Below are 72,089 nucleotides of genomic sequence, written 5' to 3' on the forward strand. Positions count from 1 at the left end.
ATGTAAACCACGAGTAGAGACAGATGTGCTTGTATAGCTTGATCCCATGCCAGAAGAACTAGCCTGCAAAGCTGGTAGGACTCCCCCCCCCCCCCGTTTGTTGATATGTGGTGTTGTCTGTCAAAATTCTGAGATGCCCTGGCTTCCATAGGTGGGAAAACAGCAGAAGAGCTTGTGTTTGGTGCAAGTCTTTCTGAATTGAGGTACCTCACTGACTGATCTGACTGTTAGAAGGATGAGGTCTTCTCTTTTTGTGTCAGATGCAGCAGGATAAGGGGGAGATAGTGAATGCCTTTCCATCACAAGGCATGGAATGTTCCTGTCCTCCTTCCTGTTCATTCTGATTGTATGCCTCATTACAAAGCTCAAGGAGAAAAGAATGAACCAAAATTTTGCATGCCTTGGTGGCCCAGAAGATTTTGGTGTCAAACACTCAGATCACTGACAGTACAGGAAGCTCTCTGAGTCATGGACTTGACAGGTTCCCCGCCCCACCCCCAATTTTAGGGCAGTAGCTAGCTCTTTCTTAGGGCCTATCTCGTCATCTACCTCTCTTTATCCTACCACACCACCTGACATATGTCCTAAAAAATGACTGGGGCTAACAGGAAGTCTTGTGTAAGCCCACGTACCAAAATAGAACTGGTTCTCCTTTTTGGCACAGCAATATCCTGTAATGCCTCATACTGTCAGTTTGCAGGGATCTTGACATATCTCTGGCATCTGCATAATTTATGTCTCCCGTCATTCCACAAGCACATGTAGCTCTTCTATTTCTGTTCATCATCATTTTTGGGGATGAAGATTGTGACCCTGCATGGCTGGTTGAGCACTTACTTGAATAAAAGAAGTGTTACATCTCTGATTTCCTTTGAAGGACCCATCCCCTGTAATGGGATTTAAACTTCATGGTCAACAGCCTTACCCACCCACAATTTAGAATCATAGCTCTATTTAGTTTAGCATGACTAAGTATTTTTTTTCTTTTGCTACAAAGAGGAGATGTTTTGCAGCTGTCAATAAGCACTTTCTAAGTGGTTTGCTAGCTGCATCATCTTTGGCCATCAGGTGGCTAACTACCCACTGGGAAATGTGGTGAAAGGCCACTCCACTCGGTGTGTGGCTGCTTCCACTGCTGCATTATTCAAGAAAGTCTACACTGCAGACATTTGGGCCCCCACAACCTGATATTTGGAGCATACCTTCATTAAGTATTACTGCTTTTAACTACAACTATTGAGTTTGTGCTTTTGATACACCTGTGCTTTAGGACTCAACCTTCTGAACCTCAGCCTTTGTGCTGTCTGCCACCTCCCTCCATCCTGGTGGATTATTCTTGTGGGATCCTACTTATCCATATGGTCCAGTCAAGGAGAGTCCATCAGGTACATTCTTATTGTGTCTGTTGATCAGTGTGGGGTACAGATACTCTCTAACTCTCTCGCTTTCCAACATTGACTGTCTGAGATTGTTGTAAGGCAAGCAAGTATATATCTGTATTTCATTTGCTAGCACTGTAGATGCCAAAACCTGATTGGTATTTTCTGATTTGCAGCAACTGCTCTTACTAGTGGCTGGGGTGAGCTAGTAGATTCAGAGGCTTTGACATGCTGAGCCCTGGAGGTTCAACAAAAATTTGTCAGATTGTGATTGGTGGAGAGGATGAACCCAACCTATCACAGAGGATCCCCCTGTTAATCAGCTGATATGGTAAGAATATATTAAGTTACAATGTAAGGTTTTAATAGCAGGATTAAGGGGTTTAGATGTATTTTCCATGGTGAAGGATTACTGTGGCAGGATATGAGTAGACAAGCAGATTTTGTAGCTAAGGCAGTGTGCTGTGATGTAGAAAAAAATGAAAAAAGAAACTAACAGCAGTTCACTGAATCACAGTAGATGTTTAACTGAGTATCATCCTATCTTTAGTGGTAGGAGCTTTTGTATTTTGGATATCAGTATTTATCAGGAGAAATAGGGGCATTTGCTAAGGTATCTAGTACAGAGCTTCAGTCTGGCATTGAGGAGAAGGTTATTGGAAATTAGGAGGCATATTATTATCTTGTTTCATGAAGTTGTATAAGAAAGCAAGACTTGATTTCCAGAAGCAGTTACCCAACTTCTATACTAATAAATTAGACTAAAATGTAATAACTGCCAAACAATACACTGGTAGTACGTTTCACTTCAGCAGTCCAGAAAGCCATAGATTCATGCTTAAGACTCCTTATGCAGTTGTCCACAAGGTCAGAATACCCATAAAAACAAATACCCCTTTTGTGCCCAAAGTAGTCATTTGAATTTTTAACCAGCTTTTACAATTGGCTGTCTTCTTCCTTACATAGGAAAACAAATTTGTCAGGAATTGTGCATTCTATACTTGCACGTAAGACAGCCAGTTTGTTATAGAGAGCACCAAATCAAATCCATTATTCAGTATGATCGATCCCTTTCATGAAGGGAAAACTGCCACATGGACCCTTTCCAAATGGCTAGCTGAAGGCATCACTTTGCATTGATAAATATAGCAAAATGACTGTGTAGGCTAAATCCCATTCCCTTTGGTCAGCAACTATCACTGCAGCCTTCTTCAAAAATGTGTCCGCCAAAACAACAGGTTGGGATATCATCTATCTTATTAGCCAGAACAAATCTGTTAATTTGGAAATTATTGTATAACCTGCGATTAAATATATTTATAAGGATGTAAGTGGAAATTTACTCTGTTATGGGGACAGCCCTCTGAGAGTGAAAGGTATTTAACTGTGGAAGGGACAGTAGAATTTTGTATTAAATTATGTGACCTTGTAGATGAGAAAATATTCATTCCATCATGGCTTTTAGGATTACTATAGTGATTATTATCAAAACACTTCACACAAGTGATTAGGGTTAACCATTCACTCCATGTACTGTAATTTATTAAGGTTCCTTATTGTTGTGTACAGCAGCATCGAACATATTCTGTTGGGATGGTAACATGAAATTCAATATTCTAAAACTGTATGTACCAAAGATGTTTAGAAATGGAGAGTTGCATCAGGATTCCTACAATTTATGTTTTTAAATGCTTAAGAAACATGTTGCTTAACTCTTTATTAATAGTGACCACATCCAAGTGATGTTAAAATAAGTGATAATAATACTTAGGTCCTTGCCCTGACTGACAACTGCGTTTACCAGAAATATAAGTAAATTTATTTTTATTTATTTTTACCAAAGCATGTGATGCTACTTTCTGAGCTCTTATAGATAAAGTTAGTATCTGTTGCTGATTTTGTAACCGTCGGCAAGGACTCTTTTGGCGATGTTGCACAAGTTGAAATAGACTACATATTTTACATGACTCCCCACATTTTGCTTCCCAAGTGTTTGGGTGTATATTAAGAATAACTATGACTTGTGGTTCATCAGTCAAAGCAACTTTAGACTGGCAAGCATGGTTGTATTTCTTGGGTTTATATCACAAGACCGAAACATGATAACATCGAACGCAAGAACATCGAACTGGTAACCATGAAAACCCAAAACTACGAAAGCTGAGAACATCAAATTATTTTCCAGGGAAAGAATTTGGTGGGCCATTTCTGCAGCTTTGCTATTTCTTCCACTGTGGTGTGATCTCGGAGTTGGTATATTTAAGTAGGGTGGTGTGGGAGGCTCAGCCCCCCACATTAGACATAGTTTGTAGTGTTTGTGTGTTTTGTGCTGGAACAGCGATTTTTTTCCCAGGGAAAAAATTTGCTGTTCTCAGCTTTTGGAGTTTTGGGTTTTTGCGGTTACCAGTTCGATGTTATCATATTTCGATCTTGTGATATAAACCCTATTTCTTGAATGCTAAGTAATCAATTTGATGATGGAGAGTCTTATTCAAAATGCAAAAGCTTAAGTAATGCATCCATGTTACAGAGTATTACATGCAGTTCAAATAACTATGTAGTTAACTTCTACTGAGACACCATTTTAAAAATGGTTGATCAAGAGCATCCCTTTATAGACCGATGCCGAGTTATTCTAGATAACTAATATTGTATTTTATTAAATGGAATGCTAACAATGATGAGTGCATACCATAACTGCATCTTACTTATTGGTGATTCTGTAGTCAGAGGTACAGATGGTTTTACCCATAACAGTCTCATGTAGAAACATTTCCTAAAGCTAATCTCTGACATGAAGCACTAGTGAAAAAAGTACAACAGAATCATAATTCACTCAGAGGCAAATGATCTTTCTAACACTAGTTGGTCTAAAGTGGCAACAGACATTAGGCCTGTAATAAATGTTAATAGCATTTGTGGTATCACACCTATTTACAGTGTAGGATTGAATAGAAATGGAAAATACATGTCCAAGCAGAAACATTGACAAGATCAATGCGTATGTGTCCTTAATGCCTAAGTAAATGTGTGGCAGTTCATCAAACATAGTACCATCAGCACTAGTGTACGTATTCTGGCCAGGGATGGTTTGCACCGCACTGGTATAGGGACTTGTATATTCCTCCTTGCTCATTTGTTGTAACATCATAGTCAAAGAATGTGAGCAGGTTTTTTAAGAAGGAATAGAAACAGAATTAAAGCCATGTTAAATGATAATATTGACATGCTAAGTTACTGCATAGAGATGCCAGGAACCTGCATAGTGAAGTCATCTTCACAGACAATGAAGTATTTCTTAGATCAAAATATTTACTTGGATAGTCATATATCACCTTTGTTTGTACTGAAACTGATATAAAATGACACCGGTCTAATAAGAGGGTCAACTCAAGGGGCTTAGTATTGACACTAATCAGAAAATAGTAAACATTTTGTGAATAAGAGGAAAAAATGATAAGCGATAGAAAACAAAAGCACATTACTGAAGATATATTCTTTGTCAAGAAGGAAATAGGTGAACTAGAATGAAATCTGGACATCAGATTCAAGGTTACTGTAGAAAATTCTTCAGGTCTTCGCAAAAAACTATTTAGATCACTGATTTATTTATGTTTGATTACTGGGTAATATCTGACTGGGGCAGTAGCCTGTTTTCAGCAGAGACCTGGGGAGAAATGCTTCAAATACTTACAAATACATAAATTGTAAAGTGATATACAAAGAAGGTACAAAGTAATACTTACAAAAGTACAGATAAAACACAAAGTAATACGAGTTAAAAATACAAGTAAGGAAGTCCACAGTAATTCAAAACATCAGGTAAGAGGAAGAGTCATGACAGTGACAACACATATGTTAGACTTTCTCTCTCTCTTTTTTATTTTTTAGAAAAAAAAAAAAAAACAGTCGAAGGAAGATAGGAGCCAGTTTAATTAAGCAATAAGAGGCAAGAGAGAGAAAGTGTTTATGGAAGTGAATGACAGGTGTGAATAATTGGCAGGTGTGAAGAATTAATAATTGATTGATAACATCCAAAATATAGTGTTCAAGAGCAGCTAGCTCTTTGGTCTTCATGGAGACGTTTACAAATACTTTTGGAATTAAGCATTTCTATCAAGTGTATTTGTCTTCAACCCAAATAAAACACCATCCATTTTGAAATGTTTAAAAAAAAATGAACATGGCTGCAGAATATAATGAAATTAGAAGCCCAGTTCTTAATTGTACTACCAGAGCCATTGGAGTATGTACTGTATTTGCTACAATTTTCAGGGATGGATGTATAATTGATGATTGGAGAAGAGCTGTTAAAACATTGAATGTGCACACCCACCAGTGGTATTTTGCCATGATGGCAAATTTGTGAAAAATGATTACTCAATATGTCCAACATTTGACATAAAACAGTACTGTCAATATTTTGCAACCTGCATATACAGCATATAGGCCCACCACCATTTCTAATATTGCCATGTTAACTAATGTAGTAATACCTGTTGATAAGAACTTTCAAGTTGATGATAACTATACTGATTTTTTTTCCACATTTTCAGATAAAAAAATAAGGCCCTGACTGAAAAGTTGAATAAATTAGGTGTAAGAGTGCAATTTATTTCTTTGATACATGATTTCCTGTCAGCTAGAAGATGAACAATCACATATGAACATCACTGCTCAGAGTGGCATGTTCTAACTCAGTACATAGGTTCATAGGTTGGTACTAGGCTATCAGTTCTAGGGCCTATACAAGCCTAGGCATAACAATTCCCTGGCTATTTCTTCCCACAGTATTTACTTCCCTGGACCCCTGTCTAGCAGGGCGACTAACGTGATCCCTGGAGTGAATTTCCTATCTCCATCCAATCATCAAGGTTCCTTTTGAAGAGGGCCAAAAAAGTGCTCTGCTTGACATGTATCGGCAGTCTATTCCAGAGTCTGGAGAGTCTCTGGGTCAGGAACATATCCCTTCAGCACATTTTGTTCATTGTGATGACAAGGTTTAGATCTCTGGAGCATGTGTCTCTGAGGGATTGGGATTTCTTTAAGTGTAGCATGTCCAACAGTTCTGGGTTTGACATGGCCTTGTATGTTAAGCAGAGATTGCCACTGAGTAGACGATATGCGACAGAGTATAGGTGGTGTTTTTTTAGATGGTCAGCATAAGGCATCTGCTTTAGGCCTGTGATTCTTTTAGTGAGCTATTTTTGCAGCCTTTCTCGTTGTTGCAGATGTCTTGAGAGGTACATACCAAACAAGGCGTTGTATTCTATAATGGGTCTAATGAGGGATGAGTACAGTGGGATGATGATCTCCTTTTTTCTGGATGAAAAGCCCTTAGTGATGAGGTGTGCCACATAGAAGGGTTTCCTGACTGTTGTGGCAATGTGGTTATCGAAGGTGAGACCACTGTCCACCTGTGTCCCTAAGTCTCTTATCACACTTTCAGTGTTTAGTGTACTGCCACCTATGTGGTAATTCATGGGTGCATGTTTTTTCCCCAAAGGGGATAACTATACATTTCTTGGCATTGAGCTTGAGCCCATGGCTCTGGCACCAAACATCTGTTTCTGTAATGCCCTTTTGTAGAATATCCACATAATTTGGGGATTCAATAATGGCTCCCAGTTTGCAGTTATCTGTGAACTTTGTTAGCTAGAGTCCCTTAGTATTGGCCTGTACTTCAGAGAAGTAGATGCCAAACAAGAGCAGTCCCAGGACTGAACCCTGAGGTACTCCACTTGTCACTTGTCTGGAGATGGATTTTAAGTTGGCTACTTTTACAGTCTGGGTTCTGTCAGTAAGCCAGTTGGCAACCCATCGAGTGAAGTAGGGATTAATGCCCAGCTTAGTCAGTTTATCTATGATTCCAGAGTATGGGATGGTGTTGAAGGCCTTGGTAAGGTCCAGATAGGCTGTGTGGACCACGTTACCCTTGTACACAGCTCAGTAATGGGACCTCACCTGTTTAGTTTGTATTTAACAGGCCTGAATATTAATAAATCAATTTTTGCAACAAATGCAGTGTCAACATTAAACTAAGAAAAGTCATTAGTTGCACAAAAGATGTTAGTACTGCATGATCTGAATATGTAGGACAAAACTAGTAACCTATTAATAACACCAAATTTGTGGGTTTTGGTAACCTACGATAGACAGGGCAGCCACAGTGGTGCAGCAGTTAGCATTGCCGCCTCACAGCAAGAGGTTCTCCATTTCGATCCTCATCTGGGGTGACTTCTGTGCGGAGTCTGCATGTCCTCCCTGTGGTCATGTGGGTTTCCTCCGGGTACTCCAGTTTCCTCCCACATCCCAAAGACATGCTGTAGGTGGATTGGGCACTCTAAATTGGCCCTAGGCATGAGTGTGTGCATGTATGTGCCTTCTGTGGAAGGTTGGGTGCCGGGCTGGCAACTTGACACCGTAAAACTCCACTGCCAATCATGAGCGGACAGGTGATCTGCTGTGGCGACCCCTAACTAGGAAAAGCCGAAAGAAGAAGAAGGCAACCTAAGATAGACGATATTAATATCTCAGATTATCTATCATCACTAAGGTTACTATAGCTGAAGACTTGTGGGTTCAGGCTGACTAAAAGCTTAACAAAAAGTTCCAGGTAATATACAGAAGGAACACTTTAAGTAAGGCATGTACACAGATACATTTTCACATGTCCCTCTTCATGTTAATAATTCTGTTGTTTTAGAAAGATGTGTAATCAAATCAGTCTATAACAGAATCATGGTTATCTCCCCGTACCATAAATGTGAATAATATTATCCTTTTCAAAGCTTCATGGCATGACTTTGTTTAGGTTATTATTAAACATAGTAGTAATAAAGGTAAAAATACAAATGAGAGCATTATGTGTCATTGTGAAAGGAATACTATCTGAACCTGATCTTAAATTATTATTGAATTTTTACACCACTCAACAATTCTCTCATCAGTAAATGGAAATAAATAGTATCAATTATAATTTGTAAAGTCAGTTAAGATGGATCTGTTTGAACAAAATCACAAGCAGATATTTTGACAATTTTAGACATTCTGTGTTAATACTGGCAAAGTAGCCATTCTCCTACTTTAACTATAATCAGTTATAATGCCTGTCACCTCTGGTATATTTATATTTATCTGTCTATATGATATAGTTCCTGTGAGTAGTTTATGCACATTTTGTCACACTTCCAAATAATTCAGTTCACAATACCCTTCCCCAAACCCCTTAACTACACACACACACACACACACACTTGAAAGAACAGAAACATCAGTGTCTCCTTGGTGACAACTTGTACTGGCACCCACCCTAAAAATGAAGCCATTCATATTGAAATGTACCTGGCTTGCCTTGCATATACACACACCAGTACTTCTTCAGTTGTATGTGTTTTCTCTTTCTCAAGTGTTGAAAACCATTCTATTTACATTTTATTAACTTAGCAATTAGCTCTTTGAAACAATTTGCTGACTAGCCTGTGAGTTTTTATGCTGCACATTCCAAAGCCAAAGCTGTTGGGGAGATAGATATTCATTTTCACCACCATTTCCTTTGTGTTTGTTTTTCCTTTTTAATATATTTCACTCAAAACTTGATATTTATTCACATTCACAGAGCAAAATGCTATCGTTTTAACAAATGCATTGAAGAGGTCACAGAGTGCAGACGGAGCATATTTTAATTCATGTCTTCGTTAAGTGCGTCAGTTCAGCTATTGTCAGTTACCACTTAGACAAGGCAGACATCGGCACTCTGCTAACGTTTTACAGAACTGAAGAAAAACATTATCCTTGACACAATCGGATTCCTTAGTCTATTCTTATAAAATACAGTCTGCATATAAACACTATTTAACTTTACTCCACCAATTCCATTTTTTCTGTGTCATACTACAATGTAAGATTGTAAACAATGTCCCACTTTTTTTAAAGTGGCTTAATGTTAATGTAGCCAGCTACCACCCAAGAAAACATTTTTTTCCTCAGATATATCATATATCACTGTACTCATGCCTCCCCTATTTATAAACATACTCCCCCGGATTTACTAATCTTCCGTGTGAGACTAGATTAGTCTTACACGGAAGCGCCAGTGTAAGAGTATGATGGCAGCGCGCCATGCATATTAATGAGGGTGCACTGCCTCAACTCTAAAGCTTACACGGAGCGTGGACGAGTGTAGGGGGCATGTCGGACTGCTGAGCAGTCCAGAAATCCACGTCCCTGCAATGAAGAAATGCCGCAACTTCCAGTTACATGAGCGAGTCCGCTCACATGTGTACAATGTAACATTACACTCCCCCATATGTTAAACAACTTACAAAATTTAAAAATATTTTTTCCCTTCCGATATAGCTGCCCTTAGTTGCGCGGGTTTGCCCATTGCTTAGCTACAGTTAGCAGCTTAGACACCAGAAGAGGATAATAAAATAAATATATGCAAATTAAGCAACATAGCGATAGCATAGTGGTTAGAGCCTTCGCGCAAAGAGGAGGAATTCACGGTTTGAGTCCCACTACTACATGTTCCATTTTCTCTGGGAAATCTGTATACAAAAATATTTCCAGACATTTTTTATGTATAAGTTTTGTAAAAAGCATTAAAATGTTAAATGTAGTAGTGAATGAATTTTATATATATATATATATATATATATATATATATATATATATATATATATATATCAAGGTGAAATGGTTATGCATTCTGTTGCATGAGTACCTTATTTTAAGCAATATAAAGCACTGTTAAGCACATTTTACCAGTATTGAGAATATTTAAATACAATTCCGTGTAGCTGCGCACCGCGCTAACCAGCGCAACTATAACATTTTTGCGCATAGCTGTGCACTGTGCTAACCAGCGCAACAGCAACTTTTTGCGCGTAGCTGCGCACCGCGCTAACTGGCGCAACATCTGGCAACGTCGGGCGAGGTCGGGCAAACACGCTCACACCTGCTTTAATGTTCCTTAACCAGTCAGGTCTGCCCAGCAGGAAAATAAAAAGCAGTGACAGGGCTCAAACTCAGGACACTGTGCACTATAGTCACAGTACTTAACTACTAAGACATGACAGCATTTCACAAACATGCACTTTCAACAGACGCATATCTATCAAAGGAATTTTAAACACTGCCAACATCAGCTAAGCAAGCATGCCTACAGCTGAGTTTTTCCAAAACTGGCCAATCACAAATAAGTGCAGGAAATGAGGCATATTTAAGCTCCACAGGTGGGAATACTTGCTATAACTGGTTGTAGCTTCCTTCTGCAGTCAGCATGGCTGGTTTTGGTGAAGGCACTCGATTTACAGCTCAATGCTGGGGCATCCAGGAGACCAAAATTATGGTTTGGCTCCTTGTCCACAAACATGAGGAAAGACTCCTGCAGGGCCAGTACCAGGGTACCCAATATAAAACAGAGGCCTGGAACAGTCTTGCCCATGATCTCACCAATGCCACTGGTGTTCCTCGGACTGGTGAGCAGGTCAGGCACCATTATTCTGACCTGAAGCGATGTAGGGGGGGTGAACTGGACCAGTGGATCCAGGATTCCCATACAATGTCTAATGCCCCAGTACTGAGTAATTAGCCATTGTATTAAGTAGCTAAGAATTGCTATGCTTGTCTATACTATGGACAGTTATGTCTCAATATCACTGCATTTACTTCACATCTGCAGGTGACCGGGCTATGAACCTGCAAACCCATGAAGATAGGCTACAAAGGCTGCGTCATGAGGCAGGTTAGTAATTATTCCACATTTTCTGTTATATAAAATAAATGAGAGAGCCTTCAAAAAGTCTTTTAACCCAATAAATAAAGGTGTAATAATCCTTTAATAAATGTATGATTCATGGAGTGCGTCTGTGTCATTTTCTTTGATATGTTGTTGTACTGTTGCATTCTACAAATAGTAGTGTTGTATTAAGCAGTGTCAACTCACACTTGGGTAGGCCCATATAACGTGGATGAAGGGAGTGCCAGTAGCTTGTATGCATATGTACAGCCCTCAACTGTTGGTTCATGGCCAGCATGTGCAGGTTAATCTGGAACATGAGTAGCTTGGTATTGTGTTCCCCAGAAATGTCAGTGTGCTGCCAGAAATGTAGGGAGCTGTTAACATATAACTGATACTTTCACCAAAACATATCTAGATAATTATATGAAAGTAGAGCTGTCAGTGTACCATCTTAGCAGTAGTGTGTGTGAGCAATTCTCAAAATATGTTGCAGTAACATCTGCATCTTGGACAGTTTGTATGTAAGATACAGCTCATGTATATAATGATCTAGCAAAATCCAGTTGCACAATATAAGGACACTGGATAGTGTAATAATACATGTAAGGGACATATAACTACAGTTAATAGGAATGTAGTGAAAACAAGAAGGATATATAAGTTGTTAACTGAGCTATCTTTTTCCACCCTACTGTATGTGCATAAAAAAATGCAATTCCACACCTTAATCGGTATGTCTAATCTCAAAACATTTGTTGGGACATATGTCCTATTGGTTTATAAATATGTGCATTTATTTCTATGCAAGTACCCTGTTAAAATACCACAATATTGGTGGCCTGTTGCCATCAATTCAACCTGCATGCTGTTGTAATGTCCACTATTGTTCTATATATGCATGTGTCATGCTTGCTTTTCAACTGTTGAATCTCTGGTGTGTTGGGTTAATGGGGACACGTCTACATGCTGTTATAACTAATTGGCAATACTGTTGACTGTTACTAACCCATATCTTTATTAAATTCTCAAAAACATAGTTCGTATGGGAAGGCCGGTCCCAGTGGACCCACCTGTCCCACCTCAGCTGGCCATGGCACCTGGCGCCAGCAGATCCGGTACCTAGCCTGGGACCTCCTCCTCCATTGGCCCTGTGCAAGCTTCAGGTGGAAGCACTGCAGAGGATGGGGCTCGGCCCCCCCATGCAAGCGTGGGTGGAGAGGCACTTATCACCTTTCATAGGTTCCGGGCTGTGGTGCATAGAGAGATTGAACGTTCTGTTGCAGAACCTCTACGCCAGCTTGAGGCCCGAGTGATACAACTCATGGGTCAGCCTGCCCCTGCTACACAGCCCCCAGCACAGCCACTTTCTGGGCCATGAAGGTGCAGTAGTGACTGCCCGTGGGTGGGAACCTCAGTCCCACTGTTTCCATCTGGGGGCTCATGGGCTTGCGATTTCCAAACATTCCTCCCCGTCAAAGGTGTTCACCCACCACGTGTCATATACCATCCCTGTATGTGTCTTGTTTGTCTTGTCTGTTTACCTCCCCAACCTACCTCCCCAAATATACCTACTTCCCCTACCCCACATTCAACTCTCACCTGAAAAAAAAAAAAGCAATCTGCTCCCAAAAAAAAAAATGACGCCCCATACATAGCTGCCCATTTTGCACATATGTCCACTAGACACATGAAATGTTATTTAATTGGCATTACAACATACTTTGTTGTCCTCACCCCTCTCTCAGGGGTTGAAGGGTTCATATCTAACTCCAAATTTATTGCATATGCACAGCTGTTGCTGTTGAAGAAATTGGCAGCTATGGATCTTCCCTACACCCATCATGCACATCCTGAGCTATTTTCCATATTGTCTTTCCCTCTTTGTGCCCCTTTTTCACCACTTTCCTATCTCCCCACTTTTCTTTTCTTTCAAAGAAATTAGAGCGGAGGTGAGCGGGAGTAAGCCCTATTAAGCAGTAGTTAGCGGGTGTGTGCAGGTTTGCACTTGTTTGTGCTTGGCTAAGCAATGTGCAGCAATGTGCAAACCCATGCAAACCCACTTACAACTGCTTAAAAATGCCTTAGTCACTCTGTATGTGAGGGCCCTTGTTCTGCTCAGGAAAAAAATAAAACACCTTTGTAAGTCCTGAACCCCGGACCCTACACACACTACACAACATGAAGTACCACTGAGCCATAGTAGATATACATCAAGTTGGTGCTTAAATAATTATATCATGCATCAGAATGAGTGAATGTAAAGGAAAATTAGGAATACCATACCACACAACTTGTTCTGTGGATGTTGACCAACAGTTGTCGGATTACATTACATGACTGTGATAAGAGAAGCAGCCATTCTAGCAGGAAATAAAGTTACACCATTACTTTACAACCCCACACAGTATCACAGCAGGACAAACACTGGCATATATGTTTAGGGCAGAGGTCATACCTCTCAACTGTCCCTAATTATGACCCAGATTTCAGCTCTGTCCCTCTGAATCCCTCCTAACACTACTGACTTTGGGCAGAAAAGTGGTTTATTACACTTAATGAATAATGGCAATAATTAAGAGTTAGGCACTTCTTTTACTTCAAAAAAGGTGTATTAATTCATATGCTCTGATTTTCCCAATATTTCAATCGGGTGTCCCCGATTGCCCCTGACTTTTTCTTGACTTTTCCCTGATTCTGTTCAAATATGTACCTGATTGGTTGAGAGGTCTGACAGAGGCAGAAACACAGAGGCATATTAGCCTTTCTGCTGTTACACACTGTGCAAATAGCTTTGGAAGGAGTTTTGGAAGCATACCCATATGTAGGAATACAACACTGAAATACAAATGGATGTAGCCATGTACTGGTAGCTCTATTGCTGAAAAGACCTGTGTGGTGCACAGACAAAAAAAAGAGGCTATTCTCTGGCTATCATGTTGATAGGTCCACAGCTGGGAGTTACGCAGACAGACTACATGCCTTGATAAACTAACAAGTTCACAGCAACCCTGTAAGTCCAGCAAGATAAAATCCATACAATACTACTTACGCTCTCTGTACTTCTGCAACAGTACACAAATGTAGAATATACCTGTGTGTGCAGGGTCTACCAAGGATGTAGGTAAGCATACTCACTGTACTGAAATGTGTCCAGTTTTTCTGAGCAGCTCGTGCTAATGTCAACACTAAAAAAGCACAAACTGTTTAGAACTGAGTAAATGCATATTCACAGTATAGCAGTTCACAAACAATTCTTGTGCCAAAGGAATACATCTCTATAACTAACTTTGTATGGCAGCTAATTGTAACAGTTGAAAAGAAAGTACATCTTTCCATGTATCTTAGGGTAGCATTTTGAGGGGTGAGTACATTTCTACATTGACAAGTGGGTAATGGAAGTAGCAACATTAGGTCTGAGTACAAAATGTAAATCTCTGGCTACACCCCTGGCTTCTGATATAAGAACTATACCAACCTTCTGTCTTAAACCATGATGTCCACACCAAACAAGGATGATCTCCATCTTGGAAAGCTGAAAGGGCCATGCCTACATGAGTCACAAATTTATAGTACTGGGTTGCTATGACAGAGATTACTGCAATTACTACACAGCAGGATGCATGCAATTAGCAAATGGTGAGCACTAATTGGTGCAGAGGCCATCACATGCACATGTGCAAATTCCTTCAAAAGCAGGCTGCAATCTCTGCCAACAAACTCAATCACTCTATTGCAGAGACTGACAGAGAGAGAGAGAGAGAGAGAGAGAGAGAGAGAGAGAGAAAAGGAAAAAGAAATATTACCAAATTATACAAAGGAAAGGTATGTGACATATATGTATTTACTGGCATGTAGTAGATGTTACTGAAGAATAGTCTACATAATGTGAAACATTCATATGTGGCAGCAGTACTTCTTTATGCACAGATGTTCTGCTTAACTACTGCTATGGACAATGCTGTGTGTACCTGTTGGCAGTGGGACATACCTGTGAAATGTGAGGTTCAGCATTATATGTCAAAGATCTGATCCATGTTATCTGTGTTCTGTACAGTAGTGTGGCCAATAGCTGTTGGGGGTATTAGCGCTGACATTATATAAACATGGGTGTGACAGAACAACACATGCATGATAGTCATATTAAAGTGTAGCTTAGCACTGGCAACTGCTGTAGCAGTCTAGTATGCTTTTCTAGCATCTGTTGCCATATTTATACACCCCAAATGATAGTCTGTGTTCATATGTGACACCTGTTTGTGTTGCAGCAAGGCCCAACAGTTCACCTGTAAGGTTCAGGGACTTACAACATTGTGGACCATGTGTGTGTATGCCACACACATACGGAGAAATATATATGTGTCATATATATTCACATCTGTATATGTGCATAGAGCAGGGGACATATTGCAACTGTTTGCGAAGGGGGGAGATATATATGTTGGTGAAGGTTAGTATGCGCATATTTGTATGTAGGTTTTAGTGTGTGGCAAACAAGACAGCATACAGTGCTGGTATATGACATATGGTGGTTAAACACTGTGGGTGGTTTGTTCAGTTTGCAATGTCGAAGCCAATAAGGCTTGCTAAAGCTACCTGGGCTGTGAACACATTCAATGCATTTATCCCAAGACTGTGCGATTTTATTACATTGCTGTACACCTTACATCCTTTGTATAATTGATATTCTCACTATGAAAGGTGAAATATATATGTGTGTATATATATATATATATATATATATATATATATATATATATATATGTAAACAAATGGATGTGTATATGTATATATACATATACATATATATATATATATATATATATATATATATATATATATATATATATATTTATATATATATATATATTTATATATACTCATACACACCTACATCTACTTGTTGCAATAGATTCTCTGTACTATTGACTGACTATGATGATCAATATGTTTGTGAATATGTCAAAGATATGTATCTATGGGATAGCTTAGTGGGAAACTGTTTATGTTATGGTATTATGGGTCCTTGCTTTGATCCTAGCAAAAGCTATGTATTCTGTTGCTAGGCAGAACAAGTGCTATTGCATACAGTGTGATTAAGTCCCTTGGTTTTAACTAGGGTGTGTCATTGGAGGCTAAAACACTACATCTATGATTATTGATTGGTACTGATGTTGAATGCAAATCATGTGTGTGTACTGTAGTGCTAATTGAAGCTCTGGGCCTGTACAGCAAAGTATGGTGTATGTCCACATTGCTTGCATCCACTGTTTTGTGTGGTCCCTGTATTCATCACAGGTTACATTTCTCAAGATTAAGGTTGTGTAAGTACTGACACACAGTACTGTATAGTACACACTGAAAGTTTATCTGGGTTGTCATACCTTTGTGTCCTGTAATTATGTCTGACGTGTGTGGGTATGTCTGTAACATGTCCTTTGACATATGTGTGGTAATACATATAACTGCGTATCTCACAACATTCGTAGTGCACTACAGCAGTATGTGACCTATATTCCCAATTGTGCACATATTTTGACCATGGGTTTGGCATTGACAAGTTGTGTGGTATAATAGTAATACATTTACTGGACCTTACACTGATTGTGATGGATGATATATTTCTTTACACATCAGCTTGATGTATATCTGCTGTGGCTAGGTGGTGCATCGTGTTGCATACAGCATGCCAGGTACTCTTGTATCGTCTTATATAGTGATTTTATTTTGTTGCTGTGCAGAACATGGTTCATTAGATAGAGAGTGAGCAAGGCACTTTCAAGCAGTTGTGGGGTGAGCAGTGATAAGTGGCAGTTAGTGTTTCACTCTCGGTTAGCTTATAGGTTGCTATATATGGCAGTTCAGTGATATCTGTACTGTATAGTGTTAAATGAGCCATATGACTTGCTCAGACATATTTTTGTATTTATGTCTTCCAAGGATCATGGCCCACCACAGGAACCCGAGTTACAGTAGTGCTGAAGATGATATCATCACTAGCAGTATGATTCAGCACTACCGTCTAATGTTTTCACGAACCAACCAGGACCAGCAGGTGTTTACTGCAATGTGGCAAGATCTTGTCCACAGGGTGAATGAGGTAGGCTGCATAACTGCACATATGAGCAGGTACGCCCCACTGCAGTGATCTTCTCAGACATGTCCGTTAGCATGCTGCTGATGTGCGTACAGAACAGCTTGCAACAGGGGCCAGTGTTAATATCCATCCCCCCTCACCAGAGTGGAGGAGCTGCTCATGAGCCTGGTGGCACCTGCTCAACAACAACAGCAGCAGACATACACCATGATGGAGGTTGCAGCCACCCAGCAATCACACATGGAGCATGCAGGTAACATGGCATATCTGTAGACTACTGTTATCTGTATTGGTAAATCATGAATATGTGAGATATGGAGTGTGTCGTTCAAAGATGTGGAGCCTGTTGTTGTGCAATACTGATCATTTGGAACATAATCTGTAGCCCTGTGAATGTAAACTGTTGTTGTACTGTAAGATTGCAAACACACAGCAGCAATGCCACAGTTGTGACCACTGACAAACTGTCTCATTTCTATGTAGGTACCTCCGGGGTGACATCAAGGCAGTGGACAGATGCTGGTGAGTGTGTTCTACATTTATTATTGTAAATAAAAAGTGCATGTCATAGTTAAGGTGTAGGCCATGTACACATGTAACACACCTATCCATAATGCATGCTGTGCATGTTTGGTGTAAGAGCACGCACATCTCACTAATGTGATTAGCTGCCTCAAACACATGCAATACCCAGACCATCTCAAACAAATGTGGCTAGACTCTAGTGACCATTGGATAGGCACAGTTGATACTCAACATGCACATAACATACACATCTATGTCATACACAGAGCATTTTAACTTGCTGCACATAAAGGATTCCCAAACCCTCTGTAAAGACACACTCCAGTATCCGAAATCTCATCCACACATTACACATAATATACCTGAGGGGTAGAGGCCCATCCTGGGGTATTTAAACACTCTGCAACACACTACACATTCATGCCAGGGAATGCTCCTTATTGGCCTCCTTACAAACTCACATAACAACTGGTTGTGAAATGGGGAATTTTAGCCAAGTAAGTACAGTTCCAGCACAGCATGATTTGTGCTGGTTTGTGAAACATTTGTAGCCTTGAGTGACCACCTGATGCTTCATGATGATGGCCTATGGTACTATACCCCATCCAGTTATTGTAACCACAGTACTACACATAGCTGTCATTGCTACACACCATAATTATGCATGTGTGCACACATATGCACCTCTAAACAGTATGCATACCAATCACCATTTGCACAACTGACACATATATGTCTTGCGATGCTATTGAGTGGCTAGGTCATATGACACATATTGGGTATGTGTAGTGTTTAAATATGCAGTTGTATTTTAGCATGCCATGTCATAGATGAGACTGGCATGTCCACAATATGATCTACGCTCACCATAAGTACCGAACATTGGGTATGTGGCCGAATGGTATTTCATCAATTATCCATGCACCACTGATGATGTTGAGTGAATACTCATCATGCATGTGCTAAAATTGTGCCCAAGATTATTTGCTAAAGACACAGAGGCTGTAATCAGCATTGGATACCTATCTGATACACAGATACACATCCAGCAATGGTATGTACACCTGTGAGTTATGGTGCAAAGTACATCACAGGGTTATGAATACCTGCACAGCAATGTTGTGTCCATGTATGCACTGTGTTCCAGGGGGAGGCTCATCACCTAATAACAAAACACATGCATCAAAGCCATGCATACTGTTAGTAACAAGGACTAACTACACTTGCACTGCATGCTGACATGTGTGATATGACTGTTTTGCTTGTGATACTGTACCCCACCATCACCTGCTATTGTGCATGTTGTGGGATTGCTGGTGTTGTGTGTGTCTGCTTTTGGGAGGAATGTAGTTTTTTGTATGTGCATGTGTGCATGTGTGCATGTGGTCTGAAGTCATGTTCAGGTCTTAAAGTGTGTTTCCTGTTTTCCTCTCACAGGTGGCAATGTGGGGCTGGTTCAGTACAGCAGGGAACCTGATGTCACTGAGACAGACAGTGATCATGAGGATAGGTGTGTTGAGGCACAGGCAGGTTTGTCAGGGTCTGTTGTTGGGCCACCAATTGACAGTACACAAGTCTCCACCCCATTCCTGCACACAGTCATACTGCCTGTACATCCGTCATCACCATTGCCCTTAGCTGAGGGACAGTGTATGGTTGGCACTGGCCAGGACAGTGTGGTATCTATGGCACATGTATCAGGACACAGCAGCCATAGCCAGATGTCTGGAACCATACCACATAGGCAGATGCCCAGGGGTTCTTGTCAGAGCACTGCTGGTCATCATGCCCCTGGCAGACATGCCACACCTTTTTCTACCACACGCATGTTCCAGGCTGTCATGGAGGCACAGACATGAATGGAACGGTATACCAGACAGGGGCTAAGGGCACAGAGGGCTCATTACACCTCTATAAATGACAGTATCCATGACCTAGCAGGTGCCATACGTAACTACACTGAGGTCATTGATAGACAGGGTGAGACATTGGATGTCCTCCACAATGTCATGTCCATGTGTCAGGACAGTGAGGGACAGTTGAGACATCGACATGGATGTATGCCAGTAACATCACCAGCTGGAGGTCACTGTGGACGTCCAGCTAGTCACAGCCGCTCCTGTAGTGCCAGTACCAGCCCCGGCAATGTTGGGGGGGGCTGTCCATAGACCGTCCTACCAGACCACGTGCACGTGGCTCTGGCCAGTCCCAGCAGGGACCTGGATCCAGTGGACATTTGTCAACCTCTTCGGATAGTACCCAATCTGGATTAGTACCTGATACTGTCTGTAGCACCCCTGCCAGGCACAGGTTCCGTATCTGTGGCCAGAGACAGTGATCTATAAAGCCTGCCAGGTACAGTCTGTAACTGTCTCACAAATCCCTGTATATGGCAGCCACATGGTGGAGCTGTGTGCATGCAGACACACACATAAACCAGAAACCTAGGGCAAACACATACCTGCACACATGACATCAACACCGGCCCATAGCAGTACTCATGCCCCTTACACACACACTCACATACACATGTTGATTGTATAGCTCAGTGTAGGCCTCTGGCAAACCAACAACACACCCTGTGCATATGATGAAACCTGTGCCACCTCCTGTCATCTGTAACATTGATGCAGGAACAGGCTTACATGGTGCTGATGCACAGGGTGACTTTAATAAAGTATAGCAATGGTTGGATGTGTAGCATGTTGTCCGCAGTAAAGTGTAATTATATCCTTGAAGGTGTAGCTGAGCAGGCATGATGCATTAAAGCTGTAATTAGCAATGTTGTATTGTTTTCACCAGTGTTTATTCCAATTGTGTTTTGTCTGCCCATGTGCCACTTGGCTGATGTGTGTAGTTGTGTCAGCATGCATTATACAGTGGACAGTAAGTGTGGGGTATGTGCAACACAGGTTTGCAGGTGTCCATTTGTGAACATGGTGGAGGTGCACTGTCTGCATGTACATGCATATTGGACACATGGGCAGGGTGATATGCCCTGTATTGGCCAGTGTTAACACTCCATAGTTTCTACTGGTGGCCAGTATGCATTGTACTACACACATTTTGGAACTTGAGTACGCATGTGTGTGTATGACATGGGTTGACACTGTGCTGTGGGGGATGCTGTTGTTGCTATCTGTCATTGGTTTGCATTACTAAGGTTAACACTGTTCCAGCTGCATAATCCTTTAGTAATGCACACTGTTCACCTACAGGGTTGCATGGACCGTGCTATCACAAACACAAGAAATTCTCACTTATACAGTAAAAGTGCATTAGTCTCATGGACCCCTGCCATAAACTAAATATATAATAGAAGGTGTGAAGTTGTACCAAAAAAGAGTTGCATACCAAGAAGGGATAACCTCTCTAGTCAGTATCATTGGGAAAATGCAAGCCCTCATTAAACATACAAGGCAAACTTCAAAATACAAAATGGCAAGGATTCCAAAGACAACACTAAAGCTTTCTTTAGTGTTGTTTATAATCTAGAGGGGAAATCTCAGATTGGGTCACAGTTAATGTAAATGGTCCCAAAGTACACTTATCTGACTGACATTACCAATTTCTTGTCAGACAGTTTGAATGCGGATTTCACCACCCTGTCGTTACACAAGGGCCACATTTCCAGACCTGAAGAATGTAAAACCTGATGATTCACAGACACTCTAGTTAAAACATCTCTTTACCAAAGTTCAAACCACAGTGGCAATGGTACTGGACAGTGTCCCTGGCTGTGTCATACACAAGCTGACATATGAAGTCACCACTCACCTAAACACTCTGCCCAGATGCAGCCTCTATACAGGTTACATACTTGTGGAATGACGCACAGTAATGGTGTTCACAGTCCACAAGGGTTGAGCTACAACGTCTTTTTCTTCTTCTCCTTTCGGATGCTTCCATTAGGGGTCGCCATAGTAGATCATCTGTTTCCATTTCTTCCTGCCCTCTGCATCTTGCGCTGTCACACCATCCACCTGCATGTCCTCTCTCACCACAGCCATAAACCTCATCTTAGGCATTCCTCTTTTCCTGTTACCTGGCGGCTTCATCCTTAGCATCTATTTCAAAATATACTCTGCATCCCTCCTCAGCACATGTACAAACCAACGTAATCCTGCCTATCTGGCTTGGTCTACTAACCTTTAAACCTGGGCTGACCCTCTAATATACTTATTCCTAATCCTGTCCACCCTCGGCACACCCAGTGCTAATGTTAACATAAATTGATTAAGGGTAGAACTACAACAGATCCTGGAAACTCTCACCCTATAAGCCAGATAAATGTTATCTGGAAGGCTATGGAGCAAAGCATTATGGAACTCATTAACAGAGACATTATGAACCTGCAAACACTGCACCATACCCACTTAGGTTCTCTAAAGGCCAGATCATGGCTCCTACACCTAGTTGACTTCAAGCCAGTTAACAAGGCTATAGGTGAGGGAGGGGGTGGTCCACACAGCCAAGCTATAGCGCACCAGCAATTCATACCCATCCCACATTCTGGTATTATACATAACCTCAACAGACTGACCATAAACGATTGTTAGATGATGGATTGACAACTGATGCACAGATGTAGGACACACAGTAACATTTGCAGCCTCCATGTACAATTCTATGCCAGTGACAAGTGGTATTCACCTGCACTCAGTCCTGGGACTACTCCTGTTTAGCATATAGCTTTCTTAGGTACAAGCAAGCACAGTAGGGATATGTCTGCCCACGTTTGATGAAAATGCATACTGTGGGCTATACTTTATTCTCCAGATGACACATACATCCTCCAAAAGGGTATCATAGAGACAGATACCTGGTGTCAAAATCATGCTGTAAAGCTATAAGCCAAAGAAAGCATAGTTATCCACTTTTAGAAAACAAAGTATCCCCAGAGTACCGCATATGTAGTAGCCCCCAAAATGTGGAACAGGTACTAATGTATACATAGAGCCATGTGTTTAGTCATCTCTCCTTTGATAATCACATTACCAAAGGGTTTTGGAAATCCCTCTGTGGAGCACATAAGCAATAAAGGGTTTGCATGCAGACCCACAGAGGTTTTTGCACACCTATAATGATTAGACATCTTTGCCAGACTTTGCTTGCTTTGGAACAGGATTCAAATATACCTCAAGCATAAACCCTCACTCACACTCTTCAATAGAAACCTTGATGAGTGGATGTGAAACTGAAGACGTAGCCCAGGGATCACTGCAGTGGCTAAGCTTGTCACAAGCATACAGAAGTGACCTAAGGTCTGGAAAGTGCCAGCACACTCTGGCAAAGATAACAGATGCTTTCATGGAGAAAGCAGAGTACCCACCTATGAAATAATTGAGGTCACATGGATGTATATGGCTTTGCCCCACAGCTACTTTACATGTGTTATGCACATACAGATGTCATTGTGATATGTCATACACTAGAAAAATCAAAACCCACTCTACATTAAGCAACAGTGTCACACACTCAGTGAGCAAGTGTGGGATTCAAGCTCCTACCTAACTACATTATGATACTACAGTAGTACGCATTTACATGACACACTATACACATTATTGGGAGTTCATTTTCCCACAGGTATATTTGTAGGATGGTGACGTCGTCAGACTTGACAAAGATGAGTATATCACTTTTAAGGGGTGTGAGTAGTCTCCAAAAAGGTTGCTCCCACCCCAGGGAGACACACACACACAGTTGGCAAGTGATACTACAGTTGTATGCATTTACACAATGCGCTATACACATTACTGGGATTTCACCTTCCCACAAAAAGCAGAAGACTGCATGTACTGTTAATGCTGTTAGTTTCTGGTATGGAGGAAAGTTCACAACTGTACCTGACATGGATATGTTGCGTCACTATGTCTTTATGATCTGTCCCACTGATGTTTAAGGAAGATGACATGATTTTAATTTGTACTGGTACTGACAAAATCTTTGATGTCAGATTTAAAACCTTTGCAAGATGGCAAAAAGAAAACATTTGAAAGACAATTTTTTTTCTCAATTATATTCCTACCAAAACCTAAAACTGTTAGTATCTTAAGTAGAAATAAAGGTGTTATCCTTTCTAAAGTTACATTCTGTGTACAGCAATTGTGTCCTGTTCCAGAGGATCATGGTATCCTAGACAATTATATCTTATGGAATAAAGGTGGAAGTTTAAAGTAAAACTGAGGTCTGTAAACAGACAAGTAGTAAATGGGCAGTTCTACATTTAGTTTGCAGGTCAGCAGTGGTTCAGCTGTAATCTTAATAGCATTTGGCATATTACATGTGTGGCCATGATGCGTAAACTTGCTTGTAGTAGGAATATGTATAATTTATGTGATGAAATGGGCACACATTTCTAAACTGCACATGGAATTAGCTTATGGCATATGACTAGTGGGAAGCACAGAACTTATGGAGGGGAGAAATTGGATAGGTTGGTGAAAGACGAAGGCAGTAATGCACATGCTGGAATGAAGGACGTGAACGAGGTGCAGGAGAGAAAAAAGACAGAGCATTTACCATTTTGTGAAGGAAATAGATGACAATGTAACACAGCTTGAAGGAAATGTAAGGAGTATGTTTATGGAGACACTGTTCATACTAACACAAAGAAGAACATATGATTTAAAAAAAAGAGAGACCTGAAACGTGAGACCTGAGAATAAAAAAAAAACCAAAAAAAAACAGTATGAGCTTTAGAGATTCTTTAAAGATGCAAATAAAGATGTTTCAGTCAGGAAGAGTATTCTGGTTCTGAGAAGGGCAAAGAAAGTTAAGAAACAGTGAGACCATTCTTAAAAACTGGCAAACAAGAATGGTAAAAAAAGAAAATGATGAATGCAAATAAAATATAGAAGGGAATTATGATGTATTTTATTTTGAGCAACAGTGGAACTCTGTACTCTAATGGTACAAGTTGAATAAATTGCATTATGCTATTACAGGAATTTGTAGTGTACTTTTCATACAGGATGTTAGATTTTTGAAGTGATGGAGGCTGCAACTACTTAAACACAGTGTTTTTGCACCACCTTCTGGTCATTAACTGAAATAGCTGGCAAAAGATGGAAATGAAGGTTTAGAACAATCCCGAGAAAGTAGTACCGACCCAGTTTTAAATTTTGGACACCATATTCGAGATTAGGGGAACAATAATTATAAACAGCTATTTTTAAGAAAACAGACTAAAGAAAGGCATTTATAATAAAATAGTGAACTATTTTAAGACCATTTTTATTTCCATCATGGTGAGGAAACAATTTTTGAAAAAGGGCTTCTTTGTTCTGTCACTAGCAGAACTTTTAGCTGATGGTGCCATACACACATTATGGGGGTGCAAAGTTACCTCTACATATTGCATGTATCTATGAAACAGGGGAATAAACCAATCATACAACAATTATTCCCTCTTAAGTGTTTTGGAGAATTTTGTGGATTGGCTCTCTTTCACTGAATATGGTAGTTTGGGAAGCAGCTCTAGTTCTTTTTAAAGGATGAATTAAAACAAGAGATGTGATATTTCTAGCATACAAGTAAACAAATGTTGGCAAACACAGAAAACCTACAACACAGAATGAAAGAAATACTGTGGGATTCGAAATCTGTGATTTTATCTGAACAGTATAATTTAATGTTGTAGTTCAAAATTAAACAAATATATTACTGAATCTTTTTTCTCCTTTCTCCTCATTAACTTCAGCCCTTCCTGGTAACAATTTTGCCTATATTTTCAGCCACAGTAAGAAAAGGAGTCAGTGGCCACAGGGGGCCATCATCCTGATGGGTTAGGTGCAAGGTGTTTTTGCTCTGATTTCCCTTCCTTAGTTGCTGGGCAGAATGCACTCTGCAGAAGCAGGCTATAGACAGCTGCTACCACAAACCCAGCAGCCCAGCTACAGTGAAACATGATGATTGGTAGACCTGGCATTCTGCATTGTTCTTATCCTCTCATAGGTACCATATAACCCCATAACAGCAAGGCAAGGTCTTGCTACAGTCTTCACCTCAGTATGAAAGTGATGACTCCCTCCCTCCTGTGGTATTATCACCTGTCTAACTTCTTCAGGCTCTGGGTCAATTAATTAAACCTAGGCTGCCAGGTGCATAGTCAGGGATTCATCCCACTAAGCCAAGAGTCAGTGGAGAAAAAAATATAGTATGCAGATTGTAGTATGTTATGGAAAAGTAGCAAATAACGGTGTGTAAAGAATGTGGTCAGAATACAATAGTACTGCGGAACTGAAGATAAGCATATAATGATGTTACAAGAGAAGAAATAAAATGCAAGATGAATGCTTTGATTTACAAATACTCCGTGAAACAAAAAGTTAACTTGCAGAGTCATTGTACAAGGGTTTAATAATCTAAACAGTGTACAGACTAGGAAAAAATGAAGTGGATGTGCCATTCAAAGGAAGCAGGGAAGGATTAAATATGTATCTCCCATAGAGGTTCATATGTAAGTACTAGGCTAGCTGCCCTTGCAGAGCCATTTTAAGACTATACAATTTCCATTTTGGTGCTTAAATTAATGTATCCTGTTTGTGTTAAATTGGCATTACCCATCCCATGGTCATTAATTATATATTATCCCTAACAAGAATAACTACTATCATAACATAGACAATTTCAGGGGCCCTGTGCTTGAATTAACCTATTCTGTTTAGGGTTAGTGCGTCCTTACCTATCCCTTGGTAAATAATTACATATTACCTCTAGTGAGAATAACTGGGATCATAACATAGATCATTTGAGGGGAACCATGCATGGGATAAAGTATTTAGGAGCTACCTCTGTCCATTAGTAGTTTGAAGGCAGTGTTGGGGTAAGTTTTCTACTACCTATCCAAAAATCCAAGTTACGCCTGAATATCGGCAGGGCTGATTTTTGTTTTATGTGGATGGAAGGTCTCTTCCAGAGTAATGGTAACCTCTGTGAGATATACAGTACCTGTCCCTCTAAACCATTCTGTTGATGTTGCACCTCTCAGCAGTCTGTAGGATAACAAATATAGTAACAGGGCTTTGAGGCAGTCCATGTAGGACATATTGTTTAGGCCTTATATCTTTTTAGTAAGGTATCTCTTTGAGCATTCCAGTTGTTGCATGTGTCTGGACAGATACATGCCAAAGAGGGCATTATATTCTATGACTGGACTAATGAGGGCTGAGCAAAGGAGGACAATAACATCACTAGAAATCCCTTTGTTTGTAAGCTTTACAATGTAGAAGGACTTTCTTATGACAGTAGGCACATGTTGGTTGAACGTTAGGTCACTGTCCACATAAGTTCCTAAATCCCAAACAACTGGGTCAACCCTTCAGGGCATATTGTCAATGTGGTAGCTCCTCATTGTAGGCAACTTTCCAAAGGATATGATAATGCATTTTTTTGGCATTTGGTTTCAGTCCCTGATTCTGACACCAGTTATTTATTTGAAACAAACCTTACTGCAGGATGATTAATTAATTTGGACATTCAATGACTGCTCCTAGCTTGCTGTCATCTCCAAGCTTAGTCAGCCAGAGTGCTTTGGTATTGGCTTTTACTTCAGGGAAGTAGATGCCAGACAGGACAGGTCTCAGCACCCAGCACTGGTCTCTTTGTAGAGGTAGCTTCCCCTATTTTGATTTCCTGCATCCTATCTGAGAGCCAGTTGGCAATCCAGTAGGTGATATAGGCATTTATTACCAGTTTATTTAGCTTTTCTACTATGCTTGAGTGGGGAATTGTGTCAAAAGCTTTGGCCACTTAGAGGTATGTTGTGTGTACCATTTTACTTTCATCCATTGCTTTGATGATCTTTTCAAGTAAAATCCATCAGGCTGAGTAAACATGACCTTCCCTTGACGAATCCAGACTGAGATGATACCAGTGTTTGGAGGTTTCCTATGTCCTTGTTGATTAGTTTCATGATAGGTCTTTCCATGGCTTTGCATATGAGACTTATGGGTCCATAACTGGGTCTGTGGAAGGTCTTCCATTATGCAAGGGAATGACTGTAGCTGTTCTCCATTTGCTTGGTACAAAACCTGTATGTACGGGGGTTGGGAGGGTGGCTTAATGGCTAAGGTGTTTACCTTGCAAACACAAGGTGCAGGGTTTGAGTCTCACAAGGTATAACTGGCTAAGCTTAAAATGGCTCGTAAGAGCAATTAGCTTAGTACCAAACTATGAACCTATGTTGGACTCTGTGAACAATGTGCTTACATCACAGAATGCAGATATGCAACAAAATGAGGAAGAAAATAACTTTCTCTGTCTTTTTATTACTCTGGAAAAGAAAGCGAGGAAGTACAAAGTACTTCAATGGCAACGTTATAGTTTTTTGGCATGTATTGAATTGGGCATTGTCCCTCGTGGTTTGAGAATCTTAAAAATGCTATCTTTTGGAAACTCGTATCCTGCTCTGTTGAAAAGGTGGCAGGAAATGAATTTGAAACTTGGACTGGATTACATGTCCTTGATGAATGAGGTTTTCTTCAAAGCTGAAAATGATTTACAAACTGAGATAAAGAAGTTAGAGAATGGTATAGCTATGTCACCGTATTTCTCTATGCATGTTTCCAACTGTGATAAACTTTTAGATCAGCTGTCTATGCTTGATGAAATACTAGAAAAAGCTAAAAGTCGGAAACTAAATAGAGACATTAATGACTATAATAAAGGTCAAAATTTTTCTTGGCCAAAAGTAAATAAGACTGGTGTGCACAATAATGAAAGAACGACTTTAACTGTTAATAAATAATCTAAAGCTTTGGATTCTTTAGATGATGTTACTGTTCCTTTAAATCAGAATTGGCAATGTAATTCCCTAGTGGCTTCAGCAGATTTACAACAAACTGAGATAATAGCTATGGCATCCTACTCCCGCCCCATTCCATCATCTCATCAGCCATTGGCTATAAATAATTCTACTAGTGTGGGTTCAGATTTTCAACATGGCTTGAACTCAGTTCAGCTTAAACTTCCAGAGGAGGTAAGTTACAAGGAAGAAGAATCAGTAAAGAGGGCGTTCGGTATAACAAAAAAGGGGAAGAAGCAGAAGTGGCTCTCATTTACTGAACAAACATCATAAGGAGGTACTTTAAATAATGATTGCATCTTTAATTTATTGCAAATGACATTAACTTCAGCCGAAATTTCCTTGTTAAATAAAGGCTTTAAGTTTATCCCAGCGGCACTAGATAATTTAACAAATACTTTAACTGATTTAAAGTTATTTGCCTGGAATTTGGACTTGAAATTAATTTTTAAGGAATCTGTGATCACTCAATATGGGGCTTGCAAATGATCTAGTGCTTTTACTCCTATTAGCCATACCATTATTACTGCCGTCCATGATGTTTGTGAAATGAAAATGCCTAAGCTCTATAATGATGGTCATTTTACAAAATTTTATAATTTGTCTCAGACTGAACGTGATTCTTTAAGAAAATTGGAAGAGAGTACTGACATTGTCATAAAGGAGGCAGATAAGAGTGGCGCTGTAGTTTTAATGAACAAATGTGACCATTTAACTGCTATGTACATATTTTTATCTGATGATAGTGTCTTTAAGGAGGTATCCAATTTTGACATTAATAAGTGTATTAGCTCCATTAATATGACAATATATGATCTACAAGTAATGAATGATATAGATATGGAATTGTTTAGCTACTTTATTGTTTACTCCTCGAAGATACCTATATTATATAGACTCCCAAAAATTCATAAATCCCTCACCAACCCTCCAATGAGACCAATTGGGGGGTGGTCCACTTAGCCCATATCTATATATTTGCAAATGGCCCTATCTAAAGATCTTCAATTTGTCTAAAGCTATATTAAGGATATCGGGGATTTCTTAACACAATTATATGACTGGTGTCATAAAAGTGGTTTGAGGCACTTCCAAATGGTTGCACTTGACATAAAATCACTTTTTACAGTAATACCGAATACATAAGGAATAGAGTCTATTGGAGAGCTATTATGTAAATATGATCAACTTACTGGTAGGCAAATTGAGACTCTGTGAACTACTGGAAATTGTCTTAAACAATAATTATTTTATTTTTGATAAGATTTACCACCAATTTTCAGGTATTGCAATGGGTACTCCCATTGCCAATACTTATGCCAACTTGGTTCTTGACAAATGTGAGATTGAGTTTATATATAATGGACCTATACAATATTCATCGAATGTTAATTGTTTTAAATGATTTCTTGATGACATATTTTTTGTATGGAGCGGTACAGAGGAAGAATTAAATCAATTTATTGAATATTTGAATACAAGTACTGATTTTTTAAAAATTTCTAAGTCTAGTTCCTTATATAATATAACCTTTTTAGATGTCACACTATTTTATGATGGTTTTGACCTGCATATATCAGCTTATAAGAAACCTATACATAGGAATACATTTTTTAGATAAGGATAGCATGCATGCCCCTCGTGTTTTTAAAGGCATAGTCAGTGGGCAATTTACCTGAATAGTAGATTAAATATGGACTCCAACAGATGTTATGAACAAATAAATAAATCTCCTGGGTGAATTTCCTATTTACCATCCAATCATCAAGATTTTTCTTGGAGTACTAATGAGGAGCTTTGTTTCATATAGATAGGTAGTTTATTCCAGAGTATGGGAAGTCTCTGGGACATGAATCTATCTCTCCGGCATGTTCTGTTTATTGTGGTGACAAGGTTTAGGTCCCTAGAGCATGTAGCTCAGAGGGATTGGGACTTCTTTAAGTCGAGCATGTCCAACAGCTCTGGGTTTGACATAGCTTTGTATGTTAGGCAGAGATCACCTCTGAGTAGGCGATATGCGACGGAGTAAAGCTGGAGTTTTTTGAGACGGTCTCCGTAGGGCATCTGTTTGAGGCCAGTAATCCTCTTTGTGAGGTATTTCTGTGGCCTTTCCAGTTGTTCTAGATGTCTTGTGAGGTACATACCAAAAGGGGTGTTGTACTCTATAATGGGTCTAATGAGTGATGAGTAGAGGGGAACAATGACCTCTTTTTTTCTGGATGAGAAACGTTTTGTGATGGATTTCCTGACTACTGTGGTTCATAGGTTCATAGGTTCATACTAGGCTATCTGCCCTAGGGCATTTATAAGCCTAGCCAGAATGTGTTTGGCTTTCGCCACCCATTTTAAATTTATTTTGCTATGCCCTTTTTCGAGGTTAGTATACTGTGCCTCTGTCTAACAGTGACACAGAAGTGATATCCGGGGTAAACCTACGATCTCCCATCCACTCATCAAGATTCCTCTTGAAGAGAGTCAATGAGGGACTCTGCCTAACCTGGACTGGGATTTTATTCCGGAATGAAGGGAGCCTCTGGGTTATGAATCTGTCCCTCCAGCATGTCCTATTTATTTCAGTGCTGAGGTTCAAGTCTCTCGAGCGCGTAGCTTGATGGGATTTGGATTTTCTGAGGTGCAGCATGTCCATTAATTCCGGGTTGGACATGGCTTTATACATCAGGCACAGATCGCCTCTGAACAGGCGGTATGCCACTGAGTAGAGCTGGAGTTTCTTTAACCGGGCAGCATATGGCATCTGTTTGAGCCCTTTGATCCTCTTGGTGAGGTACTTTTGGGGTCTTTCCAGTTGCTGCAGGTGTCTGGTAAGGTACATCCCAAAAGGGGCATTGTACTCAATTATGGGCCTGATGAGGGATGAGTAAAGAGGCACGATGACCTCCCCTGATCTAGATGTGAATCCCTTCATGATTAGGTGGGCTATATAAAATGTTTTTCTAACCACTTTGGCCACGTGGTTGTCAAATGAGAGATTGCTATCAACTTGGGTCCCCAGGTCCCTAATTACTTCTTCTGCACTTAATGGATTACCACCTATGTGGTAATTTGTGGGCACTTTGTTTTTGCCAAAGGGGATGACTATACACTTTTTGGCATTTAGCTTGAGGCCATGGCTCTGGCACCAGTTGTCTGTTTCTATGAGGCCCTTTTGGAGGATGCTTGTGTTGGCTGGCGAGTCGATTATGGCGCCCAGTGTGCAGTCATCTGCGAACTTGGTCAGCCACAGTCCTTCCGTGTTGGCCTGTACCTCCGAGAAATATATACCGAACAAGAGAGGTCCCAGGACTGAGCCTTGTGGGACACCACTTGTAACTGGTTTGGAGTCTGACATGGCTTCAGCAATTCTAACCATGTGGGTTCTGTCCTTGAGCCAGTTTGCAATCCATCTAGTGACATAGGTGTTTATATTTAAGCTGGTGAGCTTATCTATAATGCCTGAGTGGGGTATTGTATCGAAGGCTTTTGCGAGGTCCAGGTAGGCTGTGTGGACCACCTTCCCCTCGTCAATGGCCTTGCTGACTGTTTCAAAGAAATCAACCAGGTTTAAGAGGCAGGATCTGCCCTTATCAAAGCTGAACTGGGTAGGATCCAGTGTTTGTAGGTCCCCAATATCTTTATTTATGAGGTCCATGATGATCCTTTCCATAGCTTTGCAGACCAAGCTAGTCAGGCTTATGGGCCGATAGTTTCCAGGATCCGTTGAGGCACCACCTTTATGGAGAGGGACCACTGTTGCTGTACGCCACTCTTTGGGCACATATCCTGTAGTAAGGCTGAGATTGAACAGTAGTTTTATGTTTGGGTTTAGCTCTTCTTGGAGTTCATGTAGGATGCAGCCCGGGACACCATCTGGTCCCATTGATGCTGTGTTTTTTGCTTTGGAGAGGGCGGCTCTTACCTAAGCATCTGAGATGTCAGGGGGGCAGCACTCTGCTGGGATAGATATTTGCTCTTTTGGTGGGGAGGGGAGAAGTTTGCTGAACCTGTCAGCTAGGATGTTGGCAATGTCTGTGGGTTTGGTGTATTTTTTGTCATTTTGGACTAATTCTGAGCATATCTGGGAATTACCACCCAGGTTCCTAACATAACTAAAGAAAGCCTTGTGATTATCCTTAGTGTCCTGTGCAATTTTTCTCTCGAAGCTGGCCTTAGACAATTTTATGTGTGCCCGTAGTTTTTGCTAATACTGATCAGTGATGCCTTCCCTTTTTGGGATTTTGCTCTATCATTTAGTAGCTTCCTCCTTCTATTGTATAGTTTGTTTATGGCTGGGGTCCACCAGACAGGATGTCTGCCTTTGGAGGATTGGGTCTTGGTTTTATTTGGGATCGCATGATCCATGCATTCCTGAAGGTGTTCATAGAATGCGTTTATAAAGGATTCTGCGGTCTGGGCTGTATTTTCCACAGGCCCGGGGGCTTTGAAGGATTCCACCTCAGTTTTGAGGAGTGTGAAATTTGCTTTAGAAGTTTTTCACTGTGGTTTTCTGGGCAGGGGTGGGGTCGGGATGTGAATATCCAGTGAGATTAGTTTATGGTCTGATCTTACCAGTGAGGGATACACTTCTGGTCTGGAGCATAGAGTCCCCATGTTGGTGATGATCAGGTCCAGTATGTTTTCCCCTCTTGTTGGAGTGGTAACAAGTTGTTCCATAGCATTTGAGTTTATAAATTCTAGGAACCTTTGGGCTAGGGTGTTGGAGCTAGAGTAATGCTCCCAGTCTATGTTTGGGTAGTTGAAGTTGCCCAATATAATGGTGTTTGGAGAGATCTTCATATTTTCCAGTGTTCTCAGGAAGGCCGAGTGGGGTTCCTGGGTTTGGGAGGGTGGTCTGTAGCAGGCTATAAACTGGAAGGCAGTTTTACCCACTGTTAGTTGCACATGGATAGTCTCTGATGCTTCGTGCTTTGCCACCAACCTGGAGGTGTGGGTATCTTTGATGAATATCGATACTCCCCTCCTTTTGTGGTTCGGTCCAAGTTTTGGGGCCAAAAAGCATGGTATGAGGTATAACCTGGTAGTGCTGGGGTGCTCTCGGGAGCCCTGAACCAGGTTTCTGTTACTGCACAGATATTGATGTTCTCCATGCTAAGGAGAGTTTCGAGTCGTGCATCTTGAGGTTTAGACTTCTGGCGTTGAGTAGCATTACTCTTAGTTTCTTATCCCTTGTGATACCTATGGAGGTGGGTTTGTCTTTTGAGCCTTGCCTAAAAAAAGGCACTATGGGGGTAGCAAGAGCCTTTGCCAATATCCGAAAGCCCAGGGTGACAGGTGCAAGCCGTCCCTAGCGAAGCATCGTGGCTTGTCGAGCATATCATCCCAAGCTGACAGGCATTGGATCCCCTTTGAATGACACCAGTACTTAAGCCAATTGTTGAAATTGATCATCTTGTCTTCATATTGTGGCATCATTCTTGGTGAGGGTAAGATGCTACTCAAGGTCAGGGTCATACCGGCCTGGGCTACATGCTCAGAGAGCTCCTTTATGTCTCTTTTCATGTAGTCCAGGGAGGTACATCTCAGGTCATTCACACCAGCATGGACAATGACTGAGTCATATTTGTACTTGCCTTGGAGTGACCTGAGTGCTTGTGTTATGTGGCGGATCCTAGCGCCCGACAGGCTGCTCACCATGACCCTCTCCTTGTTCAGCCTGGTGAGCGGGACGTCAGTGTGCCTGACGATAGAGTCACCTATTACAAGTGTATCAGGTGTGTTGTTTAGTCTTAAGGGCTGTGACTGTTTGGCACACTGGCTTTGTGAGATATGTGTTGCACGTGTTTTGTTTTGGGGTAGCGGCTGCTTGGGTGTCTGCTTTGGAGGTCTCTGCTGCTTCGGCAGATCTTTATTTAGAGCCTCCGAGTATGTTTTTGTGTGATTATGTGTTTCGTTTGCTGTCGTGGTAGGTCTATGTGAGACTGGAATTGTAGTGAGTGTGGTTTCCTTCTCGTCCTGACTGGTTATGCCAGTGCTGAGTTGAGAGAGCTTAGCCTCCAGTTTGGCTATATGGTTGCATCTCTCACGTATGTTGGAATTTGTTGGGAGGAGGAGAGGGTTGTCTGTGTACATGAGGCAGTTGTAACATTGCCTCAAGATTCCCAGATTCACCAGCTGGACCGGAGAGGAGATTGACAACTGACCTTTGGACATGCTAGAATAATATTGGGAATTCCTTAATAATTGAAAACCAGGGCCAGTGGGGAGTGAGGGTGTAGTGCTTTTAATTTTTAGTGCTGACTTATATAATTGCTTTAGTGAGCAAGTGCCAGGTAACTTAAGTGCAATGTGTTACAGGTAACTTAAATGCAAAAACGACAAACAGTAACTTTCTTTCAAGTGAACCAAGGAAATAAGTACAGTAAGCAATGCAGATATCACTAGTGATCCACAGAAGCTGAGAAGCCACGTATTAGGTGGAATTAGCGTTCCAGGGAAATAACAAGCAAACAAACAACAAGCATATAAACAAAGCTAGATTGAGCAGGCCTGGATCTAGTCTATGCTACAGCAAACAAGGTGTACCAATTTCAGTAAGATACAGTTCAAATATTCAGGCACTATAAACCTTTAACCAGAAATTCCCAGCTCAGAAGGGCAGAGTCCAGCCTCTTCTCCCACAAGAGTGCAGACCACAAACCTTCTTAATGTAAAATAACTGGCCTGAAGCCCAAGTGCTTAAACCAGAACTAATACACTTTAAGAATAACAGACACTAGGCTCTCAATCAGCAGTTCCCAACTTAGAAGGATGAAAGCTACCTGTCCTGCCACCACAGTGCATGCCACAAACCTTCCTAATGTAAAACAACTGGTCTGAAGCCCAAGTGCTTAATCCGAAAGACTTAGAATGGTCGCTACACTTTAATCAAGTTACTACCAAGCAGTAATAAATACAATTGAATACTTTAGAGAATGCCTGGATTAGTGCTCAAGTTACACAAACAAAGCTAGATCCAGCAGGCACGAATCCAGTCTATGCCACAGCAAACAAGGCGCACCAACTTCAGTAAGAAGCAGTTCAGATATGCATGCACTATAAGCCTTCAACCAGAAATTCCCAGCTCAGAAGGGCAGAGTCCAGCCTCTCCTCCCACAAGAGTGCAGACCACGAACCCTCTTAATGTAAAATAACTGGCCTGAAAGCCCAAGTGCTTAAACCAGAATTAATACACTTTTAGAATAACAGACACTGTGCCCTCAATCAGCAGTTCCCAACCTAGAAGGATGTAAGCTACCTGTTCTGCCACTACAGTGCAGACCACAAACCCTCTCAGTGCAAAACAACTGGTCCGAAGCCCAAGTGTTTAAACCAAAAGGCTTAGAATGAGTTACACCAAGCAGTAATAAATGCAATTGAGTACTTTTAAGATGATGCAAAAGTAAAAAAAAGTAGGTAGAGACACAAGTACAGTAAAAGCAGATGAAATTTTTTTTTTTTTCTGAACAAGTGCTGAGATCAAAGAAACAGATTTGAGTGCTGAAACTAGAAAACTGGCTAGTTATAAGAAAAAAAAACTAAGCTAGAAGGTTTCCCTCCAACTTAGAAGGGCTTGGGGGCTCAGAAGCCTACAAATAGTCTATACCACTTAACAGGAAAGGCAGGAAACAAGCTTAATTTTTTTTTTCCTGTTTCCCAGATACTCTCTTTGTACACAGTAGGAGTGCCTGAAATCAGAATATGATCTCACTGCACTCAGTTGAGTGAGCAAATGAGATGGGCCCAGAAGGAGTATCCAAACACAAATTTACAAGAGGGGCGGGCAGTTGCAAGGTCACTAAGATTAACACCAAAACAAAAACAGGGAGTGATGTGATTATCAAAGGAGAGACTACTATCCACCTGTGTCCCACTGTCTCTTATCACACTTTCGGTGTTAAGTATACTACCGCCTATGTTGTAGTTCATGGGTACAGAGTTTTTAACAAATCGAATGACAATACACTTTTTGGCATTGAGCTTGAGGTCATGGCTTTGACACCAGGCATCTGTCTCAGTGAGGCCCTTTTGTAGGATGTCCACATCGTTAGGAGTTTTGATTATGGCTCCTAGTTTGTAGTCATCTGCAAAATTTGTTAGCCAAAGACCTTCTGTGTTAGCCTGTACTTCAGAGAAGTAGATACCAAACAGGAGAGGACCCAGGACTGAACCCTGTGGTACTCCACTTGTCACTGGTCTGAAGTCGGATTTGGAGTCTGCTACTTTCATAGTGTGGGTTATGTCAGTGAGCCAGTTGGCAACCCCATCTTGTGACATAGGGATTTATACCTAGTTTAGTGAGTTTATCTATAATTCCAGAGTGGGGGATGGTGTCAAAAGCCTTGGCAAGATTTAGATAGGCTGTGTGAACCACCTTACTCTCATCTACGGCTTTGGTGACTGCTTCAAAGAAGTCTATCAGGTTTAGGAGACATGATCTGCCTTTTATAAACCTGAACTGGGTGGGGTCCAGAGTTTGGAGATTACCAATGTCTTTGTTTATAAGTTCCATGATGATACGTTCCATGGCCTTGCAGACCAGGCTCATTAGGCTAATGGGGCAGTAGTTCACGGGGTCAGTGGTGGCTCCCCCTTGTGGAGTGGGATAACCGTCGCTGTGCGCCATTCAGCAGGCACAAAGCCTGAGGTGAGGCTATGACTGAACATGGTACTTAGGTGGGGTGCCAGTTCGTTCTGTAGTTCATGTAGAATGCAGCCTGGGATGTTGTCTGGTCCCATGGATGCTGTGTTCTTGGCTTTGGAGAGTGTGGTTTTTACCTGTACAGCCGTGATTACAGGAACTTTGCATTCTTTCGGTATAGAGATGGGCTCTTTAGGGGGTGAGAGGGGGGTAAAGTTAGCACTGAACCTATCTGCCAGGATGTTGGCAATATCAGTTGGGTCTGTATATTTAGTGCCATTGTGCTGTAACTCAGAGCAGATCTGAGTGTTGCCATTGAGATTCTTGACATAGCTATAGAATGCTTTGTGGTTGTCTTTAGAATCAGTGACGATTTTGTTTTCATAACTAGCTTTGGAGACTTTTATCAGGGATCACAGCTTCTTACTGAGGCTGACCAGGGAGCTCCTCCACTCATGGGATTTTACTCTCTTTTGCAACAGTTTCTTCCTTCTGTTGTACAGTTTGTTTATGGCAGGGGACCACCAGATTGGCTTCCTTTTTTGGAGGATAGTGTCTTGGTTCTGTTTGGGATAGCACGATCCATGCACTTATGTAAGTGCTTATAAAGTGCAATTGTGCAGGATTCAGTAGTTGTAACTGTATTGTCCATCTGCATGGGTGTCATGAAGTACTCCACTTCTGTCTTAAGAAGCATGAAGTTGGCTTTGGAGAAATTATTTACTGTGGTTTCCTTAATGGGGGGTGGGGGTACGATGTGGATATCTAGGGTAATTAGCTTATGGTCGGATCGGACCAATGAGGCGCTGACTTCAGGTGTGGAACACCAGCCACTCATGTTGGTAATGACTAGATCTAGGATATTGTTGCCCTTGGTGTATGCGTGGATAAGTTGATCCAAGGCATTGGAGTTTATGAATTCCAGAAAGTGTTGAGTGAAGGAGTTTGTACATGAGTAGTTTTCCCAGTTAATGGTGGGGTAGTTAAAATCACCCATTATTAGGGTGTTTGGTTGAACTGTAATATTTTCCAGTACATCAAGAAAAGAGGAGTGGGAACCCTGGGGCATGGTGGGGGATCTGTAGCAAGCTACAATTTGGATTGCAGTTTTGCCCAGAGTTAGTTGCACTTGGATAACCTCGGCTGCATTATGCTGAGCAACTAGCCTGGAGGTGTGGATATCCTTAATGAATATGGACACACCTCCGCCTTTGGTGTTTCGGTCCAGGTTACATGGCTGAAAAGTGTGGTATGAGCTATAGCCTGGTAGTGCAGGAGTGCTCTCTGGAGCCTTGAACCAGGTCTCAGTCACTGCACAAATATCGATGTTCTCCATTTTAAGGAGTGCCTCAAGTGAGTGCATTTTGAGATTTAGACTTCTAGCATTGAGTAGCATCACCCTCAGTTTTTGCTTGCCTGTTCCTGTTATGGTGGTGAATTTGTCATTTGAACCTTGCCTAAAAAAAGCACTATAGGGGTGGCAAGAACCTTAACCAGTATCTGGAATCCCAGGGGTGACAGGTGCAGGCCATCTCTGGCAAAGCATCGTGGTCTGCCGACCATGTCATCCCAGGCAGACAGATACTGGATCCCTTTAGAATGACACCAGAAGCTTGGCCAGTTGTTGAAGTCAATCATTTTGTCCTTGTACTGTGGCATCATTCTGGGTGATGGCAGAATGCTACTCAGGGCTAGGGTTATATCTGCCTGGGCTACAAGACTGGAAAGCTCTTCCATGTCTCTTTTCATGTAGTCCAGGGAGGTACATCTCAGGTTGTTCACACCAACATGGACAATGACAGAGTCATATTTGTACTTGTGGAGTGACCTGAGTGCGTGGGTTATGTGGTGGATCCTGGCACCTGACAGGCAGCTGACAGTAACCTTCGCCTTGTTTAGCCTGGTGAGTGGGACATCAGTGTGCCTAACTATAGAGTCACCTATGACCAGTGTGTTGGGTACATTGTTTTGCCTTATTGGCTGTGGTTGAGTGGCACACTGAGTCTGTGGGCTATGTGTCATTTGTGTTGTGTTGGGGGGTGGAGGTTGCTTGTATTTCTGCTTTGGAGGTCTCTTTTGCTTGAGCAGATTATTATTGAGTGCCTCCGCAAATGTTTTTGTGTTTCTATGTGTGGATTTTGGTGGTGTATATTTAGTGAGACTATGTGATGAGTCTGGTGTGGAGCAAGTGTTTACCTTCTCCTCTTGACTGTCAAGTTCAGTCTTGGTTGGAGAGAGCTTTACCTCCAGTTTGGCTAGATAAGTGCATCTCTCACAGGTTGTAGTGTTGGGTGGTAGGAGGAGAGGGTTGTCTGTGTACATGAGGCAATTTCTACATTGCCCCAAAATACCCAGATTTATCAGATAGATAGGAGAGAACACTGGGAGTTGACCCTTGGACATGCCTAAATAAAAAACTATTTTCCTCTAGATAAGTGAAGAACGTGAGTACAAGAGCAGTTTTTCCTCTAAACAAGTGAGGAAAGTAAGTATCAAAACTGTTTTCCTCTAGGTAATGAGGAAGGTTGAGTGCTATAGTAATTAGTAGGTTATTTAGTGCTTACAACAAGTTCTGAACAAGTGCTGATCACGAATAAGCAAATTCAAGTGCTAAAACTAAGAATCTGTGTCTGGACTAAACTAGTTACAGGAAAGGGGGGAAACAAGTGCAAATGCAAGCTTTTAAATCAGAAAGTTGAGAGACAGATGGAAAAACTGCCCAAACGGCCAATAACTTCAATTTCTGGGCCTTATGTGGTAGATAGGTTACCTAGTGCTTACCACTCCCACTGGTAAGCTAGAAGGCTTCCCTCCAACACAGAAAGCTTGGGGGGCTCAGAAGCTTACATACAGTCCTGGATACAGCAAATCTGAATCTGGACTACAGTAGTTACAGGAAAAATAGGAAACAGGCTTAGATTTTTTTATATACAGAAAAGTAGCTAAAACAGCAGTAAAAACAATTCAAATGCAGTGCAAGCAGCACACTTGAGTATATAGCAATGCTAGACCAAACATTTTAAAAAAATGCAATTAAATTAAAAATGATTAAAAACAAATGCAGAAGGAGTCTATTAGGTAGAATGAGGTAAAGAGATGGGACTTGGGGGGAGTGTCCCAGATCAAATCTACAGTGGGGGTGGGCAACTGCAAAAGCCTCCAAATTTAAACAACAAGACAGGAATAGGGAAGGTGGGTAGGGGAAAACCAGCACCTTCAGCAGAGATCTGAAAAACTATACAGTGAAGCAAAAATAACAGTGCACAGCTCTGAAGTCAGCCAGCAATGATATGAAATTAGTTAATAAAATATTTGAGATTTAGGCAAGGTCATCTTTAGTACCTCAGCATATGATGGTTAATGTATATTGTGGTGGCTTTGGTGAAGTGTGCTTTGGGGTGTAATGCTGACAATTTTGGTGTCTGAGTTTACTGTGTGTGAGATGTTTTGCCTCCAAGGACATTATATGTGTATATCAGACAGCATAAGTACATTTTACACTGTCTGAAGATACCAATCTCAATCAGGCTGCCTGTAGAAGTTGTGTGGAAGAGCTGGCATGTGGTTTTGACAGAAATGACTTGGGGGGGGGGCAGGAGTGACTATAACTGCTTGGAGTTTGGTTTGTTTAGGATACTGTTGGGTGGACTTAATGCTAAGGCATGGGGAAATGCCTAGTTATTTGAACAAAGGTGTACTGCAGCTCAAAGTGTGTTTATTTGCACTTGGTGTGTTATTTGAGCTTTAGACCTGAGTTTCTATGGTTTTATAGATTGTGCAGGTCCCTTATAAGGAACAAAGGCTCTTGATGAGCATGAGTAGCTCAGACAACCCATTATAAAGAAAGTCTAACGGTATTGGAGCTCTGAGTGCAGCTTAGCACATTTTTTTTTCTTTTTTGATGACAAGTTCATTTCTCACAGTTCAGTACTTTCCATGTCTCTCAGAGTCTTCAATAAAAGACCCTGGGTGGTTGAAACTCTGTGCAGGTTATAGCAGATAAGCTAGAGAGGAAGCCAATCATGTAACACCAATAACATAGCTCTGTGACTTCAGAACCTGTAGCAAATCACAGTTTTCTTAGTTTTATGACTCTTGAGTTACAGATCAATGACCACAGGTTGGTTTGGATTTTAGAATCTTTAACTTTTACAGAGGGGATAGGGAAAAACTGTAATTAGTGAACAAACAGTAGGGAGCACCAGGGAGAGCTCTAGTTAATGTATCAATGGAGGCTGGGAGGTTTGTAACAGTGTAGCACACATATGAACAGGGGAAAAAGGAATAGCAAATGTATCAAATTTAAAAGCAGTGGAATGTAACTTTAGGCAGGGAAATAAACACAATATAAGAGTCTGAAAGCAAAGCTGGAATGCAAAGAGCTGTGAAAGCACAGAAGCTCAAATTCTGCAGCAAAAGTTACAGTACTGCCACTATTGCAATCTAAAATATAGTCTAAGGCACCAGTCCAGGCAGATATTTAACAGCAGCACTACTTATGGAAACAATGCAGTCATAAATGACTAAACTACAGATCCTACAGAAGTTCACAATTCTCCCACAATAGTGAATAATACTACAAGGCTAAGTCCAAGGCCCCAGAGACCTAATGGGTAAGGCATTGGCATCTTAAGACAGGGATTGTGGGTTCAAGTCCCATCTGGAATGATATAATCTTGATACAAGTAGACCCTTTTCGGCCCAATAACTCAGTGGATTCATTTGAGTTGCACAGCTAGGCTTATAAAGGCCTTAGTGATCATTAGCCTAGTATAAACTTATGAACCTGAGTTCCAGACTGAGTTCAGGTTTAAATAGTTAAATTTTATAAGCAATCCTACTTACAGAGCTAGAAGTGCAATACACTGTATAAACGGTGCTCATATTTTGCAGTACTTTACAATTCTCCCACAACTGGAAATGAAACTCAAGATTAAGGTCCCAGACCAAGTTAAAAAAGAAGAACCATAGGATCATAGGAAGTTACTAGGCTGTTGGCCCTGAGGCCCTTACAAGCCTAGCCAAGAAGTTAACCCATGTTCAATCAAGTTAGCAATCAATGCCCTTATCCAGCAGGGACACAGGTGGAATCTCGGGGTGTATTTTCTGTTCTCCATCCAGTTATCCAGGTTACACTTAAAAAGGGTTAATGAGGTACTCTGCGTGATGTGGAGAGGGAGTTTATTCCGCAGAAGAGTGAATCTCTGGGACACACATCTGTCCCAGCAACAAGTCCTATTTATGTCACAGACCAGGTTGAGGTTGTGCACGCGGGTTTCTCGAGTAGAACTTGACATGCGGATATGTAGCAGTCCCATCAAGGCGAGGCTTTGAGATTGCTTTGTATGCCAGACAGAGGTCACCTCTGAGGAGTCTGGGTGAGACTGAGTAGAGGGACAGGGCTTTTAGCCTATCTGTGTAGGGTAGATGTTTGAAACCCTGGATCCTCCTGATGAGGAACCTCTGTGGTCTGTCCAGCTGCTGTATGTGCTTTGTGAGGTACATGCCAAAAGGGGCATTGTACTCAATAATGGGTCTTATAAGGGAAGAATACAGGGATGTTATGACCTCCTTGTTCCTGGATACCCTTCTTAATAAGGCGGCCATGTAGAAAGCTTTCCATACAACAGAGGCAATATGGTGATCAAAAGTCAATTTGCTATCAACTTGGGTGCTCAAGTCCCTCACGACTGATTGTGTGCTTAGGACCTACATCAGCCAGCCAAATCACAGTTCTGTTTCTGATTTATCTTTTATGTTATTAAGTCCACAGTTTTCTGTAAGTTCTTGTAGCCACATTACAAATGCTTTAACACATTTGCCCATCTGCAGAAATATGCCCTTTCATGTATTATATTTCATTTTGGCATAAAGTGCTCATTGAGTTTGCTAATCTTTGATTCATGTAATACTCTGGTCTTCTATTACTCTGAAAGGAACTGTATATGGCCTCTTCTTCATGGCTCACTGAACAAAGAAGTGTATTTAGATGGATGTTATCTACTTCTTTAGCTTTTTTTTTTTTTTTGGTTGCCACACATAGCATCTGTCTCCAAAGAGCTTCAGTGGATTAAACTTCATAATCACTCTCAAAATTTTTTTTCTCGGCTAAACGGTTTATATTTCGCAAAATAATGACTTTATAAGGTAACATGCCTTTTATTGATAGAAGAATTTGAGTATGAGCCTTTGGGTTCACTTGAGGGGGTTTGGAGTGGCTTTATAAATGGAAAGATGTTTCTTGTTTTTTGTTCAATGAGAAGGACCCAGTTCTGACTGCATGTCAGAGCTCACACTAGTGGTTACCATGTGATATTCATCGGCCATCTTAACCATGTCAGGATACACTATTAGTTTAGTCAAACTGGTAATGTTTATTTGTAGTAACAAGGTAGCTCAACAGAAATGATGTTAATACTTTAAGCATCTTGCATCAACTGAATATAGTTTAGAAACTGCAATGCATTAGGAAGTATGTACATTGTCAAAATAGCAAAACTATATTCTTTTTTTAAAATGGCAATGTCTATTTTATATATGTACAATATATACAAACATTCTAGCATGTTTATACAACTTACCATCACAAATACATTAATCATAAATATCAACAAAACAGGTATTGTGCTATTTGTTACATCACATATAGACTAACAGATCCCATCTCAGTGAGACTGCATGACCCATGTAACAATTCTACCCCAAATGTGACCCAATAAAGATGCTTAGGTTTAATATTAGACCCACTCTGTACTTGAAGTTACATAATAGCCTCACAATTAAAATTGACATTGATTTAATCACACCTGTTTTCTTTGGAATGCAGGCAAGTTTTGGCTAGAAATACATTAATCACCAAACTCAAATAAGGATTATCCCTAATAGCACCCCAGTCTTGCACTAATAGCCATCTACTTTATTCTGCAGAAAACCCAGATTTGTCATTTTGTCCTTTTAGGAGACTTGTGAACAAATCCATCGCCAACTATTATTGACATTTCTCTGACTCCCTATCAACAAGGCAACTTTCCTCACAGACACACTGTTCAAAATCATATAGCTTAGATACTATCCACCAGAATATGTAACAACTCTCATATCCTTTTCTGAAATAGGAACAACATTGTGGAATTCAATTCAACAAAATATCAGTAATCAATAAACTCGTAAAACATTAAAAACAAACCTAAAGAGGATGCCTTATACAAGAAGAAAAATGCAGATACTTCAAGCACACTGGATATATAAAAAAATCTGGATAACTTGAATTTAGTTAAGTGCTCATGTCAGAAGCACATTGTTTAATCTCATTTAAAAACAATTTGATTTTCAAACAAACAAAAAAGCCCAGTTGAGTAAACCATGGAACTTTTAATAAAAGCAATGAAAGCTCACACAGCACTTTAATCTTATAAAAAAAATCTTTCAGTTTTGTTTTTGTGTGGTTTGCAGAGTACCTTGAATCTATTTTTAATTGTTCAAACTTGTTGCAGTTCTAATGTATACATTCTAAATGTATATGTTAATAGTTAATGTTTTATTTTACTGTTATCACTATGGCAAATTATTGTATTTTACTAAATGATTGTTTTCTGTCTTTCATTCCACTTTTTTTACACTACTGTATTTGTATGCGTGTTACAGTTTTTCAAATGAGCACTGAGTGGGGCTGAAAATGATAATCTAATCAACCCACTTACCTGGTCAACAAAGAGAAACAGACCAGCTTACTAAGTATCTAACATAAATTAAATCTATCTCTCTGTCTCTCTATCTCTCGCTCTGTCCTTATGGAGTAATTTACTTATCTTCCATTATGACGTCTTCATTAAATACTTAAAAGTTTGTTAGCTACAGATTTAGTACTATTGCCTTATTTATGTACAGTGGAAATTACCTTCTTGCTGTATATCTGACTGATACACTTTAATAAGCTAGTGCCAGATAAATTGGTACCATTAACTTACTACACAGTGAGAATATTGTTGTCTGTTTAACTTATTAGCCACATATTATTTGCCGGCATCATTGAAATCAGCTCTGTTTTTTGCTGAATGTACAATTGTTTCTACTTCATTTGTTTGCATCACTGAAATCGCAGTTGTTCTGACGACTTTACTTCAGCTGGTGCATCACTGTAATTGTTCTGCTCCCTTTCAGCTATTAAGAGTGACTGCCTGTGACCCTACGTTTTGGCTTGCCAGGCTGATAATAGACTATGTTTGACCATTTGCACACAGTGGCTATCTGGGGGTTGATTTTTATTTCTACTTTTATTTTTACCTTGCCAGCTGTTTGCATCCTTGGAACTGTACTTCAATTGATTGCATCTTTGGAGATGATACTGTGTGCTCGTATGGCACTATGTGAATGCCCATCTGTAGGGCAGAGTTTTACCTTTGTGCTTGTATGGTACATTGTCAATGCCTATCTATCAGGCAGAGTTTTACTTTCCCAAGCTGATACCAGACTAGGTTTGCCTGTTTTCACAGAGTGAGACTGATTTTTATTTTTCACCTTGTCAAGCTAATAGCAGGCTACTTTTGGTTGTTTAGTGTAGCTGATAGCAGACTAGATTTGGACATTTGCTATACGCTGCATTACTGTGGTTATCACCTCGCATCACTGATTACACATTAACATTGTCTAGTGGTTGTATTTTGTACTGCTTTGTTGGTTGTTGTCTAAACATGTGCATTGCTACACTGAATACTGCTTATCTGTTCTGGTTTCTATTAATTTATTTCACTTTCTTATTTGTAGTATCACTACTGTTATACATTCTACAATGTTTGTTTGCATACTAAATCTGTACCACCAATGAACCACAGCCTGCCTTTATCTCATCTCTTGCCAGCTTGCTAGCACTAGGTACTCTGAAGCAATATAGCAATTGTCTCATGCTCACTGACAACCCCTTAGTGCAGCCTGATACAGTATCCACTTGTGAGTGGTGTACATGCTAACTAAACTGCAGGCTACCATCTAGTTCTCCATGGCTGTCAGTGAGAAGCATACTCCATATTAATGCAATTCAAAAGAAACTCTAAAACCATATATGCTGAAGTAGAGAAAAAACAAATCCTTCTTCATGCCCCCCGCACAGTGCACTGGTAGACTCTGATCTCAACAATATATTCACACCTTACCCACAGCAGCATTCACTGTTTCTTTCCCTTGCAAGAGTCACCAGAGTTGTATGCATAAGCTCTTACAGCTAGCAAAACATGCTGATACACATCACAATGTACTAGTCATAGGTGAACCTATAGTCAGATGCACCAAGTTTCCATTCACCAGACTGAGGAGGGTAGAGTGACAGTTAGCTGCCTCTCAGGTGCCTGAAATTATAATGTCAGTAGGACCCTTAGATTTCTTCTGGTTGTTGCTTATATGTCATTGCATGATGTTAGATTCTACACCCTGATGGAGATACAGAGAGATATGGTTCAGCTATTAATATATGTAAAACCAAAAATAAATAAATAAACCTTAAAAATCACAAAATGCAGTACAGGCACTTGGTGGTTAAACAGAACATACCTATGGTAATCCAAAGTATATTTTATTCACAAAGAATAAGCGCTTTCATTTTGAAAAAACAACACTTCATCAGATCAGATTGCTCAATGTATATGACTTAGGCTGATGATTTTAGATTCCAGACCCTGAGGAAGATGAATGGAGATATGGATGAGCTGTTAATGTAAGTGGTTTAGGCTGATGATCTGAGATTCTCAACCCTGAGGGAGATGAAGGAAGATATGGTTGAGCTCTTAATGTATCTGACTTAGGCTGATGATCTTAGATTCTTGACCCTGGGGGACATGAAGGGAGATATGTTTGAGCTGTTAATTTATGTCACTTATACTGATGATCTCAACCCTGAGGATGATGCAGAGAGATGCAGTTGAGCTGTTAATATATGTGACCTCGGCTGATGATTTTAGATTCTTGACCCTGAGGGAGATGAAGGCAGATATAGTTGAGCTCTTAATGTATATGACTTAGAATGATGATCTCAGATTCCTGACCCTGAGGGAGATGAAGGGAGATATGGTCGAGCTGTTAATGTATGTGAATAAGGCTGGGAAGCAGCTAGCTCTGACCAGCATCTTGCCATCACCATGAAAGATGCCACAATACAATAAAAATAAATTAAGTGACTTTAGCAATTGCCTCAATAGTTGATGCCATTTTAGTGGAGGATCCAATTTTAGCTTGGATGGATATGATCAACAGCCCTAAAGTCACCAGGGATCGCTTACACTACTTATTATAAGGCGTCCACATTTTGGTAGGGGTAATTTCTACCTCCTATAGTGCATTTGTTTTAGGGAGAAGCAGTGTCCTAAACTTTCCAGCTTTACAAATCACAACCAGGCCTGCATCATTTAGCACTGCTCAGTGCTAGAGGTCTAAACAACAAACTGCCTGAGCTTGAAGCCTTCCCAGTTCTTGAGCTCAAACATCTGACAGTTAGTGCAGATGGTTAAGATAGTTATAGTTCCTGTGGTACAGGGTGTGATTCCTTCATCCCTCATTTGCCTACCATGTGACATTAAGCAACTCACATTAATAAGGTGGCAGTTGGCACAGAGGTTAAGGCTGTGAGCTATAGTTCCTGTGGTGCAGGATTTGATTCATTCATCCCTCATTGGTCCACTTTTTTTGGAGAGATTTGTGGCTGGCATAATGGTTAAGGTGCTTGCTTTACAGACACAAGGCAGAAGGTCTGTTTCTCACCTTTGGGAAGAATGGGTGGGCTTAAAAAGGTCCCCCCTAGGGTTGCAAGCCTAGTAATTACCTATGAACCTATGTTTGTATAGTTGCCAAAACTCATTCTAGGGGAGTGAAAACACTCCCTCTGTGCCTGAATGGGGTGTATCAGTATTCCCCTGAAATCCTATTGTACTTCTTAAGTGGGTCACAGGCTGCTAATTCGGCTCTAAGATCACCCTTACCATGGAGTAAGTGCCATTCAGGACACAGAGTCTCTCGAAAACCCATGTCACACAGATTTCACTGAGCCCACACTCATTTGATATACATCAAGCACACACTCTTATTCCCTTACCCACACAACTGAATAATAAACATAAAACTCATATATACCACAAGCTTCAGACTACCTACTTAGTAATTCCTGATCACTACCTTTCCACTAAAACTGACCACTTAGATACACATACATACCACATGGATTGAGCCACAGACATTGCAGACCACTAACCACATACATAGCAACCCCTATTCACTTATTACCTTGCCACCATAAATACGTAGACACATGCACACATACAGCACAAGCACAGGACCACACAGGAGTGCCTTGTTTGGCTGATGTGTATTTCTGACTGTGTGCTTGTGTAATGAATTACCACTTTTGTTGAATAATATTATGGTTGACTCTTATTTAGTCAGTCATGGTACTTTGAAGGTTATTTCAGTGGTATGGGCGACCGAATGATGGATATGTCAATAGTATAGAAGATGAATAGAGATAAGTGGGGTTGGGAGGTGAGTGTGTGTGTGTGTATATGAGTTAGGGTTAGATTCAGGAATGAGTGAAGGATGGGTGCTGTGTGTTTGTGTGCAAGTTTGTGTATTTTAGGGTAAAGGTTAGGTTAGGGGATTATATGTGGTGTTTTTTGCATGTGTTTTTGAATGTTTATGTGTCTGAGTCGGTCTTGCATAATGTCAGTTTTACAGGAAGGTTTTTAGTGATGTTAAGGTATAGGGTTAGGGTTGGAGGAAGGGTCAGCATTAGCGTTAGCACCCATTACTAAGGTGGTGCAGGGAGGTGGAGCCCTCTTTAGCTATGGATATTAACCCTAACCCTTCCCCCAGCCCTAGCCCTGCTCCTTAATGTTATTAAAACCTTCCCGTAATACTGCCACTATTCAGACAATTTTGTAGCTAGTGTTAAGGGGGGGGGGGGTTAGTTTTAATATTGAGAGAGGAAATAGTTTTCCTTTTTTTTTTTTTTTTTGCTATTGTGTATGAGCGAACATATTTTGTCTGTGTTTTACATTTGACATTCGGGTGGTTTGGTCATACATAATAAACCCATATATATTTATGTTTGGGGGTTGGGGTTGAGCCCCCTGTGTAAATAATTGCTTCAAGTGTTATTTCATAGAAACACAAAAACATTCGCGGAGGCTCTCAATAATAATTTGTTCAAGCAACAGAGATCTCCAAAGCAGAAACACAAGAAACCTCCACCATCCAACACAAACCAAATGACACATAGCCCACAGACTAAGTGTGCCAATAAACCACAGCCCATAAGGCAAAAACAACATACCCAACACACTAGTCATAGGTGACCCTATAGTCAGGCACACTGATGTTCCACTCAACAGGTTAAACAAGGAGAAGGTTACTGTCAGCTGCCTGTCGGGTGCCAGGATCCACCACATAACCCATGCACTCAGGTCACTCCACAACAACTACAGATATGACTCTGTTATTGTCCATGTTGGTGTGAACGACCTGAGATGTACCTCCCTGGACTACATGAAAAGAGACATGAAAGAGCTCTCTGATCTTGTAGCCCAGGCAGGTATGACCCTAGCCCTGAGTAGCATCCTGCCATCGTCCAGAATGATACCGCAGTACAAGGACAAAATAATTGACTTCAACAATTGGCTAAGCTTCTGGTGTCATTTTGGGATCCAGTATCTGTCTGCCTGGAATGACATGGTCGACAGACCACGATGCTTTGCCAGAGATGGCCTGCACCTGTTGCCCCTGGGATTCCAGATACTGGCAAAGGGTCTTGCCACCCCTATAGAGCCTTTTTTTAGGCAAGGTTCAAATGACAAATTAATAAGCAAAAAAAGCCAACCAGTGCTAAAAGTCCACAAATCACTCGACCAAGAAGGCACTGCTACCGCACATGGATTCACAAACCATTCGTTTATTATTAAAATCTCCAGATATTTTCCAAAACAGTTGATTGAGTGCTTTCTTCCCTCTAAAGCAGGGATTTCATCAGAATCTGCAGTGGCAGTGCCTTCTTGGTCAAATGACAAATTCACCACTGTAACAGGAACAGGAAAGCAAAAACTGAGGGTAATGCTACTCAATGATAGAAGTCTAAATCTCAAAATGCACTCATTCAAGGCACTCCTTAAAATGGAGAACATCGATATCTGTGCAGTGACTAAGACCTGGTTCAAGGGTCTAGAGAGCACCCTTGCATTACCAGGCTATGACTCATACCACACTTTTTGGCCATCTAACCTGGACCAGAACACCAAAGGCGGAGGTGTGTCCATATTCATTAAGGATATCCACACCTCCATGCTAGTTGCGCAGCATAATGCATCTGAGGTTATCCAAGTGCAACTAACTTTGGGCAAAACTGCAATCCAAATTGTAGCTTGCTACAGATCCCCCACCATGTCCCAGGATTACCACTCCTCTTTTCTTGATATACTGGAAAATATTAGGGTTCAGCCAAACACCCTAATAATTGGCGATTTCAACTACCCCACCATTAACTGGGAAAACTACTCATGTACCAACTCCTTTGCTCAAACTTTCTGGAATTCATGAATTCCAATGCCCTGGATCAACTTATCCAAACCGCCACCAGGGGCAACAATATCCTAGACCTAGTCATTACCAACATGAGTGACCGGTGTTCCACACTTGAAGTCAACTCCTCATTTGTCAGATCCAACCATAAGCTAACCACCATAGATATTGCCATCCCGCCCCCACCCACCATTAAGGAAACCACGTTAAAAAATTTCTCCAAAGCCAACTTCATGCTTTTTAAGACAGAAGTGGCGAACTTCATGACACCAGTCAATACAGTTACGACTGCTGAATCCTACACAAATGTACTCTATAAGCACTTACACGAGTGCATGGATCATGCTATCTCAAACAGAAACAAGACGCTATCCTCAAAAAAAAGGAAGCCAACTGGTGGCCTCCTGCCATAAACAAACTCTACAACAGAAGGATGAAACTGTTGCAAAACAGAGTAAAATCCCCTGAGTGGAGGGGCTCCCTGGTCAGTCTCATTAAGAAGCTGAGATCCCTTATAGGATCCTCCAAAGCTAGCTACGAAAACAAAATTGCTACTGATTCTAATGGCAACCACAAAGCATTCTATAGCTATGTCAAGAATCTCAATGGCAACACCCAGGTCTGCTCTGAGTTACAGCACAACGGCATGAAAATTACAGAACCAACTGATATTGCCAACATCCTGGCAGATAGTTTCAGTGCTAACTTTACCCCCTCTCACCCCCTAAAGGGCCCATATCTATACAGGAAGAATGCAGAGTCTCTGTAATCACATATATGCAGGTAAAAGCTGCACTCTCTAAAACCAAAAACACAGCATCCATGGGACCGAACAACATCCCAGGCTGTATTTTACATGAACTTTAGAACAAACTGGCTCCCCACTTAAGCACCATGTTCAATCATAGTCTCACATCAGGCTTTGTGCCCACTGAATGGTGCACAGCAACAATTATCCCACTCCACAAAGGGGGAGCCATCACTGATCCTGGGAACTATCGCCCTATTAGCCTGATGAGCCTGGTCTGCAAGGCCATGGAACGTATAATCATGGAACTCATAAACATAGACATTGGTAACCTCCAAACTCTGGTCCCCACCCAGTTCGGGTTTGTGAAAGGCAGATCATGCCTTCTGAACCTGATCGACTTCTTTGAGGCAGTCACCAAAGTCGTAGACAAGGGTAAGGTGGTTCACACAGCCTATCTTGACCTCGTCAAGGCTTTCAACACCATCCCTCATTCTAGAATTATAGCTAAACTCACTAAACTTGGTATAAAGCCCTACGTCACAAGATGAGTTGCCAACTGGCTCACTGACAGACCCCACACTGTAAAAGTTGCAGACTCCAAATCTGACTTCAAACCAGTGACAAGTGGTGTACCACAGGGTTCAGTCCTGGGACCTCTCCTGTTTGGTATCTACTTCTCTGAAGTACAGGCTAACACAGAAGGCCACTGGCTAATGAAGTTCATAGATGACTGCAAACTAGGAGCCATAGTCGAGGCCCCAAATGATGTGGACATCTTACAGAAGGGTCTCACTGAGACACATGCCTGGTGTCAGAAGCATGGCCTCAAGCTCAATGCCAAAAAGTGCAGTGTCATCCCCTTTGGTAAAAACTCTGTACCCATGAACTATCACATAAATGACAGTCTGCTTAATGCTGAATGTGTGATGAGACCTTGGGACCCAGGTGGACAGTAGTCTCTCCTTTGATAATCATATCACCACTGTAGTCAGGAAATCCTTCTATGTGGCACAGCTCATCACAAAAGGGTTCTCATCCAGAAAAAAAGAGGTAATTGTTCCCTTCTAATTGGCACTCATTAGACCCATTATAGAGTACAATGCCCCTTTTGGAATGTACCTCACAAGACATCTGCAGCAGCTGGAAAGGCCACAGAAGTACCTCACAAAGTGGATTACTGGCCACAAACAGATGCCCTACACTGACCGTCTCAAAAAACTCCAGCTTTACTTTGTAGCATATTGCCTACTCCAAGGAGATCTCTGCCTAACATATAAAGCTATGCTAAACCCAGAGCTGTTGGACATGCTACACCTAAAGAAATCCCAATCCCTCCGAGCTACATGCTTTAGGGACCTAAACCTTGTCACCACAATAAACAGAACATGCTGGAGGGATAGATTCCTGTCCCAGAGACTTCTTATACTCTGGAACAAGCTACTCATCTATGTCAAGTAAAGTTCCTCATTAGCACTCTTCAAGAAAAATCTTAATGAGTGGATGGGAAATAGGAAATACACCCTGGGGATCACTTCTGTGGCTCTGCTCGACAGGGGCACAGGAAACTAACTTTCTTGGGTGATGTAAGCCAGGGAACCTTGTTTGCTAGGCTTACTTAGGCCCTTGGGCCAATAGCCTAGTACCTACTGAAAAAATTACATGGAGCTGCTTACTGCTTGGTGTGATGGATTTGCAGTGTTCTTATGACACTCAGTCTTGCTGGCTGGATTTTGCTAAAATTCAAAGTCTGATTATATTTGCATTCACAGTCTGTTGCATACAGAAACTTGCAGAATATACACTGATGAGAGAATATACTTTGCAGCATCAACTTTAAAGAGCAGTAACAAATAACTTTTTATAATAAATCAAACGAAACCACGTTGCAGCTTAAAAGTACTGTTCCAACTTTACTTCTCATATAGTACAGATGATGTGAGAGATATAACATTTACCTCAGAACACCAAATGTGTTCCTACCATATCCCTAAACAACTGGATTTATACAGCTCTTTATATACTCTTTTTAGTCATGCATAAACATATTTTGGAGAATTGCTTATCCTGTAGAAACAATACTAAACTTCCTTGTTTAACAATGTCTTGTAAGAGACCAGCTTTTCTGACAGTGTGAATATCCTGTAACAGTGTCCTGATGTCCATGTAGAAAAACATATTTTGAGGAAACACATTGTCCTGTATTCTATTTGAATCTGTGTATAGAAACATGTGTTCTTATGTCAATGCTGATAAGCATATCCTGTTTTTTATGAAGAAAAACATATTTTTGAGAAAACACATTGTCAGAGATCAGCTTTTCTGACAGTGTGAACATCCTGTATTTTATTTGGATCTTTGTATAAAAACATCTGTCATCCTGTTTTTCCATGCAGAATAACATGTCATTGTTCTTAAAAAGCAGATTTTGCATTTTTGTTCTTGCATACATCCTGTTTTGAGTCAGTAAGGGAAAAATGTCCATTCTTTAAAAGCAGATTTTGTATTTTTGCTCTTGCATACATCCTGTTTTGAGTCTGTAAGGGAAAAGTGTCCATTCTTTAAAAGCAGATTTTGTATTTTTGCTCTTGCATACATCCTGTTTTGAGTCTGTAAGGGAAAAATGTCCATTCAGCAGATTCCTTTTCCAAGCCATGGTAATTTAGTATGGATGCTGATTACATATTACTAAACTCTATTTCTACATTTAAGCAAGCTTTATCTTATACATTATTTATGTTGCATAATTGCAGCAAAATTACTTTCAACCTTAGTATATTGTTGAGCACACTCTAACAATTCCATCTTTTTATTTTAAACTAGAGAAATAAATTCAGCATTATTTGGTAATACTTTTCATTATGACAATTAACAACAGTAACTTGACTAGCTTTTGCTAAGCAGACTTTAATACATGTAAATAATATGCAACCAAGCATTACAATAACAATAAAAGAAATTAAAAATACAGTGATTTTTCCTGTCCATCCTGTAAATAGATTACTAAACCATTCACTCCAGTCATCATTCCAGATTTTTCTAGTATGTTGAGACACTTGTACAATCACTTCTAAATGTGCTTTTACAGATTCTGTTTTGTCTGGAATAAATGTACAACACTGTTCTCCTATTAAAGCACATGTACCCCCTTGTGATGCTAATATGTAATCTAATGCCATTCGATTTTGCAAAACCATAGTTCGTATTGCTGTCATTTCGACAGTAATGTCAAGGACTGCATTGAAAGTGGCATTTGCCAATACCTCAACTAGTTTAGATAGTTTTCTCAGTTCCCAGATGGCTTTTGCAGCCCCGTACCAAGGGAAAATACCTGCTCCAGAGATTACATCATCTCCTAAATCCATGGGCCAGATTCAGGAAGGCTTACACGGAGTTCAAGAGTAGTGTAAGCCTCCGTGTAAGCCTCTCGATTCAGGTACAGCCCAAACCTCCGTGTAAGAGACAGCTAACACGTCTCTTACACGGACTGGGCGTGGAAATGCTCAATACCTCATTTGCAGCTCCAAGATATGCAAATGAGGTATTTGAGCGATCCACGAAGCAGAAACCAGTCCGTGTAACGGACGTGTTAGCTGCAGAAATGTACTCAGCTGACAACTGAGTACATTTCTGCAAAATCAAAAACGGAGCTATGTCAGCTCCAAATAAAGGGTGCATATGTGTCATTAAGCATGCCAATGGCCAAATATGTGGCCATTGGCATGAAAAAGTGTTGCAAAAATAAGTTATTTAACTTTTTTTTTTTCACGGGATTATTGTGTTTAACTGCAGCGCACACCCATGCAAATGGGGTGCGCTACCTAAAACTGAAAACCGAAACTTATAAGCCCACAATTGTGGGATTTATGTATTACATGGAATGTCAATGGAGGGACTTGCAGACTAAAAACAATATGGCCTCCGTTTAGTGGTTGTCAAGGGGGGGAAGCTCCGTGTAAGATATGTAACTAAGCATTACTAGGCAATCCTATGTAAATGAGGGTTACAATACTGAATCACACTGCCACATAGGTAATGAGCACTTTCTGAGTAGTGTAAGAGTTAGAGAAGGGGAGGAACAGAGTAAGAGGTAGGTGACATCACGGAGGGAAGGATAGAAAGAAATGTCCCAGATTGGAGGGCAATGTAAGGTAACAGATGACAGACAGACATCGGGGGGGAGGTGTGTCCCAACAGAACACTAGGAAAGTCAAGAAATTGAGGGTATACGCTACCCTACACTCAAAGTTTCTTGATATACGTGTATCTTGGCGTATGTACGTGTAAAACAGGTTCAACATGTGGGAGCATGTTGCAAACTGTTTACAGCGGTTTTAGCAGGCGTGCGTGTGTAAGGCAGTGTCGGCGCATTTTAGCATGAATCAGCCTAGCTAACACCGTGTAAGGATGTGTGCGGCGTGTAACACCGTGTAAGGATGTGTGCGGCGTTTAAGTGACTGTGGCGTGTTTAAGCTGGTGTGCACATTGCTCCCCTCAGGAAACAGAGAGGAAACAGGAAACAACCAAAATACAGGAAACTGCCAGGGAATACTGCTGGAGTTAATTGGTGGAAACAATTACAAGCAGGCAATTACACAGGCAGACTAGAAGCCCAGCCCAGCACTTAAAACACAACAAAGAGCAGTGAAGGCTGTTTCTCACAAGAGATACTGCCAGAAACTAAGCTATCAGAATTGAAAACTGAAATAAAGCTGAACTCAGAGCAGAAATGCTAGGGGCTGCCATGGCTATTATAATCAGGCATAGGCGAATTGCTGAGGGTGGTGACAATGCAGATGCTGACAGACAACCCAGAGTGAGGAGAAGGAGAAGAGTATACAGGCCCAGGGTCACCTACCATGGGTTACATGAGCTGGAGATAGTAGAGCGCTATAGAGTGGACAGAGAGCTCCTGCAGCAGATTGTTGAGCTGTGCAGGCCACACCTCACACACAGAACCAACAGAGGGAACCCATCCCAGTGGAAACCAAGGTATGTGTTGGCCTAAGAATACTAGCAACAGGTACCTTCCAGAGACCAACTGGTGATATGATGGGGATATCACAGGCATCAGCCTCCAGGGTACTGCACCAGTTCCTGGATGCCATGTCACCACATGTCAGTGATCATATATATGTCCCTAATGACCGTGAGGTTGTGGCCAGCAATATCGTCTCTTCCAGCAAATAGCGGGATACCCTGAGGTGCTGGGTGCAATAGACTGCACGCATACGCATCAAAGCACCAGCCGGTGAGCGGGGTAGAGTCTACATTAACCACAAGGGATACCCCTCCATCAACTGCCAGGTCGTGTGTGATGCCCAGGGCATAATAATGAATGTGTGTGCTGGCTGCCCTGGGAGCTACCACGATTCCCACATCTGGCATCTGAAGCAGCTGTACCAATCATTTGCCAATGGGGACTTCCCACACGGACACCTAGTGGGGGATGCAGGTTATGCACTTGAGCTGTGGCTGATGACACCCATCAGAAATGCACACACACCTGAACAGGAACGCCATAATGAGGCACACGCACAAACACGTAATATCATAGGGGGTGTGTTTGGGCTGCTCAAGTCACGGTTCCGGTGTCTGGACACATCTGGTGGAGCTTTGCAGTACACACCAACTACATGTACCCAAATGATCATGATATGTGCTATGCTACATAATATGATCCTGCGGAAACAGCTGCAGCAGGACCAGCACAGGGCTGGGCCAAACATCCCCCCACCATTGCCAAGGCCACCACAGGCAGGGGTTGACTCGGAGGAGGAACAACCTGACCTTGTCCCAGTAGGCAGAAGGAGGCATGCCCAGTATGCCCTGGCCTTGGCAAAGAGGCAACCATAGCACATACAGCTTGGTCAGTAGGAACACTGGGACTGATACCGCTCTGACTCACTCATACAGTAACAGGGATGCCTAACATGACACAACCTGCTTCCAAATGTACAGGGAGTGTAGTATGTGTATCCGACAGAGGTGGCCCTGCAGCACCACCTGAGGCATGAATGCCATGTGTTAAGTAATGTAATATCATCTACAATATGCACACCTGAGGACCCCAACTAACATCCATATCCACGCATATGACCCTGTGGAAACAGCTGCACGTCATACAGTGATGTACATGTGCAAAAACATGGAACAAGATACAAAATGAGGGTGTCTAGCAATAAATAGCATGGATAACCACACACCCATGTTTGTACCACAACAAGAAGCAACATGGAATAGCCATGGTCAAAAAACAATGGCTAAAACTGACTACTACTATATAGCCTGCTGCAGACCACTGTCCTAATAGCAGGAACTGCCCCAGGCCTATGTCCATAGGTTCATACTAGGCTATCTGCCCTAGGGCATTAATAAGCCTAGGCCAGAGTTTTGTGGCGTCTGCCACCTGCAAGTTGATGGATAATATGCCCATTATTTTGCTGCGCCTCTGTCAAGCAGTGATACTGAGGTTATCCCTGGGGTATACCTGCAATCTCCCATCCATTGGTCAAGATCTCACTTGAACAAAGCCAGTGAGGTGCTCAGCCCCACATGTACCAGGATGTTGTTCCACAGCATATGGACTCTCTGGGTGATGAATCTGTCCCTCCAGCACATCCTATTAATATCTGTGTTGAGGTTTAGGTCTCCTGCCCTTGTAGTTCTGATGGATGTAGAGGTCTTGAGGTGAAGCGTGTTCATAAAGTCTGGGTTGGACATAGCCTTGTATGTCAGGCACAGATCACCTCTGAGCAGTCAGTAAGTGACTGAATACAGCTGGAATTCCTTCAGTCGGGCAGCATAAGAAATATGTTTGAGACCCTTTCACCTCCTGTCGAGGAATTTGTGGGCCCATCCAATCTGAATGGGGCAGTGTATGCAATCATTGGTGTGATGAGTACAGGGAACGATGCCCTCCCTTGATCTAGATGTGAATCACTGCATGATGAGGTGGCCAATGTAGAAGGCCTTCCAAACTACCCTGACAATGTGAGTGTCAAGCAAAGGTCACTGTCAACCTGGGTGCCCAGGTCCCTGATAACCTACGTTGTGCTTAGAGGATTGCCACCTAGATGGGAAGTAGTGGTAACCTTGTTCTTCCTGAAGGGTATGGCTATGCATTGTTTAGTGTTTAATGTAAGGCCATGGCCGTGGCACCAGTTATCTGTGTCTATGAGACCCTTCTGAAGGATGTCTGTGTCAGATGGGTTTCCAGCTATGCTTCCCAGTTTGCAGTCATCTTCAAACTTTGTCAGCCATAATCCTCCTGTGTTTGCTCGTACTTCTGAAAAGTAGATACTGAACAAATGTGGGCCCAGGACTGAGCCCTGTGGGACACCACTTGTGACAGCTCTGGAGTGTGAACTGGCACCAGCAACTTTGACCCTGTGTGTTCCGTCACTTAGCCAGTTTGCAACCCATGCTGTGATGTATGGGTTCATAATTAAGCTGGTGATGTTTTCAATGATACCTGAGTGGGGTATTATGTCGAAAGCCTTTGCCAGGTCAAGGTAGGCTGTGTGGACTGCCTTGCCCACGTCAATGGCCTGGGTGAGTGTTTTGAAAAAGTCAACCAAGTTTAAAAGGCATGATCTGCCCTTGACAAAGCCAAACTGGATTGGATCCAATGTCTGCAAGTCCCCTATGTCTTCATTTAGAATTCCCATTATGATCCTCTCCATAGCTTAGCAGAACAGGCTTGTCAAGCTGATGGGATGGTAGTTTCTGGGGTTGGTGGAGACACCTCCTTTGTGAAGTGGGTCCACCATTGCTGTATGCCACTCCTTGGGAACATATCCTGAGGTGAGGCTAAGATTAAACAGCTGCCCTAACTGTGGGTGTAATTACTCATTGAGTTCATGGAGCACACAACTGGGGACACCATCTGGTCCCATGGATAAAGTGTTTTCTGCCTTGGATTGAGCAGTTCCCACCCCAGCAGTGGAGATGTTTGGGGGCTACAATCCTCTGGTGTACATACCCCCCCAGTTGGGGGGGGGAGAAATCTGCACTGAACCTGTCAGTCAGTATGTTGCCAATGTCTGTAGGTGCAGTGATATCAACATTATTCTGAACTAAGTCTGAGCATATCTGGGAGTTTCCTCCCAGGTTTCAAACATAGGTAAAAAGGCCTCATGATTGTCCCTGGAGTCCTGAGTGGGTTTAGTCTCAAAACATGCCTCGGATGATTGTATGGGGAACCCAGTGTTTTACTCACAATGAGCAGGGTGTCTTCCCCCTACGGATTACGCTCTATCTTGTAGTAGCTCCTTCCTTGTGTTGTACAGCTTGTTTATGGCTAGGGTCCACCAGACTGGATGCTTGCCTGTGGTACAAAGAGTCATTATTATTTGGGATTGCCTGAACCATGCAGTCCTGGAGGTGCTGGTAGAAGGCATTTCTAAGTGATACAGTGGCTTGGGTAATGGTGTCTGCTGGCCTGGGGGCCTTGAAAGAGACCACACCAGTCCTCAGAAATGTGAAGTCAGCATTTGAGAAGGTCTTCACCGTTTCATTTCCCATCTGGGGTGTGGGTGGGATGTGGACTCCCACTGAGAATAGTCCATGATCTGATCTCACCAATGATGGGTATATGTCTGGTGTTGAACAGTGTGACCCCATGTTCGTGATGATGTGTTCTAGTATGTTGCCTCCACTTGAGGGGATTGGGACCAGTTGTTCCATGGCATTTCAGTGTATGAACTCTTGGAACCTTTGTGTTAGAGTGTTGTGGCATGATTAGTGATCCCAGTCTATATGTGGATAGTTGGAATCACCCAGTAGGATGGTGTTTTGAGATACATTTATCCCTTGCAGTGTTTGCAGGATAGCTGTGTGAGGTACCTGAGTTTGAGCGGGTGGCATGTAACATGCTACAAACTGCAGAGCAGTCTTGCCTACGGTCACTGGCACCTGGATGGTCTCTGATGCATCGTGTGTTGCCACCAACCATGAGGTGAGGGTGTCCTTGATGAATATGGACACCCACTATCCTTCTTGGTGTTGTCGGGATGCTGGTGCCGGAATGCATGATATGAGGTAACACCCGATAGTGCCGGGGTGCTGTCAGAAGCTGTGAACCAGGTTTCAGGCACAGCACAGACATCAATGTGCTACATACTGAGAAGGGCATAGAGTGTGTGCAGCTTGAGGTTGAGACCTTGGGCATTGAGCAGCATTACCCTTAGTGTCTTTCCTTTACTGTGTTCTAGGGTGGTAGGTGTAGAATCTGAATCTTGCATAAAAAAGGCACAATGGGGGTGGCAAGAGCATCATCTGAAATATGGAAGCCCAGGGGTGACAGGTGCAAGCCGTCCCTTGCAAATCACTGTGGCCTGTCCAGCATGTCATCCCAGGCAGACAGACATTGGACCCCCTTAGAATGACACCATAGTCTAAGCAAAATACTACAGCTGATCATCTTGTCTCTGTTTATGTGGCATCATACTTGGTGAAGGTAGGATACTGCCGAAGGTCAGGGTCATACCTGCCTGGCCTACATAATCAGAGGGATCCTCTATGTCTCTTTCCATGTAGTCCAGGGAGGTACATCTCAGGTCGTTCACACCAGCATGGATTATGACTGGGTCAGACCTGTACTTGCAGTTTAGTGACCTGAGTGCTTGCATTATGTGGTGGATTCCAGTGCCCGATAGGCAGCTTACTGTGACCTCCTCTGTACCTGATCTGGTGAGTGGGACATCAGTGTGTCTGACTATGGAGTCACCTATGACAAGTGTGTCGGCATTGTGTTTGGCCTTAAGGGCTGTGACTGTTTGGCACACCAACTCTGTGGTCAATGTGTTGCATGTGCTGTGCCCTGTGGAGGCAGTTGTGTGAGTGTCTGCTGTGGTGGCCACCGCCATTCTGGTAGACTTCTGATCAGAGCCTCCGAGAGTGTCTCTGTGTGTCTATGTGTATGATCTTAAGTTGTGACAGTGCCATGTGAGACTGGATTAAAGATGTGTGTGTGGTTACCTTCACCCTCTCTCTGGTCTTGCTAGTCCTATGTTGAGAGAGCTCAGCCTCCACTTTGGCTATATAGTTGCATCTCTCACATGTATGTGTGTTTTATGGCAGAAGGAGAGGGTTGTCAGTGTACATGAGGCAACTGTAACAGTGCCTCAATATTCCCAGGTTCACCAGCTGAGCAGGAGAGGACACTAGCAACTGATCCCTAGACATGCTAGAAGGAATAGACAAAACAATGTTGGAATACAGGGAGATATCAAGCCCCCCAAGCCACATCATACTGTTTGATTGACAATAGCTACACATACACCGGTGTTTCATAGTGTACTGCTAGGCTATCTGCCCTAGTGCATGTATAAGCCTAGCCATAGTGATGTGGCTATTGCCACCCCTTATAGTGGTAATAAGTGTACAGAATAGATTCTGAATATTGTGCCTCTGACTTAGTAGTGACACATTATGACCCCCTTACGTAATTGAATAACATGACTGTGTCTCTGTCTAGTCTGTGCCTCCGTCTCATATGAAGTTGTCCAGATGTCTCCTGAAGAGAGTCAGTGAGGGACTCTGTCAAACATGAACTGGGATACTCTGCTAGAGTGTGAGATGCCTCTGAGTTATGACTCTGTCCCTCCAGCATGTCCTATACATGTATGTGCTGAGGTTCAAATACTCAGCTCTCATGGCTCTGGTGGATTTGGATTGCTTGCAGTGGAGTATGTCCACCAAATCCTGATTGGACATGGTCTTGTATGTCAGGCATAGGTCACCTGTAAGTATGCGGTATGACACTGAACAAAGCTGGACTTCCTCTATTCTGGAAGCATATGACATGTGTTGAAGAACCCTGATCTTCATGGTAGGTACTTTTCGGGTGCAAAGGTGCAAAGGGCAGGATCTGCCCTGTACAAACCTGAACTAGGTGGGAACAAGGGTCCGTGGGTCAGTAATGTGTCTGTGTAAGAGCTCCATGACTCCTCCCATATCTTTGCAGACAAGGCTGGTTAAGCCTGTGTGGTGGTAGTTGCCATGGTCTGTGGAGGCATCCCCTTGTGGAGTGGGACCACTGTTGCCGTATGCCAGTGTTCAGGTACATATCCTGTAGCAAGACTAAGGTTAAATAGCAGTTGTATATATGGGTCCAGCCCTTCTGGAGTTCACATAGCATGCAACTGGAGATACCAGCAGGTCCCATGGATGCTGTGTACTTGTCTTTGCTGAGTGTGGCTCTCACATGGACATCCAAGATGACAGTGAGGTTACATACAGCAGTGATAACTATCTTGTTTTGGGGGTGAGGGAGGGGTAAATCGCACTGAAGCTGTCCGCCGGAATGTTGCCAATATCTGTCAGGTCACTGGAATATATGTTGTTGTGTACCAACTCTGAGCATATCCGAGGGTTCACAACCAGGTGTCTGACATAACTGAAGAAAGCAGTGTGGTTACCTTCATTGTCTTTGGTGATTTATGTCCCCAAGTTGACCTTGCATGTCTTTATGAGATAATGTAGCTTTCTACTAGTGCTGATCACAGCTGTATTCCCTTTTGGAGATGTAGCTCTGTCTTGCATTAGTAACCCTCATCTGTCATACAGTTTGTTTATGGCTGGGGTCCACCAGACAGGACACTTTCCCTTTGTGGAGAGGGTCCTGTTTCAGTTGTGATTGTATGGTCCATGCTGTCTGACATCTAGCTAAGGGAGGTCATTCTGGTTCTGCAGTTATCTTTCATCAGCATTAGAAATGACCACAACAGCCCCTGTGGGTGTACCTCATGCACACACATCCAGCACCTGTAAAGTCCACAACAGTACCTCACCAGGAGTATGACAGAGCTGGAACACATGTAATGTGTAGTCTGATTAAACAGAGTGCAGCTCCACACACTGCCATGCTGTCCACCCAGATGCAAGCTGTGCCTGATGTAGAAAGCCATGTCCAAGCTGGAATCAATGCACATGCTGCACCTTGTACAATCTGAATGGCAGGGAGCTATGCACATGAGGGACCTGAACCCCAGCACTGACATATATAGGACAGGCTGTACTGCATTATCCAAAACACAGAAGCCACCCCACACATGAGTAAACTACCAGTACAGGTTGTCCATAGAGATACTGGTTGAGTCCCCTCAACAGGAATCCTAATGAGTAGATGGGAGATGGGAGGTTTACCCTGGGTATCAATGTTATGTCACAGGTAGACAGAGGCACAGTATACTAAACAAGACATATGACATGTCGAACTACGCTTACAATGTGTTGATGGACAAACACATTCTCCGACTAGCATTAGGTCAAGATACCTCTTGAACACAGCCAGCAAGGTGCTCTGCCTCAAATGGACCAGGATTGTATTCCACAGCATAGGGAGTCTCCGAGTGATAACTCCATCCCTCCAACATGTCCAACATACATCCCTGCTAAGGTGTAAGTCACCTGCACTAGTGGTTCAGGTGGATCTTCTGAGTCTGAGGTGGAGCATGCCCATTAATCTCTGTTTGGACATGGCCTCGCATGTCAGGCACATGTCACCTCTAAGCAGACGGTATGTGAGTGAATAGAGTGTGAGTGTCGTCAATCTGGCAGCATATGACAGCTGTTGGGGTTCCTTGATCCTTTAGGTGGGGACAGTCAGGGTGTCTCCAATTGCTGCAGATGTTGTGTGAGATACAGCCAGAATAGGGCATTCGACTTGATCACCGGTCTGATAAGTGAAGAGTACAGGGGAACAATGACCCACTAGATCTGGATGTGAATCCCAGCCTAATCAGGTGGGCAATGTAGAAGGTCTTCCTAGCCACTTTAGCAATGTGAGTCTCAGAAGAATGGCGACTGTTAACCTGGGTCCCCAGGTCCATGATAACCTCCTCTGTGCTTAGAGGATTGCCACCTATATGGTAGCTTGGGGTCACCTTGCTTTTCCTGAAGGGTATGTCTACACATGTTGTGCACTCTGACTTCAGGCCATGGCCCTGGCACCAGCTATCAGTTACTGTGAGTCCCTTCTGAAGGATATCTGTGTGTGATGCACTGTCCACTATGGTGCCCAGTGTGCAGTCATCTGCTAACATTGTCATCCAAAGTCCTCCCATGTTGGCCTGTACTTCTGGGAAGTACATGACAAACAATGGGGCCAAGGACTGAGCCCTGTGTGACACCACCTGTGACCAGCCTGGAGTCTAACATAGTGCCAGCAACTCTAACCCTGTGGGTCCCGTCCTTAAGCCAGTTTGCAACCCATCTTGTGACATATGGGTTTACATTTCAGTTGTTAGGGTTTTCCACAATACCTGAGTGGGGTATTGTGTTGAAAGTGTTTGCAAGGCCAAGGTAGGCTGTATGGACTGCCTTTCCCCAACAATGGCCTAAGTGACCAATTTGAAGATGTCAACCCAGTACAAAAGGCATGATCTGCCCCTGACCAAGCCAAAATGGGATGGGTACAATGTCTGCATGTCCCCTATATCTTTGTTTATGAGCTCAATTATGATCTTCTCCATAGATTTGCAGACTACACTTGTTAAGCTTATGGGGCAGCAATTAACAGGGTCTGTAGAGGCACTGCCTTTGTGCAGATGTGCACAACTGGACCCTAACCAGGCTGTTGTGCACACTATGGAAATGTAAAGCAGTGATAGGACTAAAGCCCAGGATACTGACCACCACAGTGAAAGTACTGAAACACTACACTAGACAGTGCTATAGTGTTAGGTCAGTATGAACGGATGTTGACAATTGTGTGCAAAGTATCCCATGCAAAACCTGCAGGCACAGTATACTCCCTGTTTTGTTCACACAAAAAGCATTCGGACAGTAACTACACAACATGGCACAGAACACACAACCATAAACTTCAGGTATTTGTTGAAGGTCACACTCATCCACAAATGTGATGGGCTGCAGAGTTCAACATATGTAAAGCCCACACTGGGCATGCTCACACACTTAGATAAATGAGACATCTTTCACACAACATGCCACGGGAAGGCTGAACTGGGCATGCTCACACACTTGGTCCAAATGTTACCCCTAGCAAATGTGAAAACACACCAGAGGATGCTCATCCCCCTTTCTAGACACTGATCATGTAAGCACCCTATAAGTATATTGGAGAAAAGGATTCTCTCAGTAATCCAAATAGCGCGCTGTGCTAATGCATCTGTCTCTAGTGTCATAACATAGTTAGGTAGGGGTTTGAATCCAGCAGGTGGCAAGTGTGTGTGAAGGGGGTAAGTGTGTGTGTAAGTGTGTATGAAAGAAACATCCCTTTTGGCAACTGGGAAAACACACCACAGGATGATCATTCCACTTTCTAGACTCTGATGATGTCAGCACCCTATAAGTATATTGGAGAAAAAGATTCTCTCAGTAATCCGAATAGCGTGCCGTGCTAATGCGTCCGTCTCTAGTGTCATAACATAGTTAGGTAGGGGTTTGAATCCAGCAGGTGGCAAGTGTGTGTGAAGGGGGGTAAGTGTATATGATTGATATATCCCTTTTGGCAACTGTGAAAACACACTACAGGATGCACATACCCCTTTCTAAATGATATCACAATTATGTATGGCTTTTGATTACAGACATGCCATGTGTGTTGTGCACACACAGAATGCCCATGTGTGTGGGTTGTCCCTCACAATAATGCATGACATTGATTACACCGGTTATGGCAATGAACACATGCTGTATGTGTGTGCCAAATACACATATGTACCTGTGACTTTCAATAGTTACCATGTGTGATGCCTGCCACATGTGAATACATGGTATTTGCACAGGGTAACATTATGACCGTGGTCTTCTGTGCAGATGCTGCATGTGGGATGTGTATATACAGTGTGAGATGTAGATGCTATCAGCCTAGTAGTGAGGGATGCACACCTGGTCTGGGGCATAAAGTCTACATGTTGTTAATGTACAGGAGCTGCATGTTCTCACCTGTTGTGGGAGTGGTAAGACAGTATTCCATAGCAATGCAGTGACTGCATGCTAAGAACCATTCAGCTAGGGTGTTGTAGCTACACTTATTCATTAGCATTCATTAATTTGTCGGAATCCCTGGTGAGGGTCTGATGCCAACCAAGGTCAGGGGTCTACCAGCCTGTGTCACTTGCTCAGTGATCCCTTCCATGTTCCCTATCACGTATCCCAGTGGCGACATCCCACATCAGCTGTGGTGGCATGGACAATGACTGAGTCATGTGTCCATGCATCTGACTGACTTGTATGTTGTTGTTACAGTTTGGCCATGTGTTTCCATCTCATACATGTGATGTACATCAATGGGTAGGGGATAGGGTTGACTGTGTACATGTGGCAGCTGTGACATTACTACATGGCACACATATTCCACAACTGTACCATAGAGGTGACTGACAACTGACCTTTGCACATGCTACTGGAGTATTGAGATTACATTGGTGATTGACAGCACATAGGGCCAATGGTGAAAAAGAGACATAGGTCCATAGGTTCGTACAGGGATATCTGCCCAGGGCATGTATCCACCTAGCCAAAATGTGCGTGCCTTTCAACATGCATTGTGAATCTGTCTTGCTATGCCCTTTTCCAAGGTTAGTATACTGTGCCTCTTTCTCACAGTGACACATAAGTGATACCCAGGGTAACCCTACAATGTCACATCCAGTCATTAATATCGCTCTTGAAGATAGTCACTGAGTCAGTCTGCCTAACCTCTATTGGGATAATAATCAGGAATGAAGGGAGCCTCTGAGTTGTGAATGTGCCCCTCCACCATGTCCTATGTATATCACTCCTGAGGTTCAAGTATTTCCAGCGTGTATCCTGGTGGGATCTGGATATTCTGAGATGCAGCATGGCCATTACGTGAGGGTATGACCTGGCCTTCTATGTCAGGCACAGATTGCCTATGAAGAGGCAGTATGTCACTGAGTAGAGCTGCTGCTACTTTAACCAGTCAGTATGTGGCATCTGTTTGAGCACTTTGATCCCCTTGTTGAGGTACATATGTGGTAGCCCCAGTTGCTGCAGGTGTCTGGTAAGGTGCATGCCGACAGGTTCATCATAGTCAATTATGGGCATGATGAGGGATGAGTAAAGGGGCACAATGTCCTCTCCTGGCCTACATGTGGATCCCATGATGATGTGGCCCATATAACATGCTTACCTAACCACTTTGTCCATGTTGTTGTCAAATGGTAGAATGCTATCAACCTGCTTACCCCAAGGTCCATAATTCCTTGGTCTGCACTTACTGGATTAACACATATGTGGTACATTGTGGTCACTTAGTGTTTGACAAAGGGGATGACTATACTCTTTCTGTCATTCACGTTGAGGCCATGGCTGTGGCACAAGTCGTGTGTTTGCAAGAGTCCCATTTGGAGGATGCGTGTGTTAGCTGTTGAGTTGATTATGGTGTTCGGTCTGCAGTCACCTGCGACTTGCTGAGCCACAGTACTTCCATGATGGCCTGTACCTATGACAAATATATAATGAACATGACAGCTCCTAGGGCTGTGCCTTGTGGGACACCACTTGTACCAGGTTGGAGGCTGACATGGCTCCAGCAATTCTACCATGTGTGTTCTGCCCTTGAGCCACTGTGCAATACCCATAGTGACATAGGGGTTATTATGTACACTGGTGAGCTTCCTAGAATGCACAAGTGGGGTATTGTATCCAAGGCTTATGCAAGGTCCAGGTAGGCTGTGTGGACCTCCTACCCCTTGACAGTGGCCTTGGTGACTGTTTCAAACAAAGCAAACAGGTTTGATAGGCAGGATTTGCCATTGACAAAGCCAAACTGTGTATGGTGACATGTCTGTAGGTCCACAATATCTAGATATGTGAGGTTCATGATGATCCTTGCCATAGCTTTGCAGACAAAGCTAGTCAGACATATGGGGCGAGTAGTGTCCAGGATCCGTGACAGCACCACCTGCATGTTGAGGGACCACTGTTGCTGTATGCCACTCTCTGGCCACATATCGTGTATTAAGGCTGGGATTGAACAGTGGTGTTATGTCTGGATGTAGCTCTTCTTGTGGTTCATGTAGGACACAGCCTGGGACACTGTCTGGTCCCATTGATGCAGTGTTTATTGCTTTGGGAAGGGCATCTCTTACCTGAGCATCTGTGATGTCAGGGGGGGAAGCACTGTGCTGCGAGACATATGTTCCCTTTTGGTGTGGTGGGAGAGAAGGCAGCATTGAACCTGTCCACTAGGATGATGGCAATGTCTGTGTGTTTTATATTTTGTGTGACATATTGTATTACCTCTGAGCATATCTGGGTAGTACCACTCAGGTTACTAACATAACTACAGGCAGCCTTGTGATTATCCTCAGTGGCTTGTGGAATCCTCTCTCAAAGATGGCCTTAGACAATCATATGGGTGCCTGTAGTTGTCATCCAATACTCATCAGTGGTGCCTTCACATTTTGGGAGGTTGTTGTATCATGTAGTGGCGCCATCCTTCTATTGTATAGTGTGTTTATGGCTGGTGTCCGGCGCCCAGGACATCTGCCTTTGGAGAATTGGGTCATGCTTTCATATGTGGCTTCATGATCCATGCATTCCTGAATGTGTCCACAGAATGACTCTATACAGGTATCTGCAGTCTGGTCCATATTTTCAACAGGCCTTGGGCCTTTGAAGGTTTCCACATCATTTATGAGGGGTGTGCACTTGCTTGACATGAGCTGTTGACAGACGTGCTGCCCTCCAGACAGAGCAAGGGGAGGGTCACAGTCAGCTACCTGTTGGGACGTACCTCCCTGGACCACATGGAAAGAGACACAGAGGAGCTCTTACAGCACCCTCTCAAACTCAGGTCTCCCACACAGCCTTCATGCTGACACAGGAGAGTTTAGATTACTCTGCAAACACCATCATACTGGGTGATGCCAGCTACCCAAATATAGACTGTGAACATTACACAAGCCACAATACCCAAGCTCTAAGGTTCCCATTGATCGGACATTCTTTGGCTATGGAACAGGTAACCAACCTTCCCACAAGAGGGGAAGATATAGTAGAGCTGATCTTTACAAACATGAGTACAAACTGCTCACCACTGGGAGTATATCCCTCATTGTTGCAATCAAACCATATACTAATCACACTGGAGTTCTGGATCCCCACATATGCAAACCTCCAACACATCGATGTGTGTGTGTGGGAAATGTCCCTATTAGCAACCATGACAGTATGGTACAGGATGCAGATCCCCCTTTTGAAACAGTGATGATGTCAGGACTGTATAACTATATCACCTGTAGTAAAGTCCTCAAATAATTTGCATAGCGCTCTGCTAATGCGTCTTTCTTCAGTGTCATAACGTAGTTAGGTAGGGGTTTGAATCCTGCAAAGGGAATGTATGTGTGTTAGTATGAGTGTGGTTTATGTGTGTGCACTATGCTGGGAGGGTTAACTGCCTTTTGCCAACTGGGAGAACACACTACAGGGTGCACATCCCTCCTCCTACACACAGATGATGTCAGCACCCTCTAAGTACAGCATTAGTAAGGATTTCTCCAACTACTGCAAATAGCACACTCTGCTAATGTGTCTGTTTCTACTGTCATTGCACAGTTAGGTATGGGTTTGAATCTTGCAAATGGAAAGTATGTGTTTTACTGTTGGTGGGGTTAGTGTGTGTGCACAATGATGGGGTGGGATGTGGCTTTTGCCACATGGGGCTATGCACTGCAGGGTGGTCATTACCCTTAACAAGCAGTGATGTTGATAGCACCCTATACAAACAAAACTACAAAACAGAAGGTGGTGGTACTGATAACACATGTAAGGTAACACTTTTTCAAGTAATGTCCACAAAACAGAGTAGGATAATCAAACAATTCTTTTATTCTATACAGACAACATGACAACAGACAACTAACTGCCAGTACTCAGTATAGTGTTACATGCTACTGTAACACGCACATGTACCCGAATATACCTAGATAGTGTTCTGAAGCCTGAATGTGGCAAGTGTGTGGATGTGGGATGTGTCTGTGTGTGCATTTCCGTATGGGAAACATGTTTGCTGTGGCAATCAGGGTACTACAGTACCTGATGCACATTACATCTTCCAACTGATGAGGTTTCCTGAACCCTGTGAGTACAGGTAGAGAAGGGGATGCCAGTAGTAAACAACATAGTGCACTTCTGAAATGTGTACCTGTCATGTATCAACAGCTACTCATGTAGGGTGATAAATAATGGGAATGGCAGGTGAGTGTGTGCATCTGTGTGGGTAGCAGGGTGTGTATAGATGCATGTGTGACAGAACAGATACATGTAGCTGAATTTACATAACAGCACAAGATGCGCATTGCCATAGTCAATGTTAGCATGTGATGGTGTGCAGCTGGTACACTTTGTTAAGTAGTATGGGTGCAGATAACAATCGAGGACATTCATACAGTTACTGCAGCAGGACTGCTGGGATATACACACATTTATACTGCAACAGTCAACAGTTACCAACATGTTACTACTTATACACATCTATGTAGTCATCCTGTGCATCAGCAACGTGTTTACCTTTACCTGCACCGATGTTGTAGTATGCAGGAGGTGGCACAGTGTCATCATATGCACAGGGTGTGGGTTAGGTATGCCCAAGCCGGCCACTGGTAACACAAATTGACATGTGTGTGTATGTGTGTTTGTGAGGGGCAGCAGTACAGGGTGGACTGTTGTTGGTGCAGTGTGTGTGTGTGTATGTGTTTGCCCTAGGTGTTAGGTTTCCAGGTTTCTGCATGTGTGTAAGCACGCACACAGTCCCACATAATGGCTGCCATGTACAGGGTTTTGTGGACAGCCACAGACTGCACCTGTCAGGTCATCCAGATCAGTGTCTGTGGGCACGGACACGGTACCTGTGCCTGGCAGGGGTGCTACGGGCCGTATCCGGTACTAACCCAGACTGGGTACTGTCATCGGAAGCAGGGGTGTGTTGACTGGACACAGTTCCCTGTTGGGACTGTCCAGAGCCACGTGCACGTGGTCTCCTGGGGCGTCTGGATGACAGCACAGACCCAGCATTGCTGGGGCTGGTGCTGGCACTTGAGGCGGCGAGTGGGCCCGTTGTCGTCCGCGGCCACTGCCAGCTGGTGCTCTTGCTGGCATACGGCCACGTCGACGTCGCAAATGCACACCATCTCCCTGGTCCATGGACATCTGGTTGTGGAGCAGCTGTTCTATGCCCCCACAACGTCTGTCAACGACATCTGTGAAGTTACGGATAGCATTCGCAACATCATGCATGCCGTCTGTCATGGCTATGCGACATGCTCTCAGCTCCCTCAGACCCTGTCTGGTGTACCTTTCCATACGTGCCTGTGCCTGCATGACAGTTCTAAACATAGTGGAGGTTGACATACCTCCTTGGGCACGTCGGCCAGAGGCAGTACGGCCACGGATGCCCCCACAAGAACCCATGGGCGACTGTCTGCGTGGTACCATTGGAGGCCTCTGCACATGGCTGCCTTGTGAGGATGCATGTACCACAGGTACCACATTACCCTGATCTATGCCCACTGCTGACTGTCCATCACCTAGGGACAATGGTGACAAAGGATGTAACGGCAGGATGACTGTGCGCATTGACGGGGTTGAAAGCTGTGTACTGTCAATT

Source organism: Protopterus annectens, chromosome 1.part1 (assembly GCF_019279795.1).
Source record: "Protopterus annectens isolate FY-2018-M chromosome 1.part1, PAN1.0, whole genome shotgun sequence".
In the NCBI taxonomy this organism is placed as follows: domain Eukaryota; kingdom Metazoa; phylum Chordata; order Ceratodontiformes; family Protopteridae; genus Protopterus; species Protopterus annectens.